This window comes from Daphnia carinata, chromosome 1, assembly GCF_022539665.2.
Source record: "Daphnia carinata strain CSIRO-1 chromosome 1, CSIRO_AGI_Dcar_HiC_V3, whole genome shotgun sequence".
NCBI lineage: Eukaryota > Metazoa > Arthropoda > Branchiopoda > Diplostraca > Daphniidae > Daphnia > Daphnia carinata.
Window position 1 is genome coordinate 8,541,291 of NC_081331.1, and position 71,377 is coordinate 8,612,667.

At 42.4% G+C, this 71,377-nt stretch overlaps 7 protein-coding genes across 7 annotated transcripts in view; 6 read left to right on the forward strand and 1 right to left on the reverse strand.

The window, feature by feature from the left end:
• Window positions 1–6,875, forward strand: part of LOC130695934 (uncharacterized) — a 7,995-nt gene extending 1,120 nt beyond the window's left edge. Inside the window, exons 2-4 of the mRNA XM_057519006.1 lie at window positions 1–1,167; window positions 6,515–6,744; window positions 6,795–6,875. The exon at window positions 1–1,167 is cut by the window's left edge and continues 344 nt beyond it. Coding sequence (XP_057374989.1) covers window positions 1–1,167; window positions 6,515–6,744; window positions 6,795–6,875 — 1,478 coding nt within the window. The remainder of the gene's footprint in view (window positions 1,168–6,514; window positions 6,745–6,794) is intronic.
• A 23,458-nt stretch (window positions 6,876–30,333) lies between these two features.
• On the forward strand, window positions 30,334–32,454 carry LOC130695943 (uncharacterized). The gene has a single exon (XM_057519017.1). The coding sequence runs from the start codon at window positions 30,334–30,336 to the stop codon at window positions 32,452–32,454; it is 2,121 nt and encodes a 706-aa protein (XP_057375000.1).
• A 75-nt stretch (window positions 32,455–32,529) lies between these two features.
• LOC130695954 (uncharacterized) lies at window positions 32,530–42,629 on the forward strand. The gene is made up of 2 exons (XM_057519020.1): window positions 32,530–35,743; window positions 42,043–42,629. Exons 1-2 carry the CDS (start codon window positions 32,530–32,532, stop codon window positions 42,627–42,629), a joined length of 3,801 nt encoding a protein of 1,266 aa, XP_057375003.1.
• Window positions 42,630–42,631: 2 nt separating this feature from the next.
• Window positions 42,632–43,438, forward strand: LOC130695966 (uncharacterized). Its single transcript, XM_057519028.1, has one exon. It carries the CDS (start codon window positions 42,632–42,634, stop codon window positions 43,436–43,438), a length of 807 nt encoding a protein of 268 aa, XP_057375011.1.
• Window positions 43,439–49,476: 6,038 nt separating this feature from the next.
• Window positions 49,477–52,664, forward strand: LOC130693708 (cyclin-dependent kinase 5-like). The gene is made up of 11 exons (XM_057516899.2): window positions 49,477–49,626; window positions 49,823–49,896; window positions 49,960–49,974; window positions 50,033–50,095; window positions 50,186–50,316; window positions 50,381–50,468; window positions 50,766–50,852; window positions 50,945–51,029; window positions 51,088–51,165; window positions 52,297–52,430; window positions 52,490–52,664. The coding sequence occupies exons 1-11, from the start codon at window positions 49,590–49,592 to the stop codon at window positions 52,592–52,594; spliced, it is 897 nt and encodes a 298-aa protein (XP_057372882.1). The 5' UTR covers window positions 49,477–49,589; the 3' UTR covers window positions 52,595–52,664.
• Window positions 52,665–52,692: 28 nt separating this feature from the next.
• Window positions 52,693–53,944, reverse strand: LOC130693734 (sperm-associated antigen 7 homolog). The gene is made up of 6 exons (XM_057516930.2): window positions 53,796–53,944; window positions 53,601–53,668; window positions 53,425–53,513; window positions 53,191–53,350; window positions 53,011–53,110; window positions 52,693–52,910 (listed from the first exon to the last, which is right to left on the reverse strand). The coding sequence occupies exons 1-6, from the start codon at window positions 53,875–53,877 to the stop codon at window positions 52,750–52,752; spliced, it is 660 nt and encodes a 219-aa protein (XP_057372913.1). The 5' UTR covers window positions 53,878–53,944; the 3' UTR covers window positions 52,693–52,749.
• A 16,859-nt stretch (window positions 53,945–70,803) lies between these two features.
• Window positions 70,804–71,377, forward strand: part of LOC130695975 (uncharacterized protein K02A2.6-like) — a 3,489-nt gene continuing 2,915 nt past the window's right edge. The window contains exon 1 of the mRNA XM_057519040.1: window positions 70,804–71,377. This exon is cut by the window's right edge and continues 43 nt beyond it. Within this exon, the coding sequence (XP_057375023.1) occupies window positions 70,804–71,377 (574 nt within the window).

Sequence of the window (71,377 nt, forward strand, 5' to 3'; positions counted from 1 at the left end):
ACCCAGCGGACCTCTGCAGTAGGGGTATCGACCCAAAGGATGTCAACGAACTGGTACACTTTCATCGCGGGCCACCTTTCCTGAATCTAGACCCCTCGGAGTGGTACACTTGGGAAGATATCGCGGAGCCGGAAGAACGAGACGTAAACGTGATTCGTGTCTTGGCAGTCAAAACGGAAGACGAAAATCATGTCATCGCTCGATGTGTCGCACGTTTTTCCAGTTTGTTGAGACTTCAACGAGGGCTGGCCTGGAGTACAAGATTTGCCAACAACGCCAGAGCGAAACTACGTGACAAAAAACCCATGGTCGGAGAGCTAACGGTAGAAGGAATGGTAACGTCACTGACAAAATGCATCGTACGTGCACAGGAATTGTCCTTTGCTGAAGAATTCTACGCCCTTCGCAAGAATCTGGAACTACCACTCAGATCGAAACTTCGCACCTTCCAGCCCATCTTGGAGGAAGTCGGACAGATCGGAATTGGCGGACGTATACTTCAAGCGCCGATCGACTATGCAGCTAAGCACCCCATACTTCTACCAGCATCTCAACCTTTAACAAAAAGGATAATTTGGAATCACCACGTTAGACACATGCACGTCAAGACAGAAAGATTGCTGACAGACCTACGTTCACGCTTTTGGATACTTTCCGGACGTAAGGTTGTAAAATCTGTCATCAATAACTGCTGGCCTTGCAAGCGGACTTCAGCGATACCTAGTCCTCCGTTGATGGCTTCTCTACCAGTCCATCGTTTAACACCCCATCTGCCTGCGTTCACGTACACAGGGATCGACTACTTTGGACCCTTGACTGTACGAGTTGGTGGACGAGGACGAAGACATGAAAAACGTTGGGTCAGCCTATTCACGTGCTTCACCACACGAGCAGTTCACTTGGAATTGGCCAACGGGCTCAGTATGGAGGAGTTCTTACTCTGCTTCTCCCGTTTTGTTAGCCTACGCGGAAAACCGCAGGTTGTTTATAGCGACAATGGGACAAACTTTGTCGCCGCCGAGCACGAGTTGCGACAAGCCCTAGAAGAACTTGTTACCAAACACCAAGAACTTCGAACAGTAATGGCTTGTCAAGAAACAGACTGTCACTTCTCTCCATCCCATGGACCCCACTTCGGTGGTGTTTGGGAAAGAATTGTACAATCCTGTAAGCGGGCAATGAAATCCAGCATAGGCAATTACCTAGTCACGGATCAAGTACTACGAACCGTAATCGCGTATGGATCCAGAAGACCCGGATCCATTAACGCCAAATCACTTTCTACACGGTGGAGCTCGGCGGTACTTGCCCCTACTATTGGCCGACGTGGAAGACATGAACGTAACTAACAAGCAGTTTCTGCAGAGTCAGGCCATCCTCCAACATTTTTAGAATAGGTGGTTACGTGAATACGTTCCACATTTAACTGAAAAAAGAAAATGGCAAGAAAATAGGCCTAACGTCACCGTGGGAGACCTGGTGTTGGTAATTGAACCAATACCTTGCGTGGGCAGTGGCCGATGGGAAAAGTGCTTGAGGTCATCCCCAGCACCACGGATAATGTCGTTCGAGTTGTAAAAGTGAAGCTTGGCAACCATCCAAAACCATGTATTCGGCCGGTGGCCAAATTGTGTATTATGGTTGCGGCAAAAGAACAACAAGTCTACGCAAAATAAGACAAAAAGGAATCTTCCACAGCGTAAACGTTCAATTTCAGTATGGTAAAATGTAAATACTGTCAGTACTGGAGCTACAATTAGTAGCTTCCCTTGCAAACTAAAATTGTAACTGCAACAAGTAAAATCACAATGTTAAACTCAAATGAGAACAACGTAGGACAATCGCAGCTCAAAGCCTGGTGGAGGATTCACTAAGCTCAACGCCACCCATATTCAAGTTAAAATATAGGGCAAAGGACAAAAGTTAGGTCACTTGCTGTTTAGCAACACAAAAACTGGAAACCGTTTAGCCGGTCCTGCTAGCACACGACAGTCAGTTGACCTAACTTCATCCAGTATTCACGTCTCCCGTTAGCTCCACTTTCAACACTTCAAAATGGCCGAAAATCCTCTCCCATCTGTGGCATCCGTTAAAGACAATTTTGAAAGTGAGCCGTGAGCGGGAAGAAGAGTGCGTTGCCAACTTAAAGGAAACCATAGAAGAAATTTCGAAGGGGAAAAAAGAAGCCGTCGACCACGTGTACAAGGCCCAACTTGCAGTCCTACGTCTCGATGAGGAGCTGGAGAAGAGGCAACAAGACTTAGTGAACGTGCACGTTCACTTCAAGAGCGAGAGAGAGACCTTGATGAGTTGGTACATCGGGTCTCTCTTACGCAGGGATCGTGAAAAGGCGACCGAGGCCCCGGTACCCACACCGGTCGCCACTCCAGATCGTCCGACGTACATCATTTCCTTGCACACCCCTAACATCCCGTGCTTCTTGAAGTCGCACGTCACTGGATCGACACCCTGCAAGAAAATGATTTCCAGCTGCGAGGACTTCATGCTCCTCACGAACCAAGACCGGTTGGAGCTACTTTTCCAGCAACGCCGGTGTTTTGGCTGTTTTGTGCCGACGGCCATAGCTGGGCACGTGAGGCTCCTCGATTGTCCCCATCCTCGTCAGTGCGGGCTGTGCCACACCCGCGATCATCACCAGATCCTATGTGGCACCAAGAAGACGTACAAGGATCTTCCCAGCCATTAAAAATAATGGATGTCAAGTTTATACGTTGGAAGTTGTTCCCTGTTTTGTTTTCATGCACCTGTTGTCACAGTGGGTCCCGCTGTCACCTACGATGCTGCCCTCGCGGGCAGGGCTGTAGGGGGCACGGGCCTACTACGTTATTTTGTGCCATTTAATTTGTGTTCTTTGTCTTTGATGGGGGGGGGGGAGTTGGGTCGTTTGGTTACAGGCCAGTTTTTCTGTGGTCCGGCAGTATTGTATTAGTAGCCGACCCAGACAGTCTTTGTTCGTCTCATCTTCAGTTTTAAAATCCAGACAAGTTGTCTCGTTTTTGCCTCACCGTTTTGTCCAGTCTTGTTTAAATTCCGACTCGGTTTTGTTCCCCCTTTTTCTTTCAATCAAGCGTGCGGTCCCTTTTGTTCATTCCCAATCCAGCAATAAAGTTTTTTTTTTCATCTCTCATCGTCATTTTCATTCACCCTCATCATCATCTCTCATCTCTCTCTGTTGCAAACTTCGCACGGAGTCAGCAACAGATTGTTTTGTTTTGTATTTTATGTGAATTAAACTTAGTAATAACCTATGCGAGACGGAAGAGGCAAAGAAGGTGGAGGAGGTGGTGAGGACTCCTCCTGTTGTCGAATGTTTGTTTCCCCTTCCTGGCATTGCTAAGACTTCTTCTATTCCTTTCTGAATCTGTTGTCAAAATGTCTTCAATGTCTAAAGCCGATTTGCATTACTCTTTTCTTCTGGGCATTATGTGAACGACGAATTATAGTTATCTATTAAAGACTTCATCAGAACAGAAAGTCAACTTGTTGATATATTTACTCAGACTCTGGCAGCACAAACTTTTGATGAGATGAGAAGGGGGATCAGTGTAGGAAAGATATCTGATTAAGTCAACAAGGGTTTGAGGAAGAGTGTTAATTTCAATATGTTTATGGCAAACCCTTTTCTTCTCTTCTTATATTCTTACTAATATTGCACTAACACAAAAGGATGCTGTTTAGCCTCGGTATTTTTTCCCCTAATTCCCTTTCGTCTGCTACTGTAAATTGTCAAGAGCTTCTGTCGCACACTTTTACTTATATAATAATCGCTGCAAGTGGTAAAGTCCTGTAGCGTATGTAATAGTTGTACAAGTTGTTCAAGTTAGAACTGTGAGTTATTATTTATAGTATTAATTGTAGGGTAGTTGCGGCAACACAATTATCGCCGTGCTGCGACAGAAAAATCTATCCAGCGTTTCTCCCATAAGCCGGCTATCATTTCTCCAGCCCACAATTCCAAAACGAACCAAAAGGCATAAGTAGTCTCGTTCGTCATTTCAAGGTAACGAATAATAGTATGGAGAAAGTAACCTGAACAGGAATTTTCTAGGAACTTTCTTCATTGAAAACTTTCTAGTCTGTCTTTGTAACCCCCTTCATATCATCATAATATTGTTAAAGCTGATCAAATAACAGTGTTCTGTCGAATATGAAAAAACTTGATTCGTTTGTAAACGAATACTGTTACAGTTTCTTCATTGACTCATACAATTGCACGGGGAAAATACAACAAAGACATACAAACAAAACACATACACATATCATAATTCTATTTATACACACATCGCGAACGGAAGCCAGCAGTCATGCAAGGCTCCTTCTTAAAGGACTTACGCGAGGGCGGCCAGCTAACAGCAGAGCCCCCTCTTAGCGTCCTATCGGACATCGGGCCAAATCCCGACTCCCAGTCTGAATAAAAGGGAGGCCAGAGGTCGACTCACGTTCGACCTGACCTCTAGGGGAAAGACAGCAATAACGAAAAAAGAACACTGTAACAAAGTTAGGAAACAGATGGCGGCCCTTACAAAACAGACCAAAGAAGGCAACAGTTGCAACACTCGGCCTTTCCTGACTCGAAGTTTCACTATTAATGATAACAATAAAATTTGAAAATTTCTCGGCTGAACTCTAGGGGAAAGACAGCAATAACGAAAATAGAACATGGTAACAAAGTTAGGAAACAGATGGCAACACTTACAAAACAGACCAAAGAGGGCAACAGTTGCAACAATACGAATGAGCCACGTAAACGAACACGAATAACGAATAAATGGACGTTTTATTCGCGAATACGAATAACTTTCGAATAACGAATAACGAATGAATTTTCGAATCAAATATCGAATAAAAATGGCATTTAGCCTACCTTCAGAAAAAAAACAGGACAGCAATCAAAACAAGACTGCCTGTCGTACAAGAAAATTACTTATTCGAAATTGTATTCGAAATGATGAAATATGATTTTACAACGAATAAGAATAACGAATACGAATAAAGACATTTTTATTCGACGAACAACGAATAAAATGTGCGATTTTTTGCGTTATTCTATTCGAAATTTTATTCGAAAGTTTTATCGACAGAACACTGTCAAATAATACAAACACCATTATATTTATTATTACAGTATATTATTATAACATCAATCATTATCTTCTTACAGCATAAAAGATGATTAAAAACGGGTGCTTCTTATCAGAGGTACAGGTAAGCCAGTCTAAATACAAAAGTCTGTAATAAATGGGTAGGTGTGTCGGGCTAAATTGAACGTAAAGGTAGGTAAAGCGGATTTTTAAAAAAGAAGGGGTAGGTTTTTCGGGTTCAACTAAACGAAGGAGTAGGTGTATCGATCAGCTTTCAACAAAGGGTTAGGTATGTCGGTCTGTATTAATCGATGGGGTAGGTGTGTCGTCCGGTTTCCAACGAAGAGGTAGGTATGTCGGACAGCTTTAATTGAAAGGGTTGGCGTGTTGTTCAATTTCATTCGAAGTGGTAGGTATGTCGGACTGTGTTAATCGAAGGGGTAGGTGTGTCGATCCGTTTTAAACGAACGGGTAGGTATGTCTGTTTTAATAAAACAAAAAGGTACCTATAACGGTTGTAATTGTAGTATATTTATAATGGGGTAGATGTGGCGGGAGCGTCTTTTAATTAATTTAGTGGGTACATATGTCGGGGTAGCTTTGACGGGGGATGTTTTTCCATTTTCTGCAGAGGTACGTATGTCGGGGTAGATTTGTCGTTTTTTGGGGTACGTCTGTCGAAACCTCTAGGTACTTGTGACGGACGGTAGCACTGTCCTCATGCCCTTTTACGTCATGAGTTCAGCGCCTCAAGTGGGAACAAGATAAACTATTTTTGACGGGAAAAACTTAGTACCGTCTTCACTTTAAACAATTCCCGTTCCTAAAATAGTTAATGTTAAGTTACACTACTAAAATGAGATATAGTTTAATGAATATCCTTTCGATTAATGTAATTGCGGCGTCTAGAAAACATTTCCTATATTTAAAAAAATTTCGAAAAAATGATGTAATGTCATTAGGCATCCTATAAGCACAACGCAGTGTTCGGATAATACATGACTTTTTTTCGATAGCGCAAGGGACCCTACCGCCATAAGACAACATGTTAAAACGGCTGCGGATGGGGAATGGTCAAGGCTGGGCGGTGACTAGCGACGGACACAGCTGGGCGACAATAGTAGCTGGACGGTGGCGGGCTGGACAGCGACAGTAGCAGCACTGGTGGACGGGGTTGCACGGCGGATGACGGTAGAGCGCGGATGACGGACGACGGCAATGAAATGCAACGAGAATACCAAGGGTGAGTGAAGAAATAGTGTTACCAAGCAATGAAGAGACGACTCCGGGAGGCTTCGGTGAAAAATTGTGTGTATTATTAGTCCTAACCTGGCCTTTATATATCATACAAAAAAAAACACCATTGACGGTTTTACATAATTCACGGAACATAAACTTAAACATTGGAATAGGTGTCGCTGCTGTACTGCATTGGCACGGGTTCCACGGATGGCATGCACAATACAAATACCACGAGCGTCGTAAACTACACAAGGAACACCTGAAAAAACAAGGCAATCAGAGAGCCCTCGGCCGTTTGGTACTAGAAATCAATTTAACATTACCACAGCAGCAATTGTACAGTTATATTGCAATTATACAGTGTAATAACCTATGGCGGGTGGAACCGAATAGTAGCGAGGTTAGTGAGCAAACGATGAATTTGCGTGTGACACTTGTATTTACTCTTAGCTGACTGACTTCCCGTCTGAGGTGGAATCTCTTACAATGATTACCGTTTACCTTGGCCGCTGGGTGGCTACCGTGGGTTAATGCTAAACAGAGTCATCACATACAGAACAAAAACTTGTTTTACACCCGTTAGCACAGGTGTCGTCTCCGATCTTCATTCACCGGCGTAATTCGAAAATTCGAAACAGGATAAATAAAACCTTAACTATTTAATATTAGTCAACCCACAGAATAGTAATTAGGGAATAGTTAACCTCGCTAACTTTAACTAACTTTAAATCAAGGTCACGGCGTGATTCGAAATTAAGACTCCCGAGTCGCAGTCGGATGCTATAACATTATGCCGCATAGCCAACACTCCTATCCCGAATCCCTCACAAGTTGACATCCACGTTTTATGCATAATTAACCATACTCACTTGTAGAAGCACTACACTTCGTCATTCTTTCTTCACTTTTTTCTTCTTTCCCTATCTCCAATTAATACAAGTGGTAAATCTAACTTTAAAAGAAATGAAAGAAAAACGAACCGTTGTGCGTCCTTGGAAGAACGCTACTCGACCCCACACAGCAATAAATAATTCCCCTTAGGACAACGTCAACGAAAACTGACACCTGTTAAAACAATCCAGTGACACCTCGAGAGACTTAGTGTCGAACTAAAACTTCGAAAAAAAGGGGGAAGCCGAAAATTACAAGTGGAGGGCTCGACTATATAAGTCAACGCGATTCGAACGTCGATCCTCCACTCACATCATATCATATCATCTCATCAACTCCACTGATCGCCCGCAGACCAGAGAAGCTGCTACACGACAGAGAAGAAAAGGAAAAGAAACAACACACATCCCAATATGGCCGACAACCCACGCCGCCCATGGTTACCCGCTGTTAAGCGTGTCTGCGCCCATCATGGTAAGCCCACTGACGTCATCAACCAGGCCTCTGCTAGCGTTGACGCTACCGAAGCCACGAACGAGCCTGTGACATCTGCAACCGCATCCCGCTCTAACGAAGCCGCACGGGAGCCAACAATTCCGCAACCTCCAGAAGATCCCAACACGGTGGAATCTTTTCGGAAGCGAATCCAGGATATGCAGTCGGAATTGAATTACGTGACCGACGTACTTAGCGAGCAGCTATTGCGTTTCATCGAACTCGGAAAATGGCGTCGGGCTACTGAAAAATTTAAGGAAATTCTGGATCTCGATCCAGCTAATCGGCCTCCACCACTTTTTGGATGGCCCGCCCAGAGCTGGGGAGACGAGGATTTGTGCATCCATTGCCATAACCCCCGCTATCCTTCACCTGTATAACATGTTCTTTTATCAATTATGTTATCCCTACTGACTCATGTGCCTATCATATAGCCATTTCCTGCTTTTTTATTAAAATAAAATAAACCAGGTGCAAGCAATAAGTAACTTTCTCCTGTATACACATTTATAAACCATCCCATGAGCCCTACACATAAGAAAAAGGAGATATTCGCGTAGGTAGCCGTCGGAATATAGACATTAGAAAACAGTTATTTTTTATTTTTTTTTATTTTTTCCCGCATTTACGCTACCCTCTATTCTACAATATACAATTTTCTAAGTTCAGTCTAAGTTTTTTTTTCCCTTTTATCTTTTACGTCAAAACTGCCTTTTGCCGTAGTGCCCTTGAAATACTTCCTTCGTGGTCGAATTCTTTTTCTCCCTTTTTCTCCCTCTCTTGGGTCCCTCGAATATATATAATATACAAAACAAAATAAAACAATAGTCCATATGCCCCATAAGCCTACGCATCTTCCACTAGGTATTTACGCCTATTTCTCCCAACCTCCTCGTCTGGAACAAATTTCCCTTGTTTTAAGCGAGCCACTGCTCTCTTCCCCATATGTCTCGCTTCTTTCTAGCGCCATTTCGTTCTTCCCCCTATCTTTTCCCAAATATTGGACTTAGAAAAATAAAAGCTAGATTTACGTCATTTATTTTATCACATATCATAAATAATTGTTTGATCGCCTTTTTGCGTAGTTTAGCAACCTTAATGTATGGTAAGTTATCTAGTCAGACTGAGTATTCGAACCTCATACCTCTAGCATCACAGCTGGGCGCTCTGTCATTCAGCTATTAGCACCTTTATTACGCTTTGCGTTGAGCTTAGGAAAAATACACCCTTCAAGCCCACCAAGTGCGCCCTTTTTCTCTTGCTCGTGTTTCACTTGCCTTTTACCCTGTCTGTATCCGCCCTTTGTTGTAACCCAAATGAAAATGGTCCCTATGTGCCTTTCCGTATTTCAATTGTAACCTGTATCTTTTTATTCACCTGCCTACATGATCCATCCTTTTCGGAATTTTTCTTTTGCATCGTGGAGATCGTTTTTCCCTCTTTCCAATGACATCAGTCATGATATTGAAATACTTACCCTTATACCAGATAAACTACGTTTTTCCATGCCATATATGCATATTTTTACTCGCTCGCGACCATTGACAACTGTTTAAGGGCTGACGGTAGATCGTTGGCCTTTTCAATTGCCATCATATATACTTTTCGCTTTTGCTTATTATTTTTCTTCTTTTTATACTACTCTCCCTAGTTTAAGAAACCCACATGATGTCGTGTAATGCTTTTATCTTTACCTTTCACTGTTCGATATCGATTGTAATGTTTACTATGTGTTGCCGTCTATAGAAAATGTCACCGATTTCATTCGTGCTGTTGCTATGCCTTTACGGATTACACCCGCAGGCGTTTGAAACAACTGTACGCAACTGTTTAGAGCCATCGAAGATGGGAATACTTCAATTTTCTGACGAAAATTGTCGGCCAATTACGCCTAACAGCACAACCATTAAAGTGAAATATGCAATTTATAGCGAAGAGCGTGCCGCGGCTAAATTTCCCGGTTATGTTTGCGCACGATGGAAGAATATACGGCGCATTACGATGAACTTTTTCGGCCAATTAGTGATCGTACCAGATAAAATCTCAATTGATACTTCGCCCGCCGAGTGCAACGAAATGATAAACCATAAACGATGTGACGATAATCGTATGATTATTTCGGACGATAAGTATGTATTTGATGGCGAACCTGAAATTTTTGGTTATTGGTTACAAACGATCGATTCTGAAATTATAAATTGTGTTCTCGAGAAAATCCAACTTTTTCAGCAAAACGAAGATGGTGACTTTGCGACACCTATCGGAATGGCTTCCGCTGCAACCGAAAATCTGTCACACAATCACTTAACACTGATTTGGGACACAACCTATACACAATAGACTAAATCGTACACTCGATTGGTGGAAGATGGAATAGGTACGTTGGTCCAACTAGCGGGAGACGAAGTGGTTTTCAGACTTCAAGACGACGCCAGACAACTTGATTTCCAACTGGCTCCTATAGAACGCTGTGCTTCCATACAAAACGACTGCTTCAATAGGACTTCGTCGTTTGAGATCAAATTTAACAGCCACCTTGCAGGCTCCTCCACCATCTACCGGCGAAAATTTAAACGTACCCGCAAATATACAATATATTCGAGACCAGCTGACTGATCATGAAAATGAATTGGCAAATCAAATCAGATTAATACAATGTGAAGCTCGTAAAGCCAAACACGAACGAGCGGTAACCACTGCCCAATACAACGGATGGTTGGCAGCTTCGCAATTAAATTTACCACAGTGCACGAAACTGCAAGCCTTTGGTAAAACGGCCGTACTGATTCAATGTAAGGCTTTAAACGTCACTTTTGAGACTATACTGACATCTTGCGGACCGCAACCAAAGTTTCAAAATTACACTATTAATCTTGACGTATGGGAACTTGTGAAATATTCCCCTTGTTACTGGACTAATGGTTTTGTTAATTTCAATGACAAACCTTATGCGTATCGTAACGACACCTGGAAGCCGATGGAAGCCAATTTTGTGTTACCGGAACAGACGCTTGCGCATTCTTTTCGGTACGAAAATGTTGCGTTCTTCGACTACGAACATCAAAGCAACCCGGCATATACCGACAATATGCTAAATCACATGAACATTATGGCCGATATAGCCGCAGCGATAAACGAACATCCACCACCTGAATTTACGTTACGCCATAAATACAGTGCATCGAACGTCTTAGTGACATCGGCTAGTGTCGGAACTTATACATCTTGGTGGGAGACTATCAAGAATTACTTCTTCATCGGCATATTATGTCTCTTAGTGCTTCACTTCTTTCGTATATGCTACGCTTGCGGCTTCTTCACCTTCATCTGGGCCGTCTGTTGTCGCCCTTCGGACGACCCACGACCAGCAGCTACCGAATCGATTGCCATGCATCAACTCTGATTACGGGACGTAATCGCACGCCGCCGGGAGTGATGTAACGAAGCCGAATATATTACTTTAACTTTTTCTCGCTTTTGCTTCAGTAGTAAACACAAGTCTAGACATGGCAAGTGCAACACCATGTACGCAGTTCGGCCGACACAGATAAACACCTGCAGCTGACTCACGCAGACGATACGTCACCAACATCACGCCACGTCGAACGGCATCTTTTAATTGGCTGCCGCGTGAGCTGCACAACTCCGCCCAATCACGCCACTTTTGCAATATGCAAAGTTCCGTGATGAACCCAGCTATTGACGGGATCAGACAAGTTGTTGCAGCCGAGCTGATTAGTTGCCTCTAACCAATTTTCCCCTTTGCTTTTAGCAGTAGTATTGTGCCTTACTTGATGTTTCGTTAACTAAACCTGTTGGTTAGAACTTGTACGCATTCAGAATTATCCCCGACGTTGATTGTCAAGTCTTACATATTGAACTCTTGCTTGTGTTTCGCTCGTGTGGAAGTTGAGTTGTCGAGTTCGCCCAGTGTCGTTTTTCGTCTCGTTCCTATACGTGATGATCACGGTAAGACCCAATTATAATTGTCTTCTTTAATTTGTTTCTCAAATGTTTTTCCTTCTTCTTTGTTCTTTGTCTTTTAATTCTTATGTCTTAGCTTGAGATAATACATACATCATTGTGGGTAAAACGCCTCGAGTTCAATATATATTTATTGTTTTAAATTCGTGAAGTCCATCTTCCTACACGGGAAGATGCTTTACACTTCCATTCGCGGGATTTCCTATTACTTTCCGTTTTCTACATTTTCTGACCTTGTATTGACTGATGTTTTATCTGCTTCCCTGAGGTTCTCACTTCCGGTTAATCGGTGTTACGGTTTGTCCTTCCCCGATTTCCCCGATTTCTGAACCTTGAATTTCGAGCTTCTGGTTTCCGCTGCTCAGCGCTAAATCTCGCCCTACATAAATGCAACAGCAGTCAGCAAATTTTAATCACATGTCCCGGACTTTCAGCCTTTTAATTAATCTGTTCGGCGGCTTCAGCGCCGAACAGATTAATAAACCCCTTTATGTGTTAATGTATTTTTGAAATATTCTTACCCAACAATGGTGTTTTTCGTTTAACATGAGGATTAGTTGTCTCTTGGGAAGTTAAAGACCTCGATATTAATCGTTGCGACTCAGTCATGCCCGATGCATTTCAATTTTGGCCATGGGAAGTTTTGCTTCAATCGTTTGTTCCTGGCTGTATGGTTCCTGTAAGGGATAACATTTCGATTGATTCTAAACATGATAATGGCCAATAAGACTTAACTAAAAAAAAATTAGTTTTTTTACCACACATTGGTCGACAAACTATTGTTGCAGCTAATGGCTCAGTAAACGGTCCAGCATTTATAGTTTCAGTCACGCAACTCTCTTCCATATCAGAATCAGAATTCTCAGAACCGACAGATGATAGTAAAAAGTTTGTATCCCGACTATCTTTCATTGACAAATCACTAATATCAATTGGGTCAACTTCACTGCTAAGTCTTTCGTCAAAGTAGATGGATGAAGTCGGTAACCAGGATTGTGTGAGCTGTTTGGCTTTTTACTGTTGATTTCGTATCCTTCTACATCCCTCTGATCTGAGTATCTCCTTGAATTGATCAAAAATATCCCTGCTGACTCTGACGTGTCAGACCCATCTTTTTTGTTCATGGCTTTTTCAAAAGAATCTATTGAAACAAATAAATTTATTAGTACATAACAATTGTACATATACTAACATAACTTACCGTGACTAGAAAGAATTTTGCAATTATAGCGTTTCGATGACATTCTCAAAATTGCAATACCCTCAGACAATTTTCGGTGATTTTTGGAAGGCAAGGAACACCATCCACCATGACCCCAGGTACTAGGGACGACTTCATTTTCTTTAGTTTTGTCTTGAAATTGCACGGTTAACAATGTAGTCTTTTTAATCAGATGTCAGCCAGTGAAAGTTAAACCCAAACGATAATAAACACACAAGAAAATCCACTTGTTCACTGTAAAATTTAGCACCACTTCTTTTAATAACTGAAACTAGACTGAAAAAAGTGAGAAAAAAGGGGGTGTATTTCTGAAATGGTTCGGGACTCGCTTTTAGTTTGTCATTTGTTTTTTTTTCCAATTTCTCAAGCACTCTCTTTTGAAACTGTCGTCTGATATAAGTGAATTATGACCATATTTTCATTCTGAAATGTTATTGATTGATTAGTTGTTTGTTACGTGCTTAAACATCACAACTTAAACCATCACTACAGTATGTATATCAGGAAAAGTGTTTCTATTGTTGTATTTTGATTTGACTTTTTTAATTATCAGAGTAATGACAGATAGAAATAAAAGGAGGCGAAATCAGGAAAATGCATCATACTTCAATTTTTGTGTGAGGATGACAACTACTCATATGACTTGTCAGAGTCAGATGTCAAAGTTGGTTCGATTTCCTGCCAACTTGATGTTGAAGGTGGTATTGTCCCTGATACACTAGCAGAAATTCAAATCCAACGGATACCTACATTAGACGTAAAAGCACATTATCTTGAATAAAATTTTTTGAAGTCTGAAAATAACCTTGCTTTGGTAAAAAGGAGCCCACAACACCTGTGGCAGTGTTCCTGACGTCTTCAGAGAACTATTCTGACGAGCAAGTACCAGACAGTCGTGGTAGTGATAGTAATCTTGAAGAATCGTTATCTACAACAATAGATTACGATTATTATCTACGACAATAGAATTTGATTTTGAGGGAACAGCAGCAAAAAATGAAGTGTCAACTGGCGAACTTGCCCTAGGGCGCAGTTAGCTACGTGAAAATAGAAAATCACATAGACTTTTCCAAATGCGATCAACTATTGAAAATTTTGCATCCCTCATCCTGATCTTCCTCTGTCAACCCGAACTCTTGTAAAAACACCTCGGAAAGCGAGTAAACATTCCAGGAATTCGACACTTGAAATCCGATGTTGAGGCCGATAGTTGTGTTTTTCTTAAAGACATACATAAAGACGATAGTCCTGAGATAGTCTGATCTTGGGCGTCTTAGGAATATCTTATTCTAATCTTAGTCCTAAGTCCCGAGTTTGTCTTTCCGGGGACATCCTTAAGACATCTTTTTTTAGCTTCGAATCTCCTTGTCGTTAATTAAGCCTGTCTTGACATCTTAAAGACGTTACTTTTTAGTCTTCGTATCCCGTTGACCAAAGGAAGTCCTGACCAGATATCTTTGAGACGTCCTTTTTTGGACAGAGATGTCTTTGTACCAAAGTAGGCCTGACTGGACAACTTTTAGACGGCCTGTTTTAGTCTGGGATGTCTTTGGGGCTATGGGACATCCTTGGCATATCTTACAGTCAACCCGGTGCTATGTGGGTAATGTGGTGGTGGTGGTATTCAGTGGGCTATAGTCTGAGATTGATTGGGCTTCGTATATGATATTCTTTATTTGTTGATCGGTTCGGGGCGTCTGACTGGGGGTTCTAGGAAGAAATCGATGAGTAGGTCCGTTTTTTCTTTGGGGTCGGTGATAACGAGTTCACCATTGGCCCAGAGCGCTGCTGATGGCGCTGTGTGGTTGCGACAAGTCATCGTTTTAGTAAATAATTTACGGTAGGTAAAACGTAACTAATGTGAAAGGGGGTGTGGGGATGAGATGCCATTTTTGGGGTTGTTCCTCTTGAAAAATTTGTGGGTAGAAAATTTGGGTAAAAATTTGTGGGTAAAAACTTATGGGTAGAAAGGGTTAGACCAAAGAACACAGTGGTTGGCAAAAAAGAAAAAGTGGTGAAGAATAACGTTCCAGTTTATGTTACCAAACACACAGTAGGGGAGACCGGGGCTAATAGGGACACGGATTAGTTGGGACAAGCTATGTTTTTACAAAAACGCTTAATTATAAAACTATGCAATTTATACATCATGTTTGCTAACTACATGGGCATTTGGGGATGAGTTTTTGTGGTAGAGGTTGCATCCGTTGTTGAGATACGGCCATAAGAAATTTTTAAGGGTTCGTAAAATTATGTTGTGCTCTAATAAAATATTTATTTACGACTACGTTCTTTGATGTATAATTTTGCAAAAAATATGGTGAAATCCACTGTTTATTTTCCCACATTTCCTTGGTTTTCAAAAAAAAATTGTGAAGCGGTTTGCTGAAAATCACACATTTTCAAAGACACCACCTATGGGGCAGGTTGGGACAACAAATTCTGTGGTAAAATGGGACAGGATAAAGCTATTCCGTGGCCGGATATATAAATTCCTTTCTTGCCACTATGTTAATTTTTTCGTCCAAATTATTAGAACTCAGCTGTGATTTTACAGTTTGTATTTTCATCATTCTTATTTCAGTGTTAAAAAGTTTTTTAAATGCTGACCTCACTTTTTATCGTTTCATCAAAATAACTCGAAAACTTTTACAGTTTAAAGCTTCTAATTTATTTTTTAATTAAACCCCTAATTTCTATTATCTCAAATTTTTTAAACAAAATCCTTATCGTACTTCGAGTGGTATAATTCTTGTTTCAACTGCCTTGCGTCCAATTGCGGCCTAACTCCCTATACAAGGATTACAAAAGGGCGGAAAAGAAGAATGGTAAGGGCATGCCATTTCGGAACAGATTACTCAAAAACCGTAACTTCAAAGAAAAAACTAAGTTCATTTTCGTGACCCATGTTAAATTTTGGATCTAAATCGTGTATATTATTTGTTTATTGTTTATAAAAATTTTAAAAAGAAAAGTCGTTGCGTTATAACTACGAAAATCATAAAAAATGGGCATCTCTCAGAACTCAATAAAAAAAAACATACATTATGCTCAAAATCAAACGCTGATTCTAACTAAGTAGTTCTAATAAAGTAGGTATATCGCAACTACTTAAATATTTTAGATAATCCAAAAGCTCTGAACTATATGTAAAAACAAAATCCATTTTCATGATTCTTGTTAAATTTTTGATTTAAATCATTTATAGTTATCTAGATTTATTGATATTATTTTTTTAAGGGAAAAATTTTTAAGCCCGGCAAAATAAGCCAGACTTTCCCATATTTTATATTACTAAAAATCCATAAAAGCCATGCCAAAAAAAGTTCATTGTCATGATTCTAGTAAGTTTTTGAACCTAAATCATGCATAGTTATCTCTTTTATTGATTATTTAAGAAAAATCGAGGAACTTCGATGTGTCGCGCTAGCGCTGTAGCGTACTGGCGCGCTAGTAGGAATAGGAAAAATCGGGCTTATTTTGTCGGTTTAAAAATTTTTCCTTAAAAAAAATAATATCAATAAATCTACATAACTATACATGGCTTAAATTCAAAATTTAACAAGGATCACGAATATGAATTTTGTTTTTCCGTAGAGGATATGGATTTTGAGTAATCGAAGAACTTTGATGCGTCACGCTAGGTTAGGCTAGTTTGTTGCGTACTGGCGCGCCACATCAATATATATGGCCGAGAGAAATTTTAAGCCCGACATAAAAATAAACCCGACTGTTCCTTTAAAAAAATAATACCATTAGATATAAATTACTATACATGATTTAGATTCTTAATTAAACGAGGACCACGAAATGAATTTTTTTTACGTAGTTTATAGTTTGTAAGTAGTCTAAAATATAAAAGTAGTTGTGCTATTACTAATTTGATTGCGCTAGCTAGCGCTGCCGCGTATTCGCGCGCTAGTGTTTAAACTATGATAGAATCTAAATGTGATACCACCTCATTTAGACTGTGGCAACCAACGCCACCAGAAGAATACTTGTAACCTAGAACTGCCACTGGATGGCGCAGAAGTTAGGGCATATAAGGAGGCCCTCAGCCTACCAGCAAGGTCACTCTCGCGATAGCCTCCACTAATTGATGTACTCGGAATAGTGCTCCCATAGTTTTCCAGAACTCTTGCGTGATTCTTTTGTTATGCTCAGCATCTAAGTGCCAATACACGAAGTCCTTTGGACCCCTCTCTGTCTTCATTAAACAAAATGGTTCGCTACAGCTATTAATAACCATAAAACAGAATTCCTTTAGAGAAATTCAAAGACCGCTATAAATTAGTTTTCGTTTTCCTTTTGTTTCGTGTCAGCTGTTTATCGTTTGTGTAAGTCGGAACAGAGTGCATTTTTTAAATTATTATTAAATAATAAGATGTTCATTTGATGGAACAGAATCCTTTTATTGACAAGACTGATAAAGAAAACATTTGAAAGCGTCACGCTCAGCTCTGTTCCGTTAGCGCACCTCAAGAACCGATCAACTCATTTAAGGATATAATCCCCCGCAATGGTAGTTGAATCAGTACCGCGAAAGTTCAGACAAACTTTCATTTCTTGCCATCATTTGGTCTTCTTCGGATGCAAGCGTCGACTAGCGGATGTAAGCGTCCAGATGTTGGCAAGGACTTTTAACGAATATAAGTGCAATACTGACATCATAATCCATGCATTCAAGCTGCGCCGTGAAGAAGATAAACAGGAGATGCAGGTGGTGTACTCTATTCGCGGCGATGAACAACACCATTAACGGATGAGTCGACCAATACCTTTGGATTGCTACACGGAAAGAGCGTTATTTAAGTTAGAACAAGCATTAGTACAAGTTTTAAAAAGTCGAGCCATGTTTACGAGCCACGAAATTTTTACGTTTGTTGTCGGGAAGGAGGTAGGTATTGTAATTGCCTGAGTGACTTTGATAGCGTTGCCCATATGCTGGTCGTTCGTTTTCAGGAATTTCGGTAGGCCAATTCCGTTCCTGAATCGGTTGAGGTGTTAGTCCCGTTACTGCTGGCTGGACCGGCCTAGGAAAGGATCGAATACCGCTGTTCTTTACCATGAGATAGGGATCAACCTTCTCATCAACTGGTTGATATCGGATCTGAGGTTCGTAAAATGTCTGTTCACTGATCTCACTATGGACGGCCACAGAAGGCGAGACTTCATCTACCAGTAAAAAAGTTTGTACAAAGATACGAAGATTTTAGATGTTGGTAGGAATGGCCAGTTTCGTTCCGGGTTTTCTTTAGTTGGTGGAAATGCCGTAACTGCCGTAAAGTGTGGCCTAGACGAGGGTCGAATACCGTTGCCCTTTTTACCATTTGAAACTTAGGTTACTCAAATGTATGATATCTGTTTTCACCAGTATTAGCCTACACCTTACATTATGACCACATGGTGGGGTAGGAAAAAAAGGGAATTTAGGGTCAGCAAAGTTAATAATTTACGGAAGGTACATAGTAACTAATATGAAAGGGGGTGTGAGGGTGAGATGCTATTTTTCGGGTTGGTCCTCTTGAAAAATTTGTGGTTGGTTTCCATCAGGGCTTCGTACAAAGTGTTGTATGACTAATGACTCGATTGGTGATTTTATTGTTGTTATTATGTAGGTTCCTAGGTGGGGGTGTGAAAAGTGTGATGTGGGAGTTTTCTATAAGGGCTTCGTAGATAGTTTCCGCATGCGTTGGAGCGATGGTGTCAGAACTCTCCCAAGCGAACCGTGAGAGCCCCCCGGGCGTTCCACAGTATGCAGGTAAGGACGGTCATTACCTGTTGTGTGCGAGTGCGGGTGTGCGAGACCCTTTTACAAAGCGGGAAACGTAATGCAGACAACACGCTAAAGGGTGAGGGATCCCGGGCGAGAACCTAAGTACATCCGAGAAATCACTAAAATTCGAAAGGAAAAAGTGATATGCAATAAAAGAAAGGAAAGACAAAAAATACGTTTCCGGTACGTGAAAACGTAAGCCAAACAGAATTCATCGTCTTTGACTGTGAACTATGCTTCTGATCTCTGAAAAACCTACATGGAGAATATTTCTAGCAAGCAGCGATTCAGAAAGCAAAGTCTCAACTCAGGCATGATGACCTTTGCCAACTACAACAGTCGCGTTCCACCGAAAGTCTTACAATTAGTGCTAGCTCAAGAGATTGGACACAATTTCGGTTCGCCTCACGATTATCCTAGCCATTATCGTCCTGAAAGGTTAAAATAGTATGAACGAGACATTCTTAATTGACATGAAGATGGAAGTCCGCCATAGTCGTGTTGACGATGTCGTCCAAGAACGTGTACAATTGACTGACAATGCGATTTTTCATTTTCTTTTGTGTTACTAAATTAGGTTTCCGTCGGCCACTGTCGGCGAACTGCCAAACAATTCACGCTTCTCCAATTGCAGCGTGTGCAACATCTCGTGCGCTCTAGATGCTATCGAGCAAGGCAAAAAGATGAACTGCTTCACAGGTAATGATCGAGCTCTTACGCCAATGAGGTGGACCTACTAATGATTTCTTTTTAGTTGTCTTATTTCTCAGATTCGTTGGGTGCTTAGGCGGTAACAAAATTGAAGAATTTTTTCTTCAATCATGAAACGCTACTCACCAAAGCACAATGGATAACGGTGAGCTGTATCAACTTGTTCTACGTTCTCTCTTTCTTCCCACCTCTGTGAAAATTTCGTGAGGTTAATGTCATCATTTTAATTAGGCAGAAAAATTGTTGGACTGTCTTGCTTATGGGTGTAGTCTCTGTCCTGTTTATGAGGTTCTTCATCTGGTTTTGCGCTACTCACACCTCGTCTTCAAACCTGGATATGCAGCCTGCATTGATTATTTTGCATATTTTCCGATATCGGTGCAGCGCATGGCGACGGAAGCGGCCTCAGCAACAACAGTAGCAGCAACAACAACTGCAGCAGCAATAACAGTAAAAACAACAACAGACGCATTTTGTTTATTTTATATACAATTCAAAAGATACAGCAGCAACAACAACAGAAGCAATAAAATAACCATGATAGTGTAAAAATAATCCAGCCCGATACACTCGGCATACGTCTCATAGAGGCTATATGCAATATATTTATCAGCCAATACCACAGCAATTTTTCTATTAAACATTTGTCGTTTCTAACAACAAATCAAAATGCAATATAATTACCAAAAATTATTAAATACCACTAACTAATAAAAAAAATACAGAAAAATAATTTTAAATATTTTATTAACATTTAGTCTAATAACTATTATTTTCGATTATAAATTGAAATTTTTTAGTCATGAGAAACGCAAGTTTTTGCCAATAAGTAGATTTCCCTCGATAGTTCTCCCAAATCCCATTAGCTCTATCAAAAACTTCATCCGCGGACTGAGAGCGGAAAAATTCCTTAGTCCTTTACAACATCCCCCACATATTTTTCGTGGAATTCATGTCTGCTCCTTTTTGGTAGTCACGGAAGTAATACAATTTCATCCTGATGATCGTCAAACCAGTCCTTTGTTGTTTTGGGCTGGCGGATTGGCGACCTATCTTGAATAAGTTTGATACTCCTGATAGGAAATTTTGCATGCATGGAAAGAAGTATCTCCAGCTACTTGTCGCTATTCAGCTTGCGTTCAATCAGGACAAAATCCCCGGCACCACTTGATGAAAACTTAAGAAGTAATTTAAGCAGAAAATACGACGCTTTATTATCAAATTTAAACATAATACCCAAAAGATTTTTCGTTGGAGAAAATTACGCCTTTCTACTGTTGAAGCTGCAAAGTTACGCATCGAGTCTTGAGGTGAAATAGGTAGGGTGATGAAACGTAAGCATAAAAGATTATGTTTCTTTTTTTCAACTTCCCGAATGGCTCGATGGCATAGCCATATAAACTTTTATGTTCAGCTTGACCTGTCATTACCTTTTGTGATATTTTGAAAGCTCTGGGATGAGAAATGAAAAAGGCAGTCAAGTAAAAAATAGATACATCCTCAAACGCTAAATGTGATTTATTGGTAGTAATAATACAAACAATAATTTACGACGCATGAGATCAGTCTCCGTCTTCTGGGGTCTCCTGGGGTCCGCGTTCAATGCTTGATCAAGTTGTAAATTTTTATGCAAATTATCGTTTACATATACAGTACCCACCAGATGAATTGGATCACTCCCTTCCAATTTTGCTCTTTTAAGATGCGTAGAATAGGCCCTACGGTGTCTCGCGCCAGGATTTCAGGTATTCATAAGTCATTCTCAGAAACTTCTGTATTAAAACCTTGTGTGGCCACCTTTTGCTTCGATCACTGCTTCACAGCGGGATTTTGTAGTAAAAATGTATTTCGAGAAAGTTTCATTCAATAACTTGCAAATTTTGCCACAAAGCATTTTTCGAAGTGTTAAAGATTTTTCGTATTTGGAGTCAAGATCCTAAATTTGTTCAATTGGATTAAGGTCCGTGCTTTGAGCTGGCCACACCATCTGCATAACTTCACCTAAATAGTAAGCAAGACTCTCATCGTTGACTCGAACCAATAACATGATTGAATAACCTACATACTAGTTTTTTTTTGTTATTTAAATACCCTCTACAAAGTCTAGATCCATATTTGGAATCATTGTCCTCTTGGAAGAGAAACCCCCTTCCTAAAAGCCGCTTCCCCAGGAAGGGTGTGATGAATAGAAAATTTGGTGCTAAACCTGACAAAAATCTGATTAACGGTAGATTTACGAACGTGAATAACAATAAGTTACCTACGTGTCCATGATACCTTCGATTTTTTTCAGGAGAACGGCACCTCTTACTGATATCGCACCCCATACCATAACATTACCTGAACTTTATACCACTGATCGTTAGTCCAATTAACAAGTTCTGTGGTAAACGTCAAGCTTTTCACAACATTTTGCTGTCGCAATAAAGGTTTTTTTGCCGCAAAATGACCTCTAGGACCCCAGTTCAGTAAGCAGCGGCGAATAGTTGTTTTGGAAACAGTTTTCCCCGTGGTGAAGTTGAATGCTTCATTTATAACAGGCACTGTTTTAGTTCGGCCCCTCTTACTAATAAGTTTAAAGAAGCGCTTGTTCGAATCCGAAAAAACTTCATAACGGCCACGTCCAGGTTTAGCCTTATTCGACTTTTTTTTATCAAATCGTATGATGTTGTACCGACCGGTGCTATATAGAAGACTAAATGATTTAATCACTGCACTGATGAACAATAACGTTTTGTACGAATGAATTTGCCCCTCTCCCCTCCACACTTCACAATGTTTTTTAGAACCCATGTGGTTTTTTCTTCAACAAAATGCGGTACGCTAAATAATTTCATGGTTTTCATTATCTGGCTTTGAAACATAGAATTCCATGCAAATAAGAATTCACAAATAAGTTTTAAAATCTAAAAATGTTTCCTTCTAAAATTAAGACAAAAATATGTATGCATGAACGCCCCTATCGCTTTCTCGCATTAGCATAATTGTCAATTTAAACGAAAAGCATTCTGAATTATATATGGTCACGATATCAACCAGACTTTCAACGCACTCAAGAAGTTAAAGATGTATTGTAATGAGCATGGTGATGAGGGTCGTGATCCGGTCGTACTCAAAGGGCTCCGGATCCGTGTTTTCGGTCATCTTCCATGGCGCTCTGGACATCCATCAGATTCCGCTGGGTCTCCTATTTATTCGTGGGATTGACGAACAGCTCCGCAGGATCCCTCGTCGTGTAGGGTGGATGCTAACGTAATCTCCGGCTTCCGGGTCGGACCATTGGCAAGTATAGGTTGGGAGTTTATGTGCCTCGCTTAGAGCGTTGTGCTCCCTTTCGCACTAGTCGGGAAGCCCATTTGTCCGAATGTGCGGTAAATGATGATGGCCGCTGGAAAACAACTTGTTTTCTTCAACGAAAGGCTTCAGGTCATGCAACTAGAGTCGATTCGTTTCAGTATGGCTAGCGCAGGTGTGGCGGCGAGTTCGATCATGATTGTCCAGATCGATTCATGAAGGTCACCTTTTTCTTTTCTAGGAAGGTGACGCTTTCCCTTACTACTAAATCGAAAACCGATAGTGCATCAATCACTGTCATCAGGGGGAATAAGTGAACTAGCATGGCTAGTCCCTATGGCAGGGAGGGGTCGCCGGTTACGTTGCTAGTGGCAACGCAACAGCCCTTTCTCCGTTGTCCTCTGGGGCCAGAAGTCTGTCGGCCACCCACTGTTGTCGACTCCGGTCCCTCGGCATCTCAGTCTTAGTGGGGGCTCGTAGTTGGTCGGCGCTTGAGCCTCTTCTATTCTCCCCCACGTCATTACCGCTGTCGTGCTTGTAGTTTGGGCTAAGGGCTTTGCTTGCTCTTTTCAACTGCTATCCTGTTGGTGGAACGATTTCATACTACTGACATGAACTATATCAGTTTTTTTCCGTTGAGAAGATGGACCTCGTGGTTCACCAGTGTGGTCTGTCTCACAAATCGATAATGTCCCATCCAGCGATAGAAGAGCTCCCCAACATGACCGACCTTGCATATCGGCTTGTAGACTAAAACGAGGACGATTGGCTAGAAGCTGGCATCGCGGTGTTTGACATCAATCGACCACTTCTTTTTCTGTCGTATTTCGTCGAGCCGTCACTTGCACGACGGCGTGTGTTTGAAGGTTAGGCGGTCGCTGTGCTGCACCACATATTGTGTTGGATACCACTCTCTTTGGTGACAATGTTACCGATCCCCAGATGGAGGTCTCTGGGTAACAGTGGCTCTATTCCGTATCTTAGAAAGAACGGGCTGAAACCGGTTGACACTTGTTGGCTCATGTTGTAGAAGAAGCACACATAGGGCAAGGCCCCATCCCAGTCGCGGTGGTCACGGGGGTCACATACATCGATAGCGCGCCAGGTAGGATATGATTCATCCTTTTCACTTGACTGTTGGCGCTCGGATGAAACGCGGAGGTCGTCTTGTGGTTCCTGCTTAGCAGTCTCTTTTGGTGAACCTTTTTTTTTAAGAACGGGAATGATACGATAGACAGGGATGCTCACTCAGTAGACGACGGGGGAAATAGAGTGGCGAGAGAAATGTCAGAAGTGTTGCGGATGTAGCCGGCGTTGAACCCAAATCGTGAGAATCAGGTAAGGACGGGGATAACGGCGTGGGATGTGAAGATGAGAATATTCCGATGGTCACACGAGACACGTATATTTACTTGACACACAGGTATTTTACAATTCGCGAAGGGAAGCCAGCAAGATGCGGAGCTCCTTCTTAGGACCACTTGGTAGACGGCGAGGTAACTAACTGCCTTACATAATTGATAGCAGACGACCCGTCGCATACCTTTCGGTCTGCCATCTAACAAGGGGAGGTGGAAGCGGGACACTAGATGGGGGAACATGATAGGATATAGGGTTGCTCGTAACAGAAGTAAAGGCCCAGGAAATAGAGAGAACGGTTAATGGTGTTGTAGAAACTATAGGCGGGAGACTTCAAGAAGCTCCGGCGATATTAGACGGAGAGGCCCGTGTACGACCTAAGCTTAAATGTTAACGAGAAGTGATGAGTTGAGGCCACAAGACTAGATAAAAAGAAGGCCGGTAGCCCGCGAAATGTGATTGAAATTTGCTGACTGTTTTTGCATATATGTAGAATGTTCTCTAGCGCTGAGAAGCCGAACGGGTTGCTAGAAACCCAACGGGAATTCAGCTCTTAGATAATCCGAAAATAAGAGTCTATAACCTGAAGAAAAACCCATCAAGGATTGATCAGCGCGGTTGAAGTTAGAAGAGGAGGAGGATAATCCTGAGGCCGAGATAAAGAAGATCAGCGGTGACATCTGGACCAGCGTTTTAAGTTATGTGCAGTAACTTTGGTTAATCTGTCAATGGTGTTTTCCTATACGAGTATATAAGGGCCGGTTAGGCCTAGGTAATAGCACACAATTTTTTCACCGAACCCTGGAGTCTACTTTTTTCAGCCGGGACTAGAGCTATGCAACGCATAAGAATATTTTCTCTTTCTTTTACGTGTCTGTCTGGTTCTTTCGCGCCAGTCGTGTGTCCCCGACGATAAATCCGGAACCCGAGTAACCTTGCCGGAACCCCATGCCGGTTCTAGCACTGTAAACAAAGACTTGCCAGTCTCGCGCGGAAGAACATTCGCTGGTACTCCACTGGTACTAGGCCATTCACAAATACACTCTTTCACCTTCTGAGTAGGCAGTTTTCGATGGTGAACTTAGGCCGTCAACCGAAACTCCACAACGGGAATGGATTGTTACACGGTTTTGTAGCGTTCCAGTCCAAGTAAGGCACTGGCGAAACAGTATCGATGTTCCGGTTTCTGCAGCGTCAACGCTGGATCCCTTGGCTTGTACGGTGGTGGTTTCTTTAATCTCTACAGAGCCCACCTTACACCGTGGCTGGGGATAACCACGCTTCCCTCTGCGTATAGGTTTTTACGGTCGTCACCATCTCTGTCGAAGTGCGCATGATTATTGGGTTGGCTACCATCCCTTTGGTTTTGAAAACCTTTTCGCTCGGTTCCAGTAACCACGGTTCATGGGGCCATTGAACCTGGGACGGGGACGCACAATCTTTGAACGTCTGACGTCATTGCGCTGGTCTCCACCTTCCCGTCGATAAGCGTGGCTAAGCTTCTAAGCTTCGCAAAAGTTACCCGTGTCGGAAATTCCGATGCACGACTCACGCCCAGGGTCCGATAAGGGAGAAGAAGGCACGAAAGGAAGACAAGGAGACCGGACGACGACAGGCACAGTTTGCAACCCTGCCAAAGGTCAAGGAATCTCACACGACTATCATAGCAGCAGCTCAGAAAGCTGCAGAAAACGCCGAAGCGCATGCGAGGTTCCGTCTTGAGACCAGCAAGCTCAGGCGCGGGAGCTACAGGAGGAGCTACAGCAAATATCCTAGAAAGATCAAGAGAGATAAAATAGTTACTATCGGTGATCCCAACATCGCCACCAACCCCAGCAGCATTGGCCAACGAAATAAAAGCCCTGGCAGTAGATCCAACCCCGGGACCTTCCAGCAACCTGGAAGCAAAGAAAGCTAAGTCCACAGCTCACGATACTCCAAAGAAGGGGAAAAATCAACCGTACCAGAGGACAGACTTAGCAGGCACCTAGCGTAAAGGTTCGCTAAGACTGGGCTGATTTCGTCACCGGACGAGGACGAAATCTTAAAATCCCCGTACTCAGCGTAAAAAAAGACACATACATTCTTTTGTAAAAAAATTCTGGTTTATAAATAAGTACATAAATAAAACAGTGTTGATAAGGACAGTCCAGGCAGAAAATACCAGACAAGCGGTAGCTTGTGCGGAAATCTCCGCGTCATCAGACGACGACCACATTGAAAGCAAGCTCACAAGCATGGAAAATGAGATAAGGAAATTTAGGGAAACCTTGGTATCGCATGCGTTAACTACACAGAAACTTGACAGAGAAGTAAGCAAAAAAGAGCACTGGAAGAAAACTTAGAAGCCGTAGCGGACAGGGTCACGTAGTTAGAGAGCAAAATAGCGGGACATAACAATTTAGAAATTATCAGCAGTAGCGAAAATGATCAAGGAAATAGGCGAACGAAGTAACGGCGTCCTGAACTAGACTGCAGAATTAATAGAACAGGCGCGGCAAAGGTTGTCTCGGAAGAACAAATCCCAATGGTAATAGAACATGTAAAAGGAGAAATAAAACGATAATAGATAAAGCAAAAGAAGAGGTTAGAGAAATTCACGACATCATGCCCGGTCTAGAAATTAGCCCAATAAGGATGTCCGAACCATTACAAACATCTTCAAGGGTAGAGTCTATGGGAGGTTCAAGAATAGAGTTGTTGGAAGATCGGGAACTAATACGCAAAGAGTTGCTAAAAAGCATATGCCTAGCTTACGCCGACGCGGAAATTAAAGAAAGATATATAGAATAGGCAGAGGGTAGATGGGCAGCAATGATAAAAATAAATGATAAATAGGCACTAGTATCTACAGCGGCAGAGAAAGCCAAAGACAGAGAACTAGCAGACACATATTGAGAAAGGAATAAAAAAACGGACGTCCAATCACTAGTAGTGAGAACAGCGCTACCATTACCGACGTTCAATGGGGATTTAACAACCTGGAAAGGGTGGAGATCGAGGTGGGCAGAAAAGAAGAAATCGAAACAGAGAATGAGGAAACAGAGAGCCTAACAATAAATACCTTCGGATCAAACCAAATAAAGAAGGATACGATGAAATCGTACGTAATTTGGTTAGTGCGAGAAGACAACGGGAAAATAAAAATAAGAACCACAGCAATAAAATTCATAGCGAAGGCCACACCAGTAGTGTAGTCAGAGTTAACAAAAACCCTCATGGAACACAAGGAGAGGAACGCAGACGGGAGACACTACAAAAACGACAGCAAAAAAGAGTTTGAGTTCGTGATAGGATGTGATTACTCTTAACAGATCTTAAGACACCATACGAAACAAGGCGCAGACGAATCAGTTGCATGAGTCAGAGAGGTCGGGTAGGTAATCTTTGGAGCACCCACAGGGAATGCCCAGAACACAACTCTAATGGCACAGGCAGTCAGTAAAAAAGCAATGATGGACTTCAAAGAGTTTTGGAGCGTGAACACATGGGGGTAACGGCACAAGAGCTAGAAGATCCGGGGTTCTTGAAAGTATACCAGGACACAATAAAACAAAGACATAACAGGAAAATACGAAGCATTATTCCCGTTCAAAAACAACAGAAGAACAATGGAGACAAATAAAAACATCGCTCTAATAAGGCTATCAGGGCATTTAAGAAGCCCTGAAGCAGGAGGAAAAACTGGTCTATCACAAAGTCTCTAACAGTACCTAGAGAAAGGGTACATAAAAGAAATAGACAAAGATTACAAAGGGGTATGTACATACCTCCCTCAGATCAGATAGACCAGTGAAAGGAAAGAAGCGTCTACCACAAAGATTAGACCAGTATTCGATGGGTCACTCAATCAACAGAACAGGCCCATTCTGAACGATCTGTTGGAAACAGGGCCGAATTTGAACCCAGACTTATTAGCGGTATTACTGCGATTCCGATAACACAAGAAATACTGGATAGTAGACATCACGCAGGCATTCTACAGATAGGAATACAAGAGGAACATGCGAAAATAGTCAGATTCATATGGATAAAAAATCCGCACCAGGAGCTGGCAGAGCTGGTGGAGTACAAAAGAAACGAGTCCCATTTGGGCTTTCAAGCGTCCCATTTATACTTAGGGCAGTGATCCTAAAATGTGTAGAAGATAACGAAGCACAATTTTCAGAACTTGCGGAACAAATGAGAAAGCAATTGTACGTAGATGATTGGCTAGGAGGTGCCAAGACGATACGGCAAGCAGTGGAACTGACCGTGCAATTACAACAGCTGTTCAGTATGGCGAAGATGCAACTAAAAAGGTGGACACCCAATAACAAAGCAATAAGAGAACAACTAAGGACAATACAGTTCCACAACGAACAGTAACCGTGGGAGAAGGCAATGAAGAGATCGTAAAGGCCCTAGGAGTAACGTGGGACCCAAGAACAGGTACCTTCCGATTCAATACTAAAGAGATAATAGAAGAGATAAACAAATGAACAAAAGGCCTACTAAGAGATCTTTAGCCTGGCACTAAAAGTGTTTGATCCTCTAGGACTGATATCACCAATAGTAGTGGTAGCGAAGATAATCATGCAGAGGGTATGGATGGCAAAGATGGGATGGGACGAGCCAATTCCGGCAAAAATAATACCACACTGGGAAACATTCGTGAAAGAATTATCAGACCTAACAGACACTAGAATAGACAGATGGTAGCGGAAGGCTGGCAACAATTACACCTGTTCCATGATGCCAGCGATGACGCATACAGCGGGGCAGAGTATATACAGAACGGGGATCAGACCAGGTTACTATGTTGTAGACGGAAGATGTAGACCGGAATAGCACCAGACCCCAAGAAATCTGTGTCCACACCACGATTGGAATTACTGAATAACCTGCTAGCAGTGAATTTAGGAAGCTATATTGAGACAGCACTGAGCACACCTTTGGATAAAACTCTATGGACCGATTCAGCCATAGCCTACTGGGGGATAAATGGAGAGTCTGGACAGTGGAAACAATTTGTCCACAACAGGGTAAGAGAAATCAGGGAAAAGGTTTCGGAATACGCAATATGATACTGCCAAGGAAAATATTGAATCCAGAATCCAGCAAACATAGCTTCAAGAGGAGCCACAGTGAGCCTCTTGAATAAAAAAAGAGCCTGGTGGCTGGGGCCGGATTGGCTGAACGACAGAAGCAGATGACCAGAAAACCCAGTGCAAGCAGATAAAAGGTGGGCGATAGACAAAACCAGAAGAGCTAAGAATAGCGATGTAACACAATGTAGAATAACAAATGAGGAAAAATGGTATGAAGATTATGGAAAGCTGCGAACCATCAAGAATATGGGCAACGGTTAAAAGAGCGGTGCAGCAGTTGAAAGGCGAAGCAAGTCCGACACGCAGTTGGGCAAAGTCACAGTAGGACCATACAAAAAGGATTTCAGTATGTTGGGAATATATTAGATTCCCAACAGCAGACGACGCGGTCTGGACGCCGCACGAGGCTGCCCAGCCGTTTTAGCGCTTTTGAATTGGGTGGTCCTCGATAGAGGGCCACCATTGTACATTCCTTGTATGTAAGCCCCGCCCTAGGCCTATTGGCCGTCTCGGAAGAGAGGGCAAGGGGCAGTCAGTCAGAAAATACACTCGCTACCGTGCACAACAAGCTGAACCAGTGTTCCCGTGTTCATCTTCAAAACATCTTCAATTTATCAAAGGTAAAAATCAGACACGGGCTGATTATTTCCCTTCATGGTCCTTCGAACCTTTAATTCTTAACTTAAGTTAACTTTCTTACTTTAAGCTAATTTACTTGTTGTGTTCTGTGGGGGAGTTTTTCTGAGCTCACCCCTTTTCGTCCCTAGAGACCACGTGCGAACTTTTCCCTTTTGAACACGTGTTACCCTAAGCGTGTGAAACCTTTTTTTGCTGTTTCACCACGCGATTAGTTAAGACTCGTGAATTTTTTTTTCCTTTTTTTGCCTTTTACCACTCGTTGAGCCACCGTGTGAAACTTTTTTCTTTCACCACGTATGGAGTGTGTAGGCACCCTTTTTTTCCCTTTTGCCTTTAAATTGTTAGGGTAAACACGTGGTTGGCGGCCAAACACGGCAAAACCAGGCACCAGTTCAAGTAGCAGCAGCAGCAGCTCCAATTCAACAAGCAACACGTCTTCCCCAAAGACAAATCAAGCATTTTAAAGGAGATATTCTTGAGTGGACATCATTCTGGGAGAGCTTTAATGCCTCCATTCACTCGTCTACAATGTCGGATGTCCAAAAATTCGACTACTTAAAAGAATATTTAAAAGGGGAAGCGTACTTGTGCGTTGAAAATCTGGAACTCACCGCAGCAAACTACAACATAGCCATAGCAGAGCTAAAAAGAGTCTACGCTAAACCAAAGGCTCTTATTCAAACTCATTTATGCAAGTTTGACAACCTAGCTCCTGTCAAGACAATGGCAGACGTATCGGCGCTGAGAAAATTGCAGCTCACAGTCCAGTCTCATATTAACGCCTTGGAAACCCTCGGGGTTCGAAAAGAATCATTTGGAGGACTCCTTGGCACAAAACTAATGAAATTGCTTCCTGCAGAATTGCAGAAAGAGTGGTCGAGCTCTGAAGAAAACGACATCACAGACATCGCATCCCTACTGAATTTCATCAGGGATGAAGTTGACGCAGCGGAGAGGTACAGCCGATGGAAATCGGAAACCACAAAAACGCCACAACAGTCAACATCGCCAAGTCCAGCGAAACCAATACACGCTGCCACAGCATCACAGCTGGCGATTGGAGCCAGATCACAACCAGCTCCACACACCAGCAAAAACTCCAGACAATTTGTGCCACCGTCAAACACACCTTTTAGGAGACAGGACAATTTTATCATGCGAGAATGCACAAGACCATGCATTTTCTGCGGGGAAGTTCACTACCCCACGGTTTGTCCAGTGAACCTAAAAGAAAAAAAGGCCATCATCGCTAAGCTGAAAAGGTGCGTCAGATGCTTCAGTGCAAACCACGAAACTCTGAACTGCACCACAAACTACACTTGCAAACATTGCCAAGCCATTCATCACACGGCTCTCTGCGACAAAAAGCAGACACGTTTTGCGCACCAAACTGTTAATGGCAACAGCGCCATCACAAATGTTACGGCGTCTGCTGCAAGCGCAAACACCCCAGGCAATCTCGTGGTGAAGACAGCTACAGTAAATGTAGTAGGCCCAAATGGCAAACAAACAAGAGCCATTTTATTTATAGACGACGGCAGCCATAGATCTTGGGTCACAAGATCTATTTCAAAATTGTTGGATCTCAAAGTGGTGGCAGTGGAAAACATCGGTACCAGAGTTTTCAAGCAACGAAAACCCAATCCAGTGGAAAAGACAAATTCAGTCGAGCTGACATTTAGGGGCACTTGGCATGGTGCCCCACTCGTCAAAATTACAGCACTAGAAACGGACTACATTGGAGACACTGGTCCATATGCCCACACAACATTCGCACAAAAATTGTGGCTGGACAACGAAAGAATGGCTGACGACAGGTTCGAGACAAACAGCCAGGAAAAAGATGTCGGGATTTTAATAGGAGTCGACCAGATGTTTGAAATCATCCCTAACGAAGCAGCTATCCAAAGCCCGTGTGGCCTAAGGGCCTACAACACAAAACTTGGGCGGATGATAGTTGGACCTTCTAAAGAAAAAAATTCGAAAAAAGGCAAAGCATTGATCCAGCAAATGCTGCAATGCAGTAGTTTCTCTGCCCAATCAGTAGCTTCATATGCAGCCGGCTGCCTTAATTCAAACTACACTTTTACAACTCTTCCAGAAGAAAAGGAGAAAACGCCGGATGTAAAGGAGAAAAAGGAATCTTCATCTCCCCACCCGACCTCTATGGAAGAAATTTCCATAGAGAACTCCAAAATTAAAGAAAAAAAGAAGACTGTAAAAGAGGAATTAAAGAGGCAGACGGACTTTGATCTATCCTTGTTTTGGAAGCTAGAACACTTCGCCATTTTAGACGATTGCGATGCAGTGGAGCCAGACGATCCTCTAGGCTCCTTTGGAGACAAAATCACCCGTCAAAAAGATGGGCGATACTGCACCCCAATCCCATGGAAAACGGATAAGTGGAGGTTGGAGAAAAATTTCCTGATGGCTAAAGGAAGACTGGAGAGTCTTTTAAACAGACTCAAGAAAACGCCAGCGCTTCTATCGGCTTACCACCAGGAGATCGAGCAACTCAGAGTCCAAAACTTCGTAGAAAAGGCAGACCTAAACTACGATGGACTCCACACTTATCTGCCACATCATCCTGTCATCCGACAGGATAAAACAACCACGAAAATCCGACCGGTCTTTGATGGAGCGGCTTAGTCCAAATTTGGACCAAGCCTCAACGACGTCCTAGAAACCGGTCCGAACCTGAATCCTGACCTGCTAGCCGTTCTAATGCGATTCCGATTAAATCGGATCGCATGGATAGCAGATATTGAAAAAGCTTTTTTAAACATCGCCCTGCATCCTGAAGACTCAGAAGCAGTACGATTCCTGTGGGTAACGGAACCAGAAACATCTGGCTCCCCTTTAGTTGCTTACAAATGGAAGCGAGTTCCATTTGGACTCAGTTCCAGCCCATTCTTGCTTAGAGTTACCCTCAACAAGCATTTGGATGGAATGGAGCCACTGTACTCCACTACAGTAAAACAGCTAAAAGAGCAAATTTACGTCGACGACTACCTAGGTGGCGCCGACAGCATTCCCACAGCCAAAAACAGGATTCAGGAAACAAAGGCCATCTTCCAGGAGGCTAAACTCAACATGCGAAGCTGGGTGACAAACGACAAAACACTTCGCAAATTTCTCAGTGAGAAGGGGCTTATCAACCCCATTGTCAAAATCTTCACTCAGAAACTGGAAGAGGGCCAACCAAAGGTCCTAGGCATTCGGTGGGACACCGAATCCGACACATTCCAATTCGACCCCGCGCCCATCATTGAAGCCGCAACAGAATTGGGGGACCTTGTCACCAAAAGAAATATCCTACGGATATCGGCAAGAGTGTTTGATCCCATTGGGTTCTTAGCACCCACTACACTCCTGCTAAAAATCATCTACCAGAAGCTTTGGGAAGCAGAAATTGACTGGGACGTCGAAGCGCCGCCGGAAATTGCACAAACATGGATAACTGCTATGACTGGGTTGAACGAGTTCGCCAAATTGAAAATCCCCCGCTGGATAGGCCACTCGAAAAGGGTCATACAATCAGCAGAAATTCACGTCTTCGGGGATGCTTCTGAGGCGGCGTATGGAGCCGTTGCTTACGCAAGGCTCCAAACAAAAAACAACGAAACCAGCATTCACTTTCTAGCCAGTAAAACGAAAGTGGCACCTCTCCCAAAGAAAAAAGTTACCCTACCTCGACTGGAGTTATTAGGCTCGCTTCTAGCCGCAAGGCTAGGAGAAAAACTGAAAAATTTTCTTCACACAGAGTCATGGCGAACCATATTTTGGACAGACTCTTTGGTAGCACTTGGGTGGATCAGAGGAGATCCTAACAGATGGAAACCATTTGTTAGGAACCAAGTGGAAGCTATCAGAAAGCTGTCTGGAGTGAGTTGGTGGCGGCACTGCCCGGGCATACACAATCCTGCGGATCTTGCCTCGCGGGGAGCGCCAGCGTCAGCGCTGGTACACTCCGAGCTATGGTGGAATGGTCCACCATGGCTTAAAGAAGAAACAGAATGGCCGGATTCAACACCCGATGCAGGAGAAACAAGCATCCACGAAAAGATCGAAGCGGAAGCCAAAGGAAAAACCGTCATCATGTCGGTGGTTACCGTGGAACCAGCTACCCCAATGGAATGGCAGCTGGAACGAATTCCATCATGGAATCGACTACTTCGACGAACCGCCTGGATGCTTAGGTTCCTCCACAAGAATCGCCCCATCAACAGAACGCAAATCAGAACTCCAATCAAGATAGGAGACGAAAAGGAAATACTGGTAGACCATCTGACAGTAGAGGAACTGACGAAGGCGGAGCTACTGATCTACAGGCAGCTCCAAAAAGAAGCATTTCCAAAGACGTTCCAAGACCTACAAGAGGGAAGGCAACCACACCACAAGGAGAAAATTGCCAAACTCCGACCCGTGTGGGATGAAAGAGACAAGCTGATCAGAGTGACCGGAAGGGTCGAATTGGCACTAAGAGACAGGGACATTGAACCTGCCATACTGCTGCCCACTCACCACCCAGTCGTCAAATTGCTCATCGCAGATAGGCACGTCTCACTTAAACACGCCGGAGTGAAAACTACCCTCTCCGATTTACGGGAACGTTTTTGGATTATCAAAGGGCGTCAGCAGACCAAATCTGTTTGGCATGCCTGCGTCAAGTGCCAACGGCTAACTTCACCACCATTTACTGAAGTAGCTGCACCTCTACCACTGAATCGCTTGAAACAAGCGAAAGCCTTCGAAATCACGGGTGTGGATTTCGCAGGGCCATTGTATTACAAACACCCAATATCACGTAAGAAACGCAAGCAAGCGGAACTTACGACCTCCGTGGATCCCCCACAAACGGATGATCCAAGTGTGGAGACTCCAGCCGAGCCTCCAGCCATGGAACAAACGGAGGAAAAAGAAAACCTCCAACCGGACGACTCAGGCAAGAAGAAAAAGGGTACAATCAAGCAACCCAAAAGTTATGCCTGCTTATTCACCTGTGCGGTGACTAGGGCCGTCCACCTGGAGTTGACTAAAACCATGTCAGCACGTGACTTTCTCCTAGCCTTCAGAAGATTTTCAGCTAGGAGAGGTAACGTGTCTGTCATGTATTCGGATAACGCACAAACATTTAGGTGCGTTTCCAAACACTTAAAGGTCTTGAGATCCGATCCAGCGATCCATGACCTCCTAGCCATGCGAAAAACCGAGTGGATCTTCTCCGCCAGCCTAGCCCCATGGTGGGGAGGCTTCTGGGAACGCATGGTTAGGACAATGAAAGACCTACTACGGCGTTCCAATGGCCGTGCGTGTCTAGAATACGACGAGTTGGAAGTCAGTTTGATCGAGACAGAAAGCGTAGTGAACGCAAGGCCACTCACCTACGTGGCAGAGGGGAGTGATGATCCACTTCCCATCACTCCGAACCAATTTCTGAACAACAGACGATCTAATTGCACTCCCCCGGAGCCAGTAATTAATCTACTGACTCCCGACCCAACCAACGCACGACTCATCGAAATGGACCACCTACGTAGAGACTATGTCAAGGACACTTGCGAGCGATTCGTCAATGACTACTTGCTCCAAGTAGACAATTTTCACTGCAAGGGAGGACCTGGACGCAAGATCCGAGTAGGCGAAGTTGTCACCATCCACGATGACAACACGAAACGACTTATGTGGACCGTCGGTGTGGTGAAAGAGCTGATTTCCAGCCGAGACGGGCTGATTCGATCTGTAACGGTCAAGACCCCTAACGGAAACTTGATCAACCGAGCGATTCAGTCCCTACACCCCCTGGAATTACGCGAGGACCAGCCCGACGACGTTGAAGTACTACCCGCGCCGGAAATGGAGCCGGAAGAAGACACAACTCCATCCGTGTCAGCTGCCAGCCCGGTCGAAGAGAGCGAACCGTGGAGCACGGGCTCTGGTGGGGAGTGTGTTGGGAATATATTAGATTCCCAACAGCAGACGACGCGGTCTGGACGCCGCACGAGGCTGCCCAGCCGTTTTAGCGCTTTTGAATTGGGTGGTCCTCGATAGAGGGCCACCATTGTACATTCCTTGTATGTAAGCCCCGCCCTAGGCCTATTGGCCGTCTCGGAAGAGAGGGCAAGGGGCAGTCAGTCAGAAAATACACTCGCTACCGTGCACAACAAGCTGAACCAGTGTTCCCGTGTTCATCTTCAAAACATCTTCAATTTATCAAAGGTAAAAATCAGACACGGGCTGATTATTTCCCTTCACAGTATTCTTACAGTTGACGAAGTAGGGGAAGCTGAGTTAGACCTATGGAGGGAAATGCAGAGAGAAACATTTCCAGAAGTCCAGCATATACCAGCAATCAAAGAAAACAAAACATGGAAACTTGAAAAACTAAGGAAACTGGGGATAATTTGGGAGAATAAAAACAGGTTATTAAGACGCACTGGCAGGCATCAGAACCGGCTAACCTACAATAACAGAGAACCAGTAATACTGCTCCCGGAAGACCAATATTTCACAAAGACGCTAATAGAACAGACACACGAAAGGTTAAAAACACACAGGCGTAAATACGACGATGGCCGAGATAAGGAGGACGTTCTGAGTCCCTAATTAAAGGCAGACAGTGAAGGAGTTAAAAAGATGCATGAAATGTGAGAAATTAGACAAAGGGCGTTTAATGAGATACCAGCACCGCTACCGGTAGACAGGCTTCAGATATCAAACCCGTTCGATGGGACGGGGATTGATTTCGCAGGACCTTTTACGCTGATAGGAGCCACAAAAAACGAACAGGCAAAGGGTTACATTTTTCCATTCACATGTGCGGCGACAAGAGCGATACACTTGGAGGTAGCCACTGGCCGAGATACGACGTCATTCATATATGCACTCCGAAGGTTCTTCCCAAGGAGAGACGTTCTGAAGGTAATGTACTCAGACAATGAGCGCACCTTTACGCAAGTAGCGCAATACTTGCAAGCTGCATATAAGAGCGAAAAAGTTTATAATACGCTAGTGAACCTCAACGTAAAATGGAGGTTATCACCGAGCCTAGCTCCCTGGTAGGGAGGGTTTTGGGGGAGGATGGTACAGATGGTAAAAAAGCTGTTGTACAAGACGTGTGGAAGTAAATGCCTGGAATATGATATATTCCATCAGTGTTAACAGAGATCGAGGACACCATCAACTCGAGACCGCTGGCTTATATATCAGATGAAGACAACGAGCATCTAACGTCCAAACAGTTAATATCAGGATACAAACAGAGACAAAAACACCCCAACGATGATGAAGAAAGGGAATACTCTAACAGCATCTCCCTTACAAGGAGAGAAAAAATACGCAGAAATCTGCTAGCTCAATGGTGGGAAGGCCTCTACAGAGAGTATGTAGTAGACCTGGAAAAATTTCCCTGCCCTACACCAAGCAGCAAAGAGCGAGTGGAAGTGGGGCAGGTAGTATTGATACACGACCATCATTGCAAACGATCGAAGTGGAATATTGGGAGAGTAGCAAAGATCTATACAGGGTCGGACGGGAAAGTAAGGAGAACAGGAGTTCTGATAGCCGATAAAATGAAAGGAGTTGGATCCATACCAATACACCGGGATATGAAAAGTCTCTGTCCACTAGAATGACACGCAGGGCAGATTGATAGAGACCGTACCAACACAGCTCCGTTTCCCCCAAATTTAGAGATAGGATCGGACTCTGAGTTAGATGAGGGTCCGACGGGGGGAGTGTCAGAAATTCCGACGTCCGACCCACGCCCAGGGTCCGACAAGGGAGAAGAAGACAACACAGGAAGACAAGGGGTATCGGTAGACGGAGAAGGAAGAAGATTTGCCGAAGAAACATTGGAGACATGATACAGAATAGATGAACCGTCAATCGGAGAGAAAGGAGCTCCAGGCGGAAGCATCAGAACAAGACCGGAGATGTAGAACAGACTCGTCGTAAGACGACATAAGATTAAACGTTAACGGGAAAAGAATGAATTTGAACCGCATAACCGACCGGAGAAAGGTCGGTAGCCCGGGAGATGATATTGTAATGTGGTGACTGTTTCTACATATACTTATGTAGAACGGTCTCTAGCAATAGAAGACCTAACCGGATGGTAGCAACCAACGGTAAGGAAAGAGGCTATAGCCACAAGGAAAATGGTTCAAGCCCCCGGAAGACATGGTCGGAGTTATATGAGGAGAGGATCATCTCGCGGCCAGGAGAAAGAAAATTAGCGGTGATATTTGGACCAGCGTTTAAAATTGTGTTTAATTGAGCATTTAAAACTGTAAACGGTGTTTTTTCTGTGTGCGTATATTTATAAATACGGATTCGGGCTTGCTGGGGCAATTCTTCGCAATATTCCTGCTTCTCATATTGATAGCAGATGGGTCGTTCTTCCGGTGTACGGCTGCACGGGCGATGTGCACCGCCGGTTTCTTCCCGTGAAACTGCTGCTGAGAGGTGAGCTTAGCCACCACCTTGAGGTCACGGATGGCTTGTAATAGTTCGCGGTTTACAACTTCAGCTGGGGCCAAGGCGGCGACTGGCATTTCACTCCCGTGGGCGGACCCACCACCGGTACGGACTTATCGTAATGACGCAATGCGATCATTACGATAGGTCCGTACTTTGACCTTTTTTGCCGTCGCAAGCATTTGAAAAATTCGGCGCTGGTTCTAGGGCTGAATGGGCAAATTTTCCCCACGAATACCTGTTTGAAATCTTGATAGAAATGTTCGACTTTTGCCGCTTGGTCATTCACGGGTGGACCGTCAGACGTTAACTGCGGACGTCGTTGAAAAATTCGATGGGAGATTCATCAAATTGATGGATCCTCCTAGTTTGACCATTTCTTATTTGTAATACCCTTTTTTACTCACGCTTACAATTTCCAAACTAATTTGTTTTGTCATTACCATCTTCTGTCTACTTTGACATGCGTTTCATACGCTTATTATAATTTTCTATTCGTTAAGTTTTAGTTTCCTTTTTGTTTTTGAAAAAAGCTCTAGCAATACTCAAACCAGGTAAGGGTTTGGTAGTTAGAATAAATTCGAGATTGTCCTTGGGGAATTGGAGACTGTTATTTTGTACCCTCTTCTTTTTAAAGGCAAGAAAACCATCACTGTCTATAATGAAATGGTAAGCATAAAACACTAGTGAAAGCATCTAAGTCGCAGCACTAACAAAAGTGGAGGAAGTATTTTAAGATCTACCCTTTCCTGCCATGCGCAATTTGACAGTGAAATCTCCCTACTACAACACTTTTACAGTACAGTACAGGCATAGTCAACCGGGCTAAGATGCCCCACTGAAAAGAAAATCAATGCTAAAAATGCCTCACGAAATTTCGAAATTAATTTGAGTAACAGTAAACAAATTGTTTAAATATGGAAAATAATGTTTTGTTTACAACACAACTTGCAACAACGTACAACAACAACTATTCTGGCCCGCTATTTAAGTCTTTATATTTGCTAATACCAAGACGAATTGTTCCAAGTCATAAAATCTTTAGCTTCTACGGCTTCGACTTCATGGAGTGTTGGCTTCATGCCACTGTTTGCGAACATCGTTGTTCGTGCACATTTCTGGAATACTGCAATGTTGTCAATGTTATTGCACTGTGCAGTTGTTACAATGCTACAAATATTGTAGTGAACATTTAAAAAATTTTACCAAGTTTTACTTCATGCATTATGATGTTGGTTGGTTAATTTTATTTGTAATCTTATATACATTTAAAATGTTTTACTTGTGATAGTTTTATAAATGCGCCATTTTGTCTGTGCTATTTATTATAAACGAAGCCTTTTATTTATGACGATATTTAGTAATGAAACTTCATATTTGTGAAAATAATTTTTTCATGAGTTCTAATGAAAATTTCCACTTAGCAAAATATTTACTCAAGATAACTTGTTCAGTGATCAGAATTACTTAGGCAGAAATGTGTAGCATATTTTAAAAAATCCGACCCTCCTCTGCGGATGAAAATGCCCCCCTATCGTTGAATAGGAAAATTGAGTTAGATTTTAGACTGAGTTTAAGCATTTGGTAAATTGCGAATTGGTAAATTGCGAATTTTAGAACCGCCCTTTGCGCGGTTGAATAACTAAAGGGCTCTATAATCGAGCAGCTGAACTGAGAGCGATCTATCGTCGATTTATTTATCACTCAGATTTCGATGGTATCAAAATGTGGAAGCGTACAGCACAGGGCAATCTCTATGATTATATTACTATGATACGATTGGTCATTATTTTGGATATATTATTCTGTAAACTGTAATTAATAAGTGGGCCGCAACAAAACGACACAAAAAGTGTCATTTTGTAACATAGTTATTAAAAAATACTGGCTTCATTAAGGCGTTAAAGGGCTTCATTAAAGAGATAAGTAACATAATAACTGATTTTGTTCTATGGTTTTCCGTCTGAATCCGTTGGAAGGCAATTATTTTACATAGGGTCATTAAACCTATTTGTACCTGTTTAAAATAGCTAAAACCAATTGCATTAACATTTCTTTGGATGTTGAAAGTGCGTATACCGTAAATTCCCACCACGAAACATGTATTTAGTTGAAAATACAGCTGAAACATGGCGATGAAAAATCGGTTCAATAATTGAGCAGGTTCCATAGCTAGGTGGTTCTATAAAATGGATCGACATTGCATTGAGTTCCTTTAGGTCTAACGAAACCACAAGGCCTCCTTCAGCAACGATTAATTTTCTTATTTCGCGAAGCATTTTAATGGTATGAACCAATATTTTATAAGCCTATTTCCTCTTTTATACCGACAGCTTAAATGAAAATAAGGATTAAAACAAACGTTGTGCATGCCATTATTCAGCAATTAGTTACCATGGTAACGAGACTTCCCATCATATAGTTTGCTTCTCGCAGCCCAGTAGAAAAAATATTTTAGTATTTTGTTGCCTTATAAATGCCTAACGGCAAGTTGTCCCCTCCCACAGTGATATAAAGATGAGAACCCACTAATTTGAGTATGGTTTCCATAGTAATTTCAAACAGGGCTTTTTCGCAGTTTGCCACATGTTTAAATTCGGCCTAAAATTCTATGCAATTGTCCTATTTGCCAAAAGGGGGCATTTTCATTTGAAGACGGTGTTCGGTGAATTAGTCGTTAGATAGTGTGCCGAAATATGTCATGGCGACTTTCTCTATTTCTTGTCCCATCTCCCTATCTCTGGTCTTGATAAGGAATTATAAATAATATAGATTTACATGAAAATGGTAATGCTTAAGAGAAAACCTGCTAATGAACCATCCATCCTTTGCTTAATGCCGGTCATTGTCAGAAAATCTGACGTCCGACCCTCAGTCAGAGGTCCAGGCCGGGACTTTGAGAGAGAATCTGGGTGAGACCCCGGTGAACGGAGAGACGGAAACGTCAGGTGGAGAAATCCAGCCAAGTTCCGCGAAGTAAAATAGATCTACCGTACAACGGGACAAGAGTTGAGCGTGGCCGGGGGAAAGACCGCCTGCGCCGCATGATGGAATAATGAGGAAATAGGGAACCCTGAATATGATATTGATGTCTGTTAACGTCCTTCTCATCTATATGGAACGGTCCCTAGCGAGAAGAGGCCAAGCCAAACATCAAGAACAAACGGAAGAAAGGAGGATAGTAGCCGCCAAGAAATCCCCTCGAGCCACGGGAAGGGGAAACATGGTGTCACCGATTTGATCGGTAGAGGCAAAACCCCTAGGGCTCCCTTATATGTTCGACTTTCTTTTGTTTTCCTTCTGGTCTTCTTGGAGCCATATGGAGTTCGACCTAGTCAGTCTAAGTCTCATTTTTGTCCCTTTAAGTCGTCAGTCAGTCTCATTTGTGTGTTTTTTTAGTCTTCTTTCTGCTCCCTTTAGAGTCGACATTCACGTCGAAATCCCCTCTTGTCCAACGAAGTGTTCCTTGTTTTCAGTTTAATACAAGTATCTCAAACTTCGTCAGTTTCATTTTGACAATACAGGGAATTAAGGGCTTAAAGACTGACATTTAAAAAGCTATTGCCATTCTCTCTCGAGATACGCAACAAATGGTGCCGAAACCCGGGACTCTGGAAATTGACTAGTATAAATCTCCATTTCCAGCTGTCCAACTTTGTACTGTAGCGACCTCGTGTTGTTCACGTTCCGTGTCCACGCTGGTCGACCAACCGTTCGAACTGTATCCGTTTATATCGTCTACATCTTGTGTCTGTTAAGCATTTGTGCTACTCTACTTCAATTGCAAGATGAGTGAGACCCAAGGAATTGCCACGAATCCCACCAAGGAAGAACCTACAACGGCCGTAAAAACCGCTGAGTCGGGGCCGGTTTACCATGGAGGAAGTACAGGAGTCATCTCAAAACTCACCAAGGAAGAATCTGAAGTAGCCTTTAAAATCGCTGAGCCGGGGCCAGATCGCAATGGTGGAAATATGAGTCATGACTTGTCAATTCCCAGTGTTACTCAATCACGAGGTCTACGGAAGAGGGAGCATACCACGCTGTCGACCAGGATCCACGACTGTATCCGCCAACATCGTCAAGGCATTCGTCTCAGCAAAGGCCAATTGAGCATCTGGCGCACCGAACTCGTTCGCGCATTACCCCATCCTCACCACCACGGGCAGTCAACCTGTTGGAGCAATGCAGAAGAGTCGGGACAAGAGAGCGAAGCAAATAGACAGAAAAATAGGGGCAAAGAACTATCGATATGTCCAACGATCCATCGTTTAGCACCCAGCAACAGTCAAAGAGCGACCCAAAATCTGATTCTAGTCTCATCTGCCAACTTGTCGATTCTTTGAAAATGTCAGCACTTCCACCTCTCACCATCACCAAGTTAGACGGGAACTCGTTGAACTACCAAATGTTCAAGTCGAAGTTTATGACGCTGTACCACAAACGGTGCAGCGACAATTTAATTCGACTAGCGCATCTGCAGGAGTTGCTTGCTACGCATGTTCTTAACTTGGTAGCTGATTGTGTGCACGACCCAAGCAAGTACGAAGTGGTCTGGCATCGACTCGATCAAGAATATGGCCGCACCACTATCATGGCTCAAACGCATCTGAATAATCTCCTTCGACTTCCGTCTGTGCAGCCGAACGACAGCGCCAGTTTGAAGACATTCTCCAACAAGCTTCACGGAGCAGTCTCCGCCCTGTCAAACAAAGGACTTGCGAGCGAGCTGGAATCGCTGGGCAACCTCATGCACGTCGTCACCAAACTGCCGAAGACCTTGAGGGAAAGATGGGGAGGAAAGGTGATGAAGATGCATCCCGCTGTACCTTCAATTGTCGATCTGGACGACTGGTTAACCCTCCAGTCGAAGGGTTCAGATTTCGCAAAATTAATGGCGGGGCTGTCAACATTTCCTAAAATTCCACCAGTCGTGCCCAAGAAGAATGGGAAAGGGTATCCAACTCCTTATGTTTCGACCATCAATCACGTCACCACCTCAATGTCTGAAACAAACTTGCTGCAAACAAAAGGAGGAGGTTTGCGGGTGAAACCACCCAATACAACCTCGTTTAGCCAAACAAGAGGCAGCCCAACATGCTTTGTTTGCAAAGAGTCAATCCACAGAATTGGAGAGTGTAACACTTTCAAGTAGATGTCTCCAACGCAAAGAGCGGAGACAGTCTTCAAAGCAGGCAGGTGTCTCCGATGCCTTATGGGAAAACACATAAGTCGACTCTGCAGACAGAAATCGATTCGATGTACGGTCGAAGGATGCAAGTATCCGGGGCACTCGACGTTACTTCATGGTTCCGAGTTTTCGACAAGAACCAATGCAAGCATCTCCAGTGACTACAAGACTACATCAGAATCGAAACCACCGCGTCGAGTAACTTTCGACAACAAAGTCGACGAAGCCTTCCTTGGTGCCGTATCACGCACTGGGTTAAACACACCACGCCAAGTGCTTTTCAAAATTGTTCCTGTTCGTCTACAACAGGGAGAGAAGGTCTTCCATACCTTTGGATTTTTAGACAGCGGAAGCGACTCCACCTTAATCCGAAGTGATGTGGCCAGAACTCAAGTAGGTTTATCAGGGCCAACAACGAAGATCAACGTGACCTCTTACGACGGAGGGGGGGTTACGCCAGTCAATGCTCACATCGTGGACTTCGTCATCAGTTCGCGAGACGGGTCGACGTCGTTCCAAGCAAGAAGGGCGTATGCAGTAGATAATCTACAAGTTGCTCAAAATCCAACCTTCTCGAGCGTACAAGCTAAGGCGTTCCCACACCTGCAAGGCCTGAAGCTCCCGGAAGTCCAATCCGACCAAGTAATGGTTCTAATTGGTCTCGATGTAGCAGACGCTCACGACCATAGTGAATCGCGTAAACCAATGGATGGGTCGACTAGACCGGTGGCTTTCAATACGCCGTTTGGATGGTGCCTAGGAGGCAAAGTGGGCCCGCAAAGCGAACATGAGCAAACAAGCCATTATGTAGCTCACATCGCATCGACGGAAGAGGAAAGGAGCCTTTCCGAACTTGTCGAGCGTTTTTGGAGGCTGGAGGCGAAGGACGCTGCACAGCCTCCCCCACTCATGTCAGCAGACGACCGCCGGGGAGAGGAGATTCTGAAGAGGACCACCAGATACATCAGGAATCATCATTAAGTCGGTCTGATGTGGAAGGTCGACAATCCAGAGTTACCAGACAACCGCAGTATGGCGCTAAGCCGCCTTTTCCAAATTGAACGACGCTTCAGGAGAGACCCCAGCTACGCCAAACGATATGACGATGTCATTCAAGAATACATCAATCTTGGCCATGCTCGTCTGTTGTCTACTGAAGAAGCCAAAAGAAGAACACCAAAAACAAATTACATGCCTCATCATGGTGTTCAAAGTGCGAACAGCTTGACGACAAAAACAAGAGTGGTCTTCGACTGTTCAGCAGAATGAGAGGGTACTTCCTTGAACAAAAATCTTCTTCGTGGTCCGAACTACCTCCTAAACTTGCTTGGAATAATCTTGCGCTTCCGCAAGCATCAAATTCCTATCAGTAGCGACATCGAGAAGATGTATCACCAAGTTTTAGTCCCAGAAGAAGATCAAGATGCCTTTCGATTTTTGTACCGGTCGCCGGAAAGCACGTCGCCACCGCTTACCTACAGAATGACAGTCCATGTCTTCGGAGCCGTCTCGTCGCCGTCAACTTGTTTGTTTGCCTTAAACAAAATAGGCGAAGACAACAAAACGAAATTTCCAGATGCACGCCATAATAATTTGCCGCGAGATGAACCTTGATCTGAGCCAAATCACGTTTCACGTCGACTTCCAGACAGTTCTTAGATGGATCCACTCTGCCAACGTCAAATACGAAGTGTTTGTGGTCAATCGAATTGGAAAGATTCTAATGAACACCGACTGTCGACAATGGCGTCACGTTCCAGGAGTCATGAATCCAGCAGACGTCTGCAGTAGAGGATTGGATCCCGACAACCTCAAGGAATTGCAGCAGTTCCATCAAGGACCAGCCTTTCTGTTGTTGGAACCTCCATTATGGCCAAAGTGGGATTAGATTGAACAAAACGACCATCAGGATCCCGAAGCCATTCATGTCTACACAACGAAAACGGAGCCCAATGATAACGTGATTGACCAGTGCGTAGAATATTATTCAAACAAAGTGCGCCTGGAGCGAGTGCTTGCGTGGTGTTTGCGTTTCGTTGCAAACTGTTGTGCCAAAGTGAAGAATGTGAAGGTAACTTCAGGAGAACTGACGCCAGTCGAAACTGAAGCAGCTTTGGCCATGTGCATTCAACGTGCACAAGAAGTGGCATACCCCGAAGATGTGTTGTTCTTAAAAGGGGGAAAGGAACTGCCAAACCGGTCGAAAATCAAGCAGTTTCGACCATTCATCGATGAACAACACCTAATGCGAGTGGGTGGTCGAATTGGTCAAGCACCCGTTGACTATGTAACAAGACATCCAGTGATTTTACCTCCAGAGGAACGGATCACAAGTCTAATAGTCTGGGATGCTCACTTTCGAAATTACCACATTAAAGCCGACCGTTTATTGTGCGAACTTCGAACAATGTATTGGATAACCGCTGGACGAAGAGTAATCAAATCCTTACTCAACAAGTGTATTCCCTGCAAGCAGAGAAACGCACAACCAATCGCACCACTCATGGCTCAGCTACCCGTTCATCGCATAACACCTTTCTTGCCTCCATTCGTCCATACAGGAGTTGACTACTTTGGCCCTCTGACTGTCAAAATAGGAGGAAGAGGGCGACGGCACGAGAAAAGATGGATTTGCCTTTTCACGTGTCTCACGACTATAGCAGTACATCTAGAAGTGAGTGCCAGCCTCAGTGCCGAGGCATTTTTATTGGCTTTTTCTCGATTCTTCAGCATAAGGGGAAAGCCAGCCGTTGTGTATAGCGACAACGGCACAAATTTTGTAGCTGGAGAAAGGGAGTTGAACGAGGCAGTCGAAGATTTACACAACAGCAAAGACTACCTGGAAGCACAGTTCACTTGTCGACACATCGAGTGGCGTTTTTCTCCGCCAAGTGGACCTCACTTCGGGGGAGTTTGGGAGAGGCTCGTGCAATCGTGCAAAAGAGCCATGAAAGTGACGCTCGGAAACAGTGTCTTAAGTGACCAACTCTTAAATACTGTTGTGGCTGAGATCGGGGCATTACTTAATGCTCGGCCGCTAACTCATCTCAGCGTAAACTCCGAAGATCCCGACCCTCTCACTCCAAACCATTTTTTACACGCTAGACCAATGCCGTACATCCCGCTGGCATTCGTCGATCTTGACAATACGAACATCTCAAAAAACCAGTTCACGCAAAGTCAGCTCATTGTCAATCATTACTGGAAGAGATGGATCACCGAATGTCTACCGTACCTCACCGAAAGGAAAAAATGGGCAAAGAGTCACAAAAACATCGAAGTGAACGATATTGTACTCGTTGTCGATCCATTAACTCCTCGGGGGCAGTGGCCATTGGGAAAGGTAGTCGAAATTTGACCTAGCGTGTCTGATAATGTCGTACGCGTAACTAAAGTAAAAATTTCCGGCGCAAAAAATACCTTAACTCGTCCCGTGACTAGATTATGCGTGCTGTTAACGCAAAACGAAATCCCATCTGAAACGGGCCAGACACCCTCACTGCCAAACTCGCTTAAATGCGAAAAGGAAGAAAAAAAACCCATCCAATTACTGTAGTTGACAATACACGTGAGATTGCCTAGGACCGCCCTCTAGTAAGACCCTTAGGCAATTCACTCTTGCGAACGTCGTCTGCCACATTGTGAAAATTCCAGTCATCAGTGCTAGTCGACCCTCTCAAGTGTCTCAATTCTTCGTAGTGTCGAACCTGTGCCAAACAAACTTGTGTCGAACTAAAGTGCCAGTGACTTTCCTCGAAACTGCCAGCAAAAATGAAAATAGTGATATGATAATTTAGACGAGTTAGAAGATCGTCAGGAGAAGTTATCACTTCAGCTCAAAGGTGTACTGCAAAGTTTCGACCGCAAAGAAAAGGAGGCATGGACGTTGTTAACGTATCGTCCTTTAGATGCCAGTGCAGTACAAGAAACTCTCTGCGCGCTAATTTGCCGTCGAAATTATATTGCAAAACAGATCTGTGAGGAAATCATAGCGACCATCCCACCACGCTATTCCTCGAGGGAAGAATCTCCACCATCCACTCCCACGCTTTCACTACCCGCTGTAATCGCTCCACGCTTTACGCCATCTGTGCCGTGTTTCGTGGATCATGTGGAATTGGTGCCGCCACACAACATCAACCAGTGCAAGATCTTCCTCGAGCAAATGACCGCCACCGAACGAGCAAGATTGATCGCCAAGCACTCGTTATGTTTCCGCTGTTGGGAGAGGGGGGACTTCATCGGGGAAAAGAAGCATGTAGGAGCTAGCTGCAATCACATGCGACATTGCTTTCTCTGTGACAGCGCCACCCACCATCAGCTGCTTTGTAAAGCAAATTTCGTTACTCGTCAGAGTAACCAGTAGTGTGGTGCCCAGTCGACCTCCTTTGTTCGCCTTCGAAATCTGGCAATCCCTTTGTTTTCTCATGCTATGAACTGTTTCCTTAACTAAAATTTGTTTGTCGAAGTGACAAACAAGGGCCCGCTGTCACCGATTTGATCGGTAGAGGCAAACCCCCTAGAGGGCTCCCTTATATGTTCGACTTTCTTTTGTTTTCTTTCTGGTCTTCTTGGAGCCATATGGAGTTCGACCTAGTCAGTCTAAGTCTCATTTTTGTCCCTTTAAGTCGTCAGTCAGTCTCATTTTTGTGTTTTTTTAGTCTTCTTTCTGCTCCCTTTAGAGTCGACATTCACGTCGAAATCCTCTCTTGTCCAACGAAGTGTTCCTTGTTTTCAGTTTAATACAAGTATCTCAAACTTCGTCAGTTTCATTTTGACAAGACAGGGAATTAAGGGCTTAAAGACTGACATTTAAAAAGCTATTGCCATTCTCTCTCGAGATACGCAACATATGGAGAGTCGTAGAAAGGGGTTATCCCGCGGTCAACAGAAAGAAGAGTCAGCGACGACCTCTGGACCAGCGTTAAAACTTTTGTTAAATTAATTATTTCACATGTCAACGGTGGTTTTTGGTATGGGTATATAAGGGCCGAATTTAGGCCCAAGTAATACACACACATTTTTGCACCGGAGCTGTCTACTGCTCTCTGGTAAAATTTCTCTTTAGTATTTTCTCTTGTTGCTGTTTGTGCCTGCTGTGTCGCTCGTGCCGCTGTTCTTGCCGCTGTCCGTCGCCGTGCCCCGTGCCCGTCGTCCGCCGCTTCGCAGTTACCATCACCAACTTCGCTTCCACCGCCTCAGCACCACCGGAATCCAATCCACACTCGTCTAAGAGTGAACATATAATTTCTTTCCATTTATTGATCTTTCCTTTCTTTAGGTCCGGTCCCTTACTGGTGCTGTCGTGTGTCACGGCCCAGAAGCCCGCCTTGCAATTGGTCGCGTTCCCCATAAGGGACCGTCCCTATACTTACACGGCGACTCTTGATCGAGACGCCGCCCTAATACGCTGGCTCCTTACAAGGGCTAGGCCTCTACAACTACCCGTAGAATCACAGCACTGAGTCGGCAGTCTCCGACGGTGGAAGATATTCCACAGTCATCCTTCTTACCCATGAACATTTTATTTCTATTCGTGCTAATCACTTTCTTTTTTGTGATAAAAAATTACTTGTACCCGACTCCATAGTTTACTGTGTATTTACTGTTGCATAATTAAACTAAGAAGCTATTGTATAAAAAAAGTAGCCTACACAAAAAAATTTAAGATTCTATTTAAGACGCAGGCCTTTTTGTTTTCTAATTGCAATATTTGTGTTTTAATCGAAAACAAATACAAAAGACTGTCTTGTTTATTAACTGTTTTTTTCCGTGGAAAATAATTTTGGATGTTTGAATAAACCTCACCCATTCTGAATAGGACTCTCATCATATTTGGTGGGCGGCTCAAAATGTGTGAGTGGTTGGCAGACGAAAACCAAGGAAATCAACAGATGCTTTGTATAGTGTAGACAACTATTATTCCGCACCTGACAGTTCACAGTTTATCCAGTCTGCGATCTTATTTTCCTGTGGCTCCTTGGCTACATAGTTTTATTTTCTGATTTTCGTCTGCCGATTTACTTACAAATTTTAGACCGCCCAAGGCCCAAGTAACCAACAGCCATTTGTCTTGAAGTGGAAACCCTCAGAAAATTTTTTATTCTTGTCTACAATGCAGAAATACGAAAAGCTGGAAAAAATTGGAGAAGGTAATGTCGTTGTTACTTGTTCTGTCGAACACCTTGACTGATCGAAAGAAAGATTTTTAGATTTTTAAGATTTTAGATACACTTAATAAATAATTTACCAGTTCACCCTGGATTTAAGGAACAACTAGTTATGTTGCTTGGTTAAACAGTGAATCCTTATTTACATTATAAACATAATGTTTTGTCATTTTTTTAGGAACATATGGAACTGTATTCAAGGCCAAGAATAGGGAGAATCAAGAGATTGTGGCATTAAAGCGTGTTCGCCTTGTATGTTTTCTTTAATATTTTTGTAATTCATGGTAAAAACTTTTTCTTTTAATCCCATGTTAGGATGATGATGATGAGGTAAATGATATTCGTTGAAGAAAAGTATTTATTATACTGTATTCTCCATTGGTATTAGGGTGTTCCATCAAGTGCCTTGAGAGAAATATGTTTATTAAAGGAGCTGAAACACCACAACATAGTAAGTACCACTTTAATTTTTTTAGTGTAATGCCATTTAAATTTTTTAGTGTAATGCCATTTAAATTTTTTTCAACATTTGTCTTCATAGGTTCGCTTACATGATGTTCTCCATAGTGATACGAAGCTAACACTAGTTTTTGAGCATTGTGATCAAGATTTAAAGAAATACTTTGATAGCTTAAATGGAGAGATAGACAGTGATCAAGTGCAATCTTTGATGTGAGGGATAACCATAAATTTTTCTTTTTTCATAATGTCATTTTAATGTATTGGTGTGTTTTAGGTATCAACTTTTACGAGGTCTAGCATTCTGTCACAGTAAAAATGTTTTGCACAGAGATCTGAAGCCCCAAAACTTGCTAATCAATAAGGTATGAATCTTTCATGCCTTTTATTTTCTTTGCACAGTTATAAAAAAATTTTTATGTATGTGTGTTAACAGATTAGCTTGTTAATTAGGTATTTTATTTTTATTTAATTCTTGGTAGTTATAGTTGTGATTTGAGTATCCTGGAAAAATAAGTTGGTAATTTGGTGTAGATAAACTACATTTTCATTTATTTATTTTTTATGTCTGCACAATGCTGAAATTTTCCATCTGGCATTATGTGTCTGTGAGGATAATTTTTTATTTGATACTGTGTTTTCATATTTTATTATATTTTTAGAATGGAGAATTAAAACTTGCTGATTTTGGTCTTGCAAGAGCGTTTGGTATTCCAGTTCGTTGTTATTCTGCTGAGGTGGTCACACTGGTAAGCAAAGGTTATTTATTTAGTAATATAAAATTTCTCTCAAGAAATGGCTAATATTCTGAAATATCACAAAAAGTATTTCTGATTGGCAGTGGTATAGGCCTCCTGATGTGTTGTTCGGTGCTAAGCTATACACTACGTCGATTGATATGTGGTCAGCAGGATGTATTTTTGCTGGTAACGTTTGTGTTCTTACGTTTCCACTGTGCGGAAAATTGATGATTTGCGTTTTCAGAACTTTCGAATGCAGGACGGCCTCTTTTTCCCGGAAGTGACATTGACGACCAACTCAAAAGGATATTCAAATTGCTCGGTACATATTATTTAAAAGCTATCTGTTTTAGTGTGTTTACAATCAAAGCGGATAGAATGCATAAAGAATACTATCACCCGACAATCACTTAAATGTACCATGCGAACGAATTTGAAGTCGGTGTGGTTTGGAATATTCGTAGATTTATATAAAAATATGGGTGGTTAACTATTAAAAAGAGGTCTCGAGCTTTGTTGCATGGACTTCGCAAAGTGGAACAACGCGCACCACCCACATTAGGAAAATGTTCATGTGTATGAAGATTTTCAGCAATCACTGTTTTTGTACAGGCTCATTTTGTGGGCCTTCTCTTATCTTAGTTTTCAAATTATGGTCTTATTATTTCAGTTCATCTCATAGTTGGGGTCATTGTCAAATTCGCGCAAGTATCTTCCGATGTGTATATTTCTTCTTTTTTTTCATATTGTTCTGTTCTTTTTTTCTAGCGCATGTTTTACTGCCGCACGAGACCGGATATGTACAAAAAAAACTTAGGCTGAGAATTTTATGCGCTAGCCAACAACATAGTTCGGGTACAGTAGATTAAAAAGTACTGTGATGAAAGCAAAGTCTGTAGTTGACGAACAAATCTCGCTCTGTCGAATGGTTTGCATTTTTGCCCTATCAATTTTCCATGTAGCATATTTCGTTACCCTTCTGGATGCAATTTAGTACTTCGCGGCTCGTAAAGTCGTTTTATGCGACTTGTATTGCTTGGGAAATTAGTTGTGGAGCGAGCTTTTAAGTTATTTGAGAAGAAAATTATCAGTTGTATTTTTCGGCTGTCCGATAAAAAATCAAAGCTTTATTTCTGCAAGTTCGCCGACAGCGCTAAAAAGCAATTGAGATTAAATGGTACGTTAGATGAGTGAATGGAATTAGATCTTTTGGATTAATAGAAATGATTAGTAACACTAACCTGGCTAGCTCCATCCAGATAAGAAATCTGTTTGACTTACTTTCAGATATTAAAATCCGATCCAATATCACTATCTCTCTCTCATTCTCTCTACATAAATATATATATTTTGTCATAACATACCTATAGTATAGCTGTTCCAGTGCTCGATTTACGTGTCACGTTTTCAGTTATGATGTTTAACAAATGATGGATTTTCTGTCGTCGTCTAGGAACTCCTACCGAAGAAGCCTGGCCAGGTTTGTCACAGCTGCCGGATTTTAAACCGTTACCTATGTACCAACCACCAAGCAGCTTTTCGCAAGTCGTTCCAAAAATGACAGCTAAGGGCCGAGACTTGTTACAAGTATTTATACACTTGAATCAGAAACAGTGTTTCACCCAAGTAATAAACCGTTTGTATAGAAATTGCTGGTATGCAATCCCGCTCTTCGTTTGTCTGCAGATGAAGCCATGGCTCACCTTTACTTTAACGATTTACATTCAAGTATTAAAAGCCCGACTACGTGACTTTCGCCGAATACCAAGAACGGCGCAGTGGAATCCTCCAGAATTTGAGATATTTTCGCGTGTTTATTTTTTTTTTTGTCGTTTTAAACTTTAAAGTCTCAATGTACGTACGTCGAATTACATTTCATAAAACCAAATTGTGGTAGTATAGCGTTCTAAACCGAATTCGTAACGTCTTTCTTTTGTCGTTTCTTGGCGCGAATGTCATCTAAAGTTTGTTCAATTGAACGCTGATCTTTCTTATTTTCGGACGACACAAAGCCGTATTTTCGATTGACTTGAGTTACCTTGGTTGCCTCCTTCACCTGTTCGCTTCCTGTTTTACACCGTTGTTAAAAGAAAACAGAAATTAAGCAAATAGAAACAAAAACTTCCTAAAACAACAACAAAGACGTCTTCCAGTTGTAATGGCTTACCGAATAATCGATCGTACTTGGCTGAATAGTGTGCCACTGCGGCAGACTCACTTTTAGAAGAGGGCAGTTGGTCAACTTCTGGCTTGCATTCTTCGTTTTCCTTAAAAATATTCATCGTTTAAAGGGAAAAAGAATAATAAGCTTCTATAGTGATATGGTGTTCAATTTAAAACCCAGTACCTCTTCCGCTAACTTTGGCTTCCATTCCAAACCCCTCCTGTAAGCGGACAATTCCTCTTGACAGGGAGTGAATTCCTTTTTGTAGACAACCACATGTCTATCAACATCTTCTTCACCAAAGGAAAATGCAGAAAGCCCTGCAGTTTCAGCAATTTCATGACTATGGTTGGACAATATTAACAATCAAATAATCTTGGGATCTGCTGTAACAGAATTGGGGATTTATACAAATACATTATGCTACGCTGTATTTTATTCATTGGTGGTAAAGTGATTTTCTCTAAGGCATTATCCAGCATAAAGTCAGCTACTTTGGTTTGCATCTATCAACCATAAGAATTTATAATAAGAACCATTACTATGCGCTTGATTCAAAATGAACTATTTTTTAAAGAAGTAATCGGAAATACCTTTTTCTGAAAATTTCTTAGAAGAGCACGTTCCTCATTTTGCCTCTCAATTAACTTTTCGGCTTGTTCTGAAAAACATACGAAACAGGAAAACAAACCCAAACAAAAACAATGAAAATATTTGTGTAAACAACTATAGGCTAAAAGCTTAAGTTTCACGTTGGGAGCAGTGGAAAAAGAAATTGTTTTTCCTACTTCTAGTTGCTTTTCTTTGCTGCTCATCAAGGGAAGGAGGCTTTGTCATCTTATTTAATATTGACCCGAGCAAGTCTTCCATTTGTATATCGTAGAAATTATTTCTTTAAACAATCGGACAGCACTCAAGACTATTGAATAACAAAAACAAGAACCCTAAAACATGAAAGCGACAAATGGAAAGTTCATAACTAAAAAGCACATTTTTTTTTGCGGAGTCTCAGTACTTGGACAAAGAACTTTCTCAGATGCACAGTTCCGAAAGGTTAAATCAGATTCAATTCCCCAAGGACAGAGATGAGTTATGTTGGGATATAGGAAAATGCGGAAAAACTAATAGTTGAACTAGTTGCCAAAAGGACAAGGTTTTCCTATGCTTGGCCTTTTGCCCCTACAATTGGACAAACTGTTCGCGACAGTAGGACATCTGTCTAGCGACATTTGGACTATTGCTACCCGACGTTTGTATGCGACAACAAAAAGTTGTTGAACCAAGCAACCCCTTATTATGCGACAAGTAGACTCCCATGCCAGCGATGTTTGGATTTTTTTTTGTTTGTATTGAATGAATAAGGTGTTCATAATTAACTATGATTATTGTATAGACATTTTTGTTCGGGTTTGTCGGGTCGTAAACTAAGATATTGTTATTGTAGAAGAAAAGTATAATTGCAATTATGTGGTTTTAAAGTTACCTGCATTAATTATTATTAATTGCATTATTCAATTTCCATATTGTTATATGGGAACAAAAGTATAATTATAATTACGTAAGTTAAGAGTCACCTGTAATTAGACTATTATTTACTTATTAAACATGGCCTTTGGTTATTGCACACTTAATAATATTATAAATGGATTATTATATACTTTTTAAAATCTACTTAGTCGAAAGGATAGCCTGTAAGATTGTCTTTAACATTCACATTTTAATTCTAATTCAACCAGCTAACTAAGAGAAATGAATTTCGACGGTGGTAGTCTGGTAGACCACCGTTGATCTCGACATCAAAAAGTTCAAGTTTTCAGCTATCCTCACATTGCAGTCGCAAAAACGTTCACCTAGTTTTACATTATGTTCCTAAAAAATCCGACTACCCCCTTTTTAAAAAATGCGCCTATCAACCCATAGCTAACTTACTTAGTAATTTAGATAAGTTATGTTCGGATATGGTAAAATGCGGAAAAATTGTAGTAGAAATTACCATGGAAACGAGACCTGAATGAGCTCGTGTCCTTCCATCGCTAAGAGGTGAGACAAATTGCCATTAGGCAAAGCCAAAACTATTTACAAATCTACCACAAATTTTATTTCTACCAGGCTACCAAAAACCGACTTTGGGATGGGAAGTATCATCTCAATGGTAACCAAACATTTGTTTCAGTGGAATATGGAAAATAAAAAGACATAATTTTTATCATTAGTAATTTTTTAAATTTTTTTACAAAATTTACAAAGCTAATATTTTTGTATCTTTAAATTTTTATATTATTTCCAATAACTATTGGCCTCAACGACTAAGTTTTAGCGCTGTGGCATGGAATTCGACAGTGTCTGCCAAAATAGTCTGCTCGCTTGTTATAATGAAACCAGTTTTCTCGGACGTGATAAAAAACATTGTCCGCTATGTCGGCAATCAAAATCTTTGACTACGTTACCCCTTACATTTACGATGGGGTTCATATCCGCTTCCTTAGAAGGCCACGGCAGCAATCCAATTAGGTGATGCTCCCGAAACCATTGGGTGATGATGCGTGATGTATGGATGGGGGATTTGTCCTGCACAAAATGAACTTGTTGTTCGCCATAATGTTAGCAAACCCACGGAAGGAGTTCATTCCAAATCCAATCAATCCAAATTTAGAATATCTATACACTTTTGTTTACAAACGGTCATTGATTGTAATAAATGGACCGACTCCAGCAACAGCCGCTGTTGTAATTAGTTTGTTTCAAACAACAGCAAAGAGCCGTTGATCATCCAGAGTGGTTTTTCTTGGCCTTCCCGACCCCTCCTTACGCTTAACGATTTCGGTTTTAGAAAAAGAATTTTTCCAGAGCACCATAGTAGCGCTGCTACAGCCTAATTGTCGGGTTATTTGATTTATTGGGTATCCCGCTAGGCCTAACAACACCACAGACTCTCTTTCCACAACAGTTAATTATATTGTGCTATTTTTGCGAAACATTTTGATGAACTGAATCGGCTTGATAGTCTAACCCCCGTTTTTATACTATTTTATCGCGTGACAACAAATATTTTTAAAAAGGCGATTATGCCAATATTCATAAATTAGTTACCATAGAGACGAGACTTTCCATCCCAAAGTCTGACTCCCGTGTAGAAGTAAAATCTGTAGTAGATTTGTAAAAAGTTTTGGCTTTCCCTAACGGAAATTTGTCCCACCCCTTAGCGATGTAAGGGCACGAGCCCATTCATGTCTCGTTTTCATGGTAATGTATACTATAGATTTTCCGCTTTTTCCCATATCCCAACATAAACCATCTAAACACTAAGTAACTTAGCTGTGCGTTGATAGGAGGCATTTACTAAAGGGAGTAGTCTGATTTTATTGGAACATGCTGTACTTTCTACCAGACAGTTAACTTTCTACCAGCCGTAAAAACACAAATTCATTGAAAAGTTGATTTAAAAGTTGATACCAAGATGCGCGACATAAGTTAGATGTATACGTAATCGAGTTTAGAGTATCCAATACGTCATTTTTAAAAATCAGAAAATGGATTTAAAAATTCTTTTCCAAATTAAAAAAAGCTAAAAAACTAGCACTAAACACAACATTTTCAGCCAAAATTCTAATCTAAGTTTGAGTACCTGAATCCCTAAATGAATAATGCCGTGGATAAAAAGAGAAATGGTTATCTCTTCACAGAGATGAGTCAACCGTTCTTATGCTATGTCTGCGGAAAAGAAATTAGTAGAAGAATCAGTACTTAGAGGGAGACGCGGATGCGTTAGCCGGAAGGGGAGTAATTTATAAACAGTATAACATGTAGCTACAAGCACCGTTAGTTGAGCTTCCTTGTTTTCCCTAGAGGTCTTCAGTGTGTTTCTCCAATTTTTGGTAAGACCTTGTTGTACTTTTGTTGGTTCCCGTTGAAGGACAGTATTAGTTATTTGTCATCGCTTGCTGTATTATTTTTTGTCTGTGCTAATACAGGCAAATGTGAAAATTGATGGAGAGGCAGCTTGTTACACGTTAGTATCGTATTTGTGTTGTTGAGTGGCAATTGTTGAGACGTAGCTCATTCCCCGTGACTGACGTAATTTGTGCTGCAGTTAGCTGAAGCAAAAGAAGAAAAATCCACGACATTTTTTGCCCAAGATATCCCAGCCGACGAATTCATCTATTTCGCGAACTGCCAAGCGTTTCCGTAAAAATTCGCATATTCCAGATTCATTGTTGGAGAAGGGAATTCCTCTAGCCGGCGAAGTCGAAAATTTTGAAGACCCTAAGAGACCGTTTTGTCGGAGAAGCTAACAGTCAGGTTGATTCAATAAGGTCTGAAAAAGATTTAATTTCGGGTTCAGAACCCCCGAAGGTCGATTTGAGAGCGACATGGCGTCCAGTTGTTCCAGTCATTGCACAACAATTTAAATTGATCAGATCAGACATATTGAGCAACTGCAAAGACAAGTTATGGCAGCTGTCAAAAAATTAATTAGTCCTCCAATCTCCCGGAGTAGCCCGGACGAAGATTCACGCCAATGGTTGGAGCCCTACGAGACAATATTGTCACGGATGGGAAATAGAAGAATGATTATCTCTTCACAGAGAGGACTCACCCACTCCTTGGACTACGCTGCAACTGGGGGAAAGAGCTCACAACAAGAAATGCTACCCCAAGAGAGATGAGGAGATACGGAGTCCGGAAGGGGTGTGATACGCGCATCAGTATAAAACACTACTGCGAAACTAGGTTCGAGGAGTTTCCATGGGGAGGAGCTACTGTGGAGTTTTCTCCACCGTCGGAGACTGCCGACTCAGTGTTGTAATTAGTAGGTGAGTTGTTGAAGCCTAGCCCTTGTGGGGAGCCAGCGTATATTGGGCGGCGTCTTGGTTAAGAGTTGCCGTATAAGAATATGGACGGTCCCTTATAGGGGAACGTGTCCGTAAACAAGGCGGGCTTATGGGCCGCGACACACGGCAGCGCGAAAGAGTACCGTACCTAGAGAAGAAAACTGATTAAGAATGGGAAGAAAGATATAATTACTCTTAAATTTGTGGAGATGAAGTTCCGGCGGTGCTGTGGCGGTTGAAGCGAAGATGGCGGCAGCGATGTCGCGGAGGCGGTCGTCGAGCGAGGGGCACGGCGGCGGACAGCGGCAGACGGCGGCAAGAGCAAGGCACAAACAACAAGAGACAAATACTAGAGAGAGTGGTTTACCGGAGAATGAGTTGTAGACAGCTTTCGGTGCAAAAAATGTGTGTGTATTACTTGGGTTTGACCAGCCCTTATATACCCATACAAAAACCCACCGTTGACAGATTAATAAATTAAAAGAACATAAGTTTAAACGCTGGGTCAGAGGTCGCCGCTGATCTTTCTCTCTCCTGGCCGTGGGATGATCCCTTCCTACGATATTACAACTTCCCATACCCCGACGCTTGGAGGGATTTTCTCGTGGCTCTCATCCCTTTCCCGTTGGTTCTTGATGCCCAGTGCGGTCATCCATCACTAGAGGCCGCTCTCTATATCTATGTAGGAATAGTTAGCACATTACAATATCATATGCCGGAGCCCTGGCCTCTTATTGCCCGGCAAGCGGCGCCGATGCGACTTTCTTCCGCCAGGTGTAAGACTTATGCCGTTGAACGGTCGGTCTACTCTCCTTCACTGGGCGGGACTTCGTTCATCCCGTTAGGCGGAGTCATGTTCCCGGTCACCGCGGCCTCTTCATCTCCTTGCCCCGGCGCCCCTGCTTCTGTCTGGGGGTCGGACGTCGGAATTTCCGACAGCTACCGGGGTTGTCTGAACTCCGTTAGGTGAGTTCCTGTGGGTTCCCTGGCGATTTCACTGTGTTGAATTAAGTTTTGGGTAAAGTTCTTCTTGTTTGTCCTTTGTTGGTTTTAGTGAAGAAAATTGTGTTAATTGTTGTCGTCACTTGTTGTATTTGTCGTTCCGAGTTCAATACAAAAGTGTATGTGACAATATCTACCCATAATGGATGGGGCGCTACTGACAAGAGAAACAATTTCAGCATGTCCTTGATTGATACTGCACGGAAATGGTTCCTGTGTGAAGGAATTCCGAAACACTGGCAAGAAACTATACAGTACAACCGGCTACAGAAGAAGACCAAGCCATTCTCTTAGCACACGGTCTACGTTCGATGTTCTGAAAGAATCGTCATTGGATAATTACGGTCTCATCCAAGAGATCACCTTAGAAGCACAACACAATAAATGGATTAACCAACCATTAGGTACTACTGCGAAATCTTAACCTTTGTCGATTGGTCGATCCAAAGATGTCGGAAGCACAACGATTGGAGGACGTTTTTCGAGGCCTTCCTTCAGCGCTTTTTAAAAATTCATTCTTCCGAAACTAAAACGTGAAGAATTTTTAACGCTGGAAAAATCTTCTACAGAAGCATCAGCCTTGGCGGAAGCAAGAGAATGAAAGGAGCCGACAGCAAAACTACAGACGCCTCGAGTCACGAGATACAACACCAGATGCAACTCTAACAGGAAACCTAGCAGTAAATCTGGCGACTCAATCTCCTAGTGTACAAGAAGAAAAATAGCTGTTTAACTTTAATGGAACTAATTAAAACAAAGAAAAAATCCTTTGCGGTCAAGTAAGTGCCACAGCAGTGATTATAACTAAAAAGCTCCGGTCAAGTTTTACAAATACAAATGACATGTCATGTCATTTAACATCTGTTCATGTTGTCTGTACTAAGTCTTTATCGCGCCATTGTTGAGCCTCATATCTCAGACCCATTAGCTTCTGACTGCGGATCCACAGATGAAGGAGGAGAGGAACAAAATTAGGAGCTTGAAACATTACAACCGAAATATTGTTAACTTCTGGAAGACTTTTCTTGCTGATGAGGCCTTTTTGACTGAGCCAATAAGTTGGGACTTCTGGCCTTAATTCGCCGCTTCCTTGGTATGTCTTATGGTGTTTCTAGCTGTAGCGAGCCAGTTAATATATATTGTTAGTTTAATCAAGACAGAGGAGGTCCAAAGCCCATCGTATTGATACTTAAATGCTGAGCACTACAAAAGAACCGTACAACAGTTTGGAAAACAGAGAGCACTATTCCGGGTTCTTCAATCAGTAAAGGCTATCGCAAGAGTTTGTGTGGTCGATAGGCTGAGGGCATCCTCATATGCCCTAACTTCTGCGCCATCCAGTGGCAGTTCTCCGTCCTCCCTTCTCCGTTCTCTCGTCCTCCTCCTCTGCTCCTGTATTGGGATACGACAACACCAGAGACGCGCGCGGAGCAATCCAAGAACTATAAGTAAAAACTCCGCTCAACTTTTACAGTGGCTTCAAAGCCTTAGGTGAGCGGGAAAATGTTGTTCAAGAACCGGCTAAGAAAACGAGGTGTTAGGGGCGCCGTACGCCTATAAAAACAAGAGAAAGTCGATTCAGCTGCCCAATTGTCCGTTGCTAAAACAGAGTAAATCGTGATCCCTTGCGTTACTGCGCATGATGGCCTCGCGCCTCTTGTTGTGTGGGCTTGTTGTTAGTTTTGTATTACAATGTCTGGCTCAGCTGGTCATTACGACCCCAAGTTGCTAAAAAAGCTACCACTTCGCTCACGTCTTAGGCACCGGAGTATTTCGGGCGGGGTGGGTTGCGGTTAAATGCTCCTCTCAACAACTGTCTGACTGATGGCAGCTGCGGCACGAGGAGGGAAGCCGCGTGCTCTAAGGTTGTATACATCATAAACGTATGGATATTGAGAATGTTGTGCGAATAATTCTCTGCCTGTAAAATCCGCCAAATACACTAGCTCTGAGTTGACAGACACTAACACGGAATCCAAATCTCGTCTGAGGCACCAACTGAACCAATTGTTCCAGGTGCACTGGTGGCAGCTCGTGTGGAGTGGCGTGTCCCGTTCACCAGAAGATTGACCATCGGCTCCGAAAGCCCTTGGCTTTTAAATCGCTTCCGGATAGTTTCTATCCGATACGGAATAGCGAAAGCGGGTGTGGCTCTCCCCTTCAACGACGTTAACAGCTTGGCGTCCGGTCTCATTAATCTTGTTACGCCTACTGCTAGCTCCAAACGCAGTGGATATCATGGGCTGTTGAGCCAGTATGGGGTGACGAGAACCACTGGTAAGCGCCCTGTGCGAATCTTTGCCAGGCTCCTGAGCAACAGGCCAATGGGGGTGGGAGAAGAAAGCCTTTAAGGCTTTCCACCTCGCCTAAAACGCGTCTACTCCGGTTGCTCCTGGCTGCGGAGTCCACGCATTCAATTTTGGCAGCTTGCTGTTTCAAGCCGCTGCTAACAGATGCACTTGGCAAGCCCAGATCTGGCTTAGTGCTGCGAAAACCTCTTAATCGAGCGCACAACGACTGCTATTGGTTCTCGATTCTTTGTCGGCGATCCCGTTAAGGTGTCCCGTCAAGTAAAATGCTTGTATTGAAATTTGATGGCTCTCGCACCATGATGAAATCTGGACCGCTAATTTAGAATAGAAAGGGATCTCGAATGGGTTCCCCCTCGTCTATTTATATAGCATACCACCATGCAGCTATCTAATTGTAGCGATATGAAAATGTTAGATGTCTTTGGATGGAATGGATTGGAGGGTGAAGGGCGCAATTAGAAGCTCCAGCTCGTTTATATTTCTTGCGGCGAAGTCTCGAAAAGTCTCTTTCCATTTTTCCACTTAGAATCACAATTCCTGAAAGAAATTGATACGGGTGCTGCATTTACAGTGATCTCTCCGAAACTGCTGAAGAAAACTCAGTTCGTGTAGCAGCCATGGAATGCCTCCGGGATTATTGTCGCAAACGGTTCACGAGTGATACCTCAGGGGGCAGCAGAAATCATAGTGACTATATGGATAAGCTACCAAACAGAGAAGCAACTTCTCCCCATAGATTAGACTGCTTACGTGTTAAAAAAAACCTGCAAGAAGATAAAAAAAGTGAGGCGCTGAAAATTCTCCAGAATTCCATAAGATATTTCGCTTTAAGCGAAGATTATTTGGCACATTGGACATGACATGGAGGGATGGTGGAACATGACATTAATACGGGGAATAACTATCTAATTCACCAGCTCCCTTATGAAAGTGTGTGGTAAAACGAACCGTGATTCAAAAATGGGTGGAATGAAAAGCGTCAAGGAATAATTAAGCACTGTGACAGTCCTTGATTTTCTCCTGCGTTCCTAGTGAAAAGCAAAGATGGAACTTGGCGTTTCTGTGTAGATACCGTAAGCTTAAGGCAGTGACGGTAACAGGTTCTTACCCTCTACCACGCGTAGGCGATACATTAAGCCGCCTAGAAGGAGCTATAATTTTCTCCAGCATGGATCTTCATTCGGAGTCACTAAAACTCAGATAACCATTTAACGGCTAAATATTTAATTTTTGCCAAGAAGAAGAAAAATAGATCTTCAAAACACTAAGACCTGACTTTTTTACAGAAGTAACTCCAACGCCACAACACACTCGTTCATCATTTAAATCCACCATTTTCCCAACCAATAGAGCAGTGTTAATACAGTGCTTTTTCTCGCGTGTGGCGTCCACTATTTATTACGATTATTAATTTATTTCATTACAAATTTTTTGTTGAAAACCTTTTCCTCTCTTTGTATTTTACTTCCTGCAACATTCTAGGGCGAAAAGTTTGATTTCACCTTGAGTCGCTAGGGAGATTGGTGTGCTGCTAGAAGACATTAAAAGTGGAGAATGCTTTGTAATGCTCGAATTGGGGCCCATTCTAAGGCTAGTGAAGAACCCTCCAATTTTGTATTTTGTTGCTTCTCTCTGGCTTGCGTCGTAGTCATCCTTTTTTTTAGCTTGCACACTATGTAACGGTTGCTAAACTTCCTTGTACCTCTTTGACGTTATTGGTAGTGGTTTCTTTGTCGGAAATAGCACACAAATATTTACCTATCCTACCAAGTGTTTCTCCAACTTTGACCTGTAGTACGCTTGTATTCTGGTTTGTGCAAGCAGAAATTTGTTCTGTTTCACGTACATATTTGCTCTCATAAGACACTCGAATTCATTTTAGAGTTTCTAAATGAGTTCTTCCACGGCACGGGATTAACCATTACACCATGAAAGTATACGAGCCATGGGCCATCTCAACCAACTGTGAACGAGGTCCATCATTCATTGAAATGTGCCGTGCGCAACCCACAAACCAAACGCCATCACCTGAATCTAAAAAGAGTCAGTCATCTGTTATGAAAGCTATTTAGGGCGCTCGCTCCCTTTTGAGCGAGCGTTGGGGGATTGTAAATCCGTTATTGAAAAACAAGCCGTACCCTTCAATCTTGCGAGGGTTTTCTCATTCCTGGGTAAGAGAACTACTTCCTTAATGCTGCTGCATTTCACATTCCGTAATGTACGCAAAACCGCCAGGTCCCGTCCTTCTTGCGTACGGTCTGTGAACTCCAGACCATTATAACTTTTGATGATCCCTGCGTGTTCCATGTCCTGATTAAGTGTCCGCACATTTTTCCGTTTTTTTCCACGCACTTGGACGGGCGTTTCCTGTCACTACCGTAGTCTCCTGCAGTCCTTAGCTCACAGAGGTCGATTACTCCCCCCCCCCATTTCCATTAACAGTGCGTAATATTTCCTTCCCCCCACCCACCGTTACAAATAATATCCGTACAGAGAGTTTTGTTGCGTCAATGCGGAGCAGTGGGAAACTGACCAAATTCGAGAGCATATTTTTCGGATCTAGACCCTTGGGTTTCTACTATCAGGTCCTGCTTCACAGTGCTAGATCCCGTCCTATATACATGTAAGCGCTGTCTGCAAATTTAAATCACATATCTCTTGGTCCGGTTTGGATGTTAGAATTTCCAACAGAAACCAGGTTTCTGTGCATCCATCCTTCGACACAAATCTAGAAAATCCTACTAGTATTCTTGGGCCGATTCTTCGATTCTCTGTTCCATGGCTCGTAAAGTTGCCTCATTGTGATGTAGGATAAGCCTTATCCATCTTGCACTGCTTTACCCCATAATCACCATCCCACTTACCAGAAATTTCGAAGATGTTTTTGAAAATGAATTTACAACAATTCCACCACCTCTTGAATTTTTTTCAAAGATCGATTTTTTTAGAATTTAGAAGGATTTTTATGTAAGGATGAACATGAACCGTATCGGGGTGGCCTTGGACAGACCCCAGCCCCATTTCGGACGGGGTCAACAGAGGCAGGATGAGTTGTGTTGAAATAGCACTTTTATTTCTACTTTTTGCTATTAACTTATTGAACAATTAAAATACAGTCTTCATAAGATATTACCTGGAAATAAAAGAATTTTATTACCCTTGCAATATTTTCATTTTACTGATTGCTGCGAGAAGACATAGGAGGAGGTCGAGCCAACACAGCATCGATAATTTGGTTACTTCAATTTTGCAGTCGATTTCCCTGATTCTTTATTTGTACTGCTATGGCTGCGTCAGCTGGTAAAAGTTTGAAAATGTGAAAGTCATGAAAAAACATAAATTCATAGTTAAATAATACAGAAAGGTATTAATTTTATCTCAAAATAAAATGCTTTTTTATTTACGATTAAAAATATGAATAAGCATTAGCTGTATCCTAAATGTTCCGTTAAATTGAAACATTTCAAGTTTTCGCGCTTTGAATTGATCCCTTCCTTGCACGCCCACTTCGTGTCGAACTTATGCCGTTTGTGCAGGAGGTTGCGGTTGACTGTGGCGGTTTTCCCTATGCAACTTGGTCCCCAAAAACAATTTTCGCCGAAAAGTTTATATGTTTATAGTTGATTGACTAAAATTATTTTGCCTTTCAAATATTATTAGGAAATCTCTTCCCTACTTACTGCCAATATCTGTCAACGTATAATTCTAAGATAACAAAAATTACTGATAAAGAACAAAGAAAAATACAGACTTTTCTCATTTTTATTATTTATTAAAAAACTCAATAGCTAATGAAGGCATGAGACTCAAACTTTTACACTATTCAAACTACCTATTTTGAACAAAATGTGTAAATTTTGTCAGGGGTTATAAAACCAGGGATGTTCACGTTGCTTAGGTTTACAGTGTGGATGTTAATCAGTATACTGGTTGTTTCCGTCACAACAGTTCTATGTGCCGATTCACATCCACTATCAGTGGCTACACTACTTTTTACTACGCTGATAGTGCCCGCCACCACAAAATACACAAAAACAAGCACCCGCAGTAATTTCAAGGAAGCAACGCTAAAAACACTAACTCCCGGGGACAAAGGATCTAGATCTTTTATACGCTAGCTACTTACGATTAATGAACGTCAATAATTTAACTACACTTAAAATTTCTTGTTTCTATTTAAACCCCATAGATAGGTGAATGGGCGAATTTCGCCCACCTCTTCAAATAAAGTAAAGTAACCCATATAAGAATGCGCGTGGCAAATACCTCCCTCTACAAAAAATGATCAAGCCCGGTAATGATCATCTTTTTTTGTACTTACTTACGGAAGCAACTAAGCTTACTGGTCAAACTTGTTTACCACCAAATTTTCTTAATAGCCCGGCTCCTTTGAAGTGGCGTCTACACTATAGTTTGCGAAAGCGTTTTACTACATAGCAATTGTCTTTCCTGCATGGATGAGTCTGTGACTCATGACACCTCTTCGCATGCAGAACCCGTGTTGAACCCATGTTCTCATCGTTTTCGGATAATATGCTAAGCATAGTTACGGATCATGCAAGCTGGTCTCAAACGCGCATTGCTTCTACTGGCTTTGCCATTAAATCGATTACTGGGCAATCTCGTGTTTTCTGATCGTTTCGCAGAACTCGGCTCTGAGATCGCGTACGCGTCTCGTCACTTGTGGTTTAACTTCACGTTAACTTCGTAACACTTCACTGTTCACTGCTTCCTATTTCGGTTCTCGAGAGGCACTAGGCGTAACCATAGTGTGATGGAGATAACCTGCTGTTTATCATTGTAGAATTTCTACGAAGGTATGATTAAATCTCTTCACGAGACCGTTACACTGAGGATGATAGTCCTCTGTAACGAGATAGTTGGTTTGGAGGGCCTGACAAAGTTGTTTTGAAAAATCCAAAAAAACAGTTTCCCCTGCCCGAGATGAGAAAGGATGGAGCTCCATGCTGTAACAAAACACGTCGAACAAAAAAATCTACCACTTCTTTAGTCCTGGCGTATGGTATTGGCTGGGCAATTACTCATTTGGTTAATAATCGATGGTTACGATAACGTTTTTATTTTTATAACGTCAGAGAGGAAGGGGGGCGATGAAGTTAATTCCTACTTTCTGTATCGGTTTCTGGGGGTAAATCTTATGTAACATCCACAGTGGTTTTCCAGTAGTTTATAGTTTATATAAGCTTGCCAGTAGGGGGATTGGGATTGTTATCGCGTAACCCAATTATTATTGGATTCCACCAACCTGATTTCTCCGTTTGGTTTTGACGCCTTCCTTATCAACGACTCGAAAGGTTAGTAAAGGGATATCTGGTGTAACTTAAGGGTGAGCGACGGGGTTACGAGATAAAGCTTCTACGTCCGAATGTAGGCGCTTACTGCGATGTACAATTTCGAATTCTAAATTCTGGAATTGTAAATTCCGCCGGGCCAATCTGCCAGCTAAGTTCCTCTTCTTCATTAACCACCACAGAGCGTGGTGGTCTGTGAGTACTCGCACTTCCATTCCCCATATATACGGTTTAGATCTATCGACTGCCTAAAATTAGCGCAAGGCACTCTTGCTCGGACACTGAGTAATTTGCCTCAGCCTTGTTCATAAGTCGACTAGCGTACAAAATTACTCGTTCCACCCTCACTTACTGTTGAACCAGAACAGCGCCCAATACGAAACCACAAGCGTCAGGGTGAATTTCCATTGGAAGGCTATAGTTAGATTGCCCTAGGATAGGGGGACTAGGCAGAGCCTTTTAAAGATATCAAAGCTAGATTGATGTTCGCTCGTCCAGCAAAAAGGGACATTTTTCTTTGTAAGGTTGGTTAAAGGCCACGCTAACACAGCGAAACCCAGAATCAATTTACGGTAATAGGAGCAAAGCCCAATGAAGATTTGCACGACTTTCAGGCAAGAGGAGGCTGTAGGGATATTTTAGACGGCTCGATTTTCTCTGAGTCTGGTGATATGCCTGCTCAATCACAATGTAGCCTAGCATCTTAAGATAGGTTGCTAAAAAGGAACATTTAGACAACGTTATCTTTAGCCTCGCCTCCTGGAATCGTAGTAGAACGGCCTCAAGATGTGATAAGTGTCCGACAATGGTTCTGGAAAAAATGACAATATCGTCCAAGTAGATAAGGGAGGTGTTCCATTCTAAACCGGCTAAGAGTACGTCCATTATTCTCTGGAATGTGGTGGGTGCGTTCGATAGTTTGAATGGCATAACGCGAAACACATACATGCCATGTGCGGTTATGAATGCCGTCTTCTCTTTACCTTTTTCTGCCAGCCCTACCTGCCAGTACCCCGCTTGCATTTCAATGATTGAAAAATAGCGAGTTTTCTCTAGTTGACGAAGGGCGTCGTCGACTCTGGATAGCGGAAAGACATCTCGAGTTGTGGAGGCGTTTAATTTTGGATAATCGACGCGGAAACGCCATGAGCCGCCCTTCTTTCTGTCGAGAACTAATGGAGATGCCCAGGGGCCATTCGACGGCCCAATTATTCGATCGCTAAGCTTGTCTTGAACTTGGGATTGTATCAGCTCGTGTTCCTTCCACGCACTTTTATAGGGAGTTTGATTGATGGGGGCGTGTCTCAGGGTGTCTATCCGATGTTGACAATATTGGACTGCTCGAAATCACTGTTATAGGTAGCAAAACAATCAGCATAATGGGTTAACAAGTGGAGGGTTGCTTGTTGAATCGTATATTTTATGCATACAGACATTTAGTTTAGCTATTTCTTCATCGTTTGTAAAAAAAAAATGTTTAGATCACTATTTTTTACGTTTGAACGTTACTCACGTCACCGAAGACTTGTTTTCACAGATCTTTAGCAACCAATAATCGATTTTGGTACTCGATATTATAAGCCCGGCCCCTTTCTTTTTTCAGTATCTGTTAATAAGGAATTCTTTATACTACAGGGAAAATTATTCATTTGCATCTGAACAAAAATCAAACTTTTTCTAGGATAAAAAATTCATTTAGTACTATCTTACTGATTTATTAAAATTTTTGAAATGTATTTTATAATTATAAGCTGAGGCTGTCCCACATCACACACCCTAGTGTCCCAGTTTATCCAACACCACAGGATCCTCTCAAATTTTTAAAAACTGAACTGAAATAACTTGGAGGTGAACGAAGAAGCAGGAAATATATTAACACAATTTAAAAAATCGACTAATTTGTATCGAACTTATAACCGAAAAACAAAACGTGTCCATACACACCTCGCTCTACCCTATGAGGTTTTGCTCATAAATGCTCCTTCTAAATCGTCACTTCGTTTTAAGCCCCTCGTTTGAGCGAGAAAAGTCACGCCGATCCCCGCTTTAGTGGCTGCATAGCGCGATGTAGGTCGATGGCTCTCCATCGTACAGCACCGATAGATCATCACGTTTCGTGCTTTAAGCACTGATTCCGAACAATTCGTAAGGTGGTGCCTGATAATTGTAATGTGCAACTCTTTCAAATCTAACAAATTAATGAATTATGTTTCGGGTTGTAAGGAATCCTTCGAAATAATTGATAAAATTGACTGCACGAAAAACAACTGCAAAAAAACGGTAGATTTTTTTATAATATCTGCAAGCCAAATTATTCATGCACACCTCAAACGTAAACCACGTGAACCTACGGTTAGCCTCTTGGTTTGCGAAAAGCGGGTAATGTAGTTCCGCGATACTCACAGAGGAGGCGCCACTTAAAACGCAGTTCCAAATATCTGTGAGTTATGCGCGCACTCCTTGCAATACTAAGAAATGCTTGTTCCCATCAGCAACTATTTTATCCACGGAACTTTGTATCATAGGGCATGTTCTCTTTTGGGCGACATACCAGAAGAACTCCAGGGTTTCCGATTTTGGTTGCAGATTTTCGAAGCTTGTACAACTGGTACACGACAATAGGACATCTGCCTATCGACGTTTGGACTACTGGCTCCCGACGTATGGGCGCAACGATGAAATGTTGCCGAACCCAGCGAGCGGTACACTTGACGACAAGTGGGTTCCCGTGCCGGTAGCAAATGGACTCCATTACTTTTCTTCCTAATCATTTTTCTGATATTTTTGTATATAATTTTTTTTCTAAATTTTTATGCATTTAATTTTTGACAAAGCTATAGTCAATATGGTCATTTTCATTCAAATTCATTTCTTTTTTTTAGTTTGTTGAATTCAAATTTAAATTTTAATGCTAAGGTCATTCTTACGGGCTATCTTTTTTACTAAGTACATTTTTTTATTATACAATAATCCATATATATTACTACTAAATGTGTAACAGTCAACGGCCATGTCTAGAAAGTAATTAATAGTTCAATTGCAAGTGACTTTAAACTCACGTGATTTATAATTATACTTTTTTCTACAACAACAATATCTAAGCTTATTACCCGATAAGCCCGAACAAAAATATCCATGAAATAATCACAATTAATTATGAATCCCTAATCATTTACTCAAAACAAAAAAAAAGAGTCCAACCGTCGCTAGCATGGGAGTCCACTTGTCGCATAGTATAGGGCTTGGTTGGCTCAGCAACATTTCGTTGTCGAGGCCAAACGTCGGAAACCAGTAAACCAAACGTCGCTAGACAGATGTACTACTGGCGCGAACCACTCGGCCAAGGGTCGAGTGACAAAAGTCCTAGTGTCGGAAAACCTAGAGTACATTTGGCAACTAGCCCAAAAGACCCTATCCCACTCGAATTCGCTATCACCTACCGATAACATTCGTGGAGGTAGCCTATATCAGATCCAGCTTTACAGTTTACCCACGGATCGCAGTCAATAATGGTGATTTAGGGCGATATGATTTGACAATTTTCCAAGAATGGTGGGGAAGGCCAGTTATGTTTGGAAAACAGAGTATCGTCATATCAATTAATGTAGTTTTTTAACGTCACTTTAAAAATGGCCTACTAAAGAATAGTTTGTAGTTGATAATTCTTTTCTAACGCCATCGTGTGACTCTAATACGGACACAAATTGTGGTCGGTTTTGGGGTACAAACTGGGGAAATAACATATCAAAACGGGTTTATAACCGAGTACTGGAACCAATTTGAGTATTTAATTCCCTAAGTAAAAACAAGGGATCTAAAACCATTATCCACCCGATCTAGTTCTTAAAAAGATTTACACCTATTGCCCAACTTAAGCAAAGAGTAGAACTCTGTACTACGAACCATTTCACTCCCAAAAAATAGTTTTTTTTTAATTATTACTATTTTATTTTTTTCTATGATTACTATTTTATTTTTTTTAATTATTACTATTTATTTTTTTTCTTCGTTTCGTTGTTTGTTTAGTTAATTTCAATTAGTCGCATTTTAAATTTAGCTAATCGCTTTCCAGTGATCGCCCGAATCAACTTTGATTCTGTAGTGTTTAGCCACCAGATAGCGCTGTTGCTATGTGGGGGGGACTAGAGACGAATACAGTACGATATAGCCAGCCAAGGAGCATGGTCACAACCGATCCGCCTAATCTAAATTGAATCATCGGCATCTGGCTAGTTGCTGTGTTGTTATAACACAGGACGTTACATTGGCGACGAAGTGAAAGTGTATGAAAGGAAAACAGTGAAAATAGTGCTTCTGGAATAAACTAAGCCCACTGAAATGGCATTCGCATTACCAGCCTTCGAAAGTTTCTCCATTAGTGACGACCCTCAAAACGTTGGCGCACGTTGGAAGAAATGGGTGTCCAGGTTCGAGACAATGCTCTTGGCCATGAACATTGTAGAAGAGGACTCTAATACAAACGCACAGAAATCAGCAATCGACAAACGAAGACTCGCCCTGATGCTGCACTACGCCGGATCTGAAGTGGCCGACGTGTATGACACCTTATCGGGCGAAGACGAAGACAAAGAATCATACCCAAAAACGAAGCCCTTGCTGCAAACTTACTTCCAGCCTAAACAAAACATTGAGCTTGAAGTATACAAGTTCAGGAAACTGCGACAGGAAGATGGTGAAACAATGGACGCCTATGTCACCAGGCTTCGCAAGCAAGCAACACTCTATGATTTCCCAGACGATGATCGTGAAATCAAGTTTCAAGTCATCCAAGGATGCCTGTCAAGCTCATTTAGGAAGCTCTGTCTACGTGGTCAGCTGTCCCTGAGTAAGATGCTAGAACACTCTAGATCAGCCGAAGCAGCTAATCACTATGAGGAAAACATAGAGAAAC

Coding starts and splice junctions, on each gene's coding strand:
- LOC130695943 (XM_057519017.1), top strand. CDS start 30,334: ATGTCGGATGTCCAAAAATTCGACTACTTAAAAGAATATTTAAAAGGG.
- LOC130695954 (XM_057519020.1), top strand. CDS start 32,530: ATGCGATTCCGATTAAATCGGATCGCATGGATAGCAGATATTGAAAAA. Junction 35,744..42,042: donor ACCGTGGAGCACGGGCTCTG/GTGGGGAGTGTG, acceptor GTGTCTGTTAAG/CATTTGTGCTACTCTACTTC.
- LOC130695966 (XM_057519028.1), top strand. CDS start 42,632: ATGTCAGCACTTCCACCTCTCACCATCACCAAGTTAGACGGGAACTCG.
- LOC130693708 (XM_057516899.2), top strand. CDS start 49,590: ATGCAGAAATACGAAAAGCTGGAAAAAATTGGAGAAG. Junction 49,627..49,822: donor GCTGGAAAAAATTGGAGAAG/GTAATGTCGTTG, acceptor TCATTTTTTTAG/GAACATATGGAACTGTATTC. Junction 50,853..50,944: donor CTGCTGAGGTGGTCACACTG/GTAAGCAAAGGT, acceptor TCTGATTGGCAG/TGGTATAGGCCTCCTGATGT.
- LOC130693734 (XM_057516930.2), bottom strand. CDS start 53,877: ATGGAAGACTTGCTCGGGTCAATATTAAATAAGATGACAAAGCCTCCT. Junction 53,111..53,190: donor AGCCAAAGTTAGCGGAAGAG/GTACTGGGTTTT, acceptor AATATTTTTAAG/GAAAACGAAGAATGCAAGCC. Junction 52,911..53,010: donor CAAGTACGATCGATTATTCG/GTAAGCCATTAC, acceptor GGTGTAAAACAG/GAAGCGAACAGGTGAAGGAG.